At 38.7% G+C, this 63,789-nt stretch overlaps 1 protein-coding gene across 1 annotated transcript; it reads right to left on the bottom strand.

Annotated features, from left to right (window-relative positions):
- Positions 1–7,533: 7,533 nt before the first annotated feature.
- spred2b (sprouty related EVH1 domain containing 2b) lies at positions 7,534–51,059 on the bottom strand. Its single transcript, XM_088934089.1, has 6 exons — positions 50,671–51,059; positions 23,191–23,368; positions 21,816–21,984; positions 19,998–20,062; positions 11,410–11,565; positions 7,534–10,922 (listed from the first exon to the last, which is right to left on the bottom strand). Exons 1-6 carry the CDS (start codon positions 50,694–50,696, stop codon positions 10,254–10,256), a joined length of 1,263 nt encoding a protein of 420 aa, XP_088790215.1. The 5' UTR covers positions 50,697–51,059; the 3' UTR covers positions 7,534–10,253.
- Between the last annotated feature and the right edge of the window lie 12,730 nt (positions 51,060–63,789).

Raw genomic sequence — 63,789 nt, 5'->3', positions numbered from 1 at the left:
CGATAGTTTAGAAAGCAGAGATGGAATGACGGCACAGCGAAGTGGTGGACCTGTGCTTGTTTTTCAGTTTTAAAAGCAGTCTTGTTTAAAACGGGGTGGATCTGCTTCAGTGAGATCGGGGACCTGAAGGGGGTTTAGCAAAGCCTTTGAACTTTGTGGGTGGAAAAAAAAAAAGCATGAAGTGCCAGTTGTGCAAACGTCATGCATGGCATCCTACATTATCCTGGGATCGGCCTTGATTCTCATTGTTGAAATGCTTTTTCATGGGTATGGGAACTAAACTGCTAAACGGCCTCACGGAAAAGCTGGTTAAGGCTACACCAAATCAAAGGTTAATATAAAACTATTTTCTAAAGAATTTAAAATACAGAAACAGGAGCACTTATTGTCCCATAGAAAATCCAGCCTGTCCCCATAATGTTAACAACACTGACCATCAAAAGAAACCTATTTATACATGCATGCTTTTTGAAAAATAAGGATTTTGGATGTTGATTAAAAGCTTTTGTAGTTTTGGCCAAGATGACAATGATACTCTTGACTTTACTGCATAAGAACTAAATCGCCTATTTAGTAAGAGTTGATGTCAACTACTGCAGAAGACAATATTCCATTTAAATCCAAATAGGAGACAATTTTTTTAAAGATTAATGGTCAAATCAACAAAAGGCTTCTCACCATTAGGATGGTAATGCAACTTAGATTTGTGAAAGGTTGCACAGTCCTTTAAAATTGTCAGACTTTTTAATGGAAATGAAACCCAGAATGATATTGCTTATACTCCCATACTTTAGACTAGCTCTTGGCTTCTTCATGGTCAAGAGTCCGATATACGCATACAGTTTAGCCTGCCTAAGAGAATGCAGGATTTATACCTGAGTCACCCTTCAATATAATGATGATAAATTCTGGAGGCAGAGCAACTTATAAAAGTGGGAGATTCAATCTCTTAAATTACCTGCATTCCAAGCAGAAGGGTGTTTTGGATCGGTTGCTTAGAAAACTCAGACTACCCCCCCGCATTGTACTGAGAGCACATGAATGATCTTCCCCTGGAAGGGATAGTGTCCTCCTGCATGGCTACAGTGAACAGGAAACGTCTGAACAGCCAGTCAACTTAAGCCAGTACATCCTTGAGGATGGAAGGAAACCAGAGTTGCAGAAAATCAATGCAAATGTGGGAGAACATGCAGACTCCACCAACCCAAGGCAAGAATCGAACCCAGGGCCCAGGAGCTGTGGAATCGCCGTGGCAACCACTTGTTAAAACCATGATAGCATTCTGATGGTATACACACCCAGACTGCTTTCTGACATTTCCCCCTTGCTTGCAGAACGTTCTGCAGCGTGCTTGCTGTTTAATCCTGAGAGGTTCAACAGCCACATGGAAGAAAAGGCAGCTTGTGTGCAGCCAGGGCTCATGTATGCTGTGTAATTACCTAAAGCAAACAGCAGGCCATGAATAGTGGAGCGGGGAGCCCACTAACCACGCTGTGCAGGTGGAGACGAGGGGCAGGGGAAGGCACAGCTCGGGCAGGAGTGATGGAAAAGGCTCTTCTTGAACAGTCAGCCCATTCCCACCTCTTGTCAGACATCCTCCCAAACCTGCCAGACACTCTCAAGCCACTGTATTTGCATTGCACTTCACACTGAGTGAGTATACATCCGTGCTATACCGACCAGCAGAAATATTTTAGGGAAAACTTGGAAAAGGAGGTTCAGTGCACACACAGGCGTGCCCGACAACATCTTTCCAGTTGTTTATTTTTAGTTGTGCTACATTAACATTTTTCCACTTTGATTTTTGCCAGAAAAAAAATTCTATGGAAAAAAGCAAGTTTCTTTTCACTTATACATTATAATGGCACCAATGTTATAAAAAGTGACTGAGGTTTACACAGTTTGCTGCACAGAAGTATGGACACCTCTTAAGCACTTGCACATTTTTTTCCAATTAGATTTGACTGCCAAACAACATGTTTGATTCTGTGAAATGATGCAGAACTACTCTCCTTTCATCTGCAAACTTTAAAACAGACTGAGCATTGAAAACCCAATTTTTATTGGCAGTTTCTATTGTCAAACTTAATCCAAACATATAAGAGCTTAGTTAGAATCTCTAATCCGAAGCAAAACAAAGTCATAACATCTGTACAGCATTACAAATGAGATGTCAGCAGCTTATGACATGCCACTTGTGAAAATGTGGATAAGTCCAGTGCATGGCAAGATCAAAAATCTTTCTCGAGGAGCTGTGACATTAAGTGAATAAGTGACGCCCAGGGAAATAACAGTTTAAATTCCAGTCAAATATTTATAAGCCAAAAGTATGATTTCATATTTTTATTATGGTCATGTTTATGAAAGAGAGAATTTAAAAAATAACCTTTCATTTTCGAATTTGTGGTTTCTAGAATGGTATTACTCTTGGAAAGATGAGGAATATATTTTTTTATAGTAGGTCTGAGTATACGTTGGGCCCACTCAGTACACTCAGTGCTATTAAGTACATTCACGGATGTTTCCCAGATTTGTCAGACAATGCACGGCTGTGTTGAAACCTCTGGCAGGACACTCTCTCTGTATCTAGTGCTGGGAAGGCAGGCTGAGGAAGGCTCAATAATCCGTGTTTCTGAGGCAGGAGAGCACAATTACATGCTAGACTATCAAACAGAGGCCCTGGAGAGTTCAGGGGCTCAATGTAAAGGAAGGAAGGAAATACTTTTCAGAGGATAAACAGAGAAAGACTCTGGGAAAAAAAAAACTGCAGATGGACAAAAGAAATGTAAACATGCCAGAATACTGGAGACTCCAGACAGGCACTACGTGTAGGAGACTGACTTCGCTAATGTTCCTACAACTAGAGAACAGATGACATTCAGAAGTTCAATTTGTAATGTTCACAAAAATATTTTTTTAAAAAAAGGTTTTGTGAAGACTTTTGTCATGGGACACCTACCATCACTTGTCTCATCACATTTCTCCCTGGCACCTGGAAACCACAAAATAAGTGTTCAACAGAAGTAGTCTCTCCTAATTGGCAGTCTCCCTGTTTGTCGTCTTCAAAGGGATTTAAAAAAAAACCAAACGAGTAAGGCATTAGTTTTGTGCCTTCTTGGACAATATTACTATTCCAACCTTAATAAAGAGCCAAGTCCTATCAGTCACCATAACAGAATTATGGGTTAGTTCAGAGGAAAAGCAGCTTGTTTTGTGTTACAAGAAAAGCAGAGAGAACATGTATGCACTTGATGGGAGATCGCCGTTAAAGGTTGCAGTTTAAAAAAAGAATAGGGAAGCAGAAAATGACAATTTTCTATTTTTTTGTGTGCTTGCCCAGGCTAAAACTGATCATTAGGAATTCAAAGTAACCATACAGAGAAAAGGCCAATTAGTGAAAAGGGGCAGCTATATAAAGCCGCACTATAAAAAGCATGCTTGGAGTTAACCTTGCTCTTTTACTGTGCGGTTTGCATCAAGTTAATTTCAGTGTAGAGAGCAGGAGAATAGCACACATTGCTCAGTCAGAGTATAAAGCTGCTTTCCTAAGGAGTGGTGGGACAGAGGGGTATCATGTTCACATTTGTTTCAGATTTCATCCATGTAAACAAAAGGAGCAGGCAGACAATCTGGGGCCTATTTAAATGAGGCCTGAATAGATCTGTCAAGTGTAACTTGACGTCTTTTTTCAAGTCATAATTGAGTCAAAACTAACTTTGATGGGTTCGAATTTGGTTGGATAAACAATTTCATTTAAAAACGTTCCTCATTTATGTTTGATGACATGCTAAGATGCAGGATTTGAAAGTTAAGATTGAGTCTGACACAGAAAGCATGTTTTCAACAACACGGTATCATTTCCACTGAGTTTCTCCCATGTCAAAAAAAAAAATGACATCATTCCATTTGGGGCTGAGAGGATGTTTGGGAGCAATATTACGGAAAGTCTGCTGGCTAGTCCCTCTGATTGTCTGTTTTAACACTTTAGTAAAACACGATGCTGGCTGCAGCGAAAATCCAGTGCACCAACCCACTTCAGTCCGTCCTCAAGAGGCTGCTTTTCCAGTGGGTCCGGGGAACAGATGATGTGATTGTGATAATGTCATATTAGCGCTCCGTAATCTGCGGTCTACACTCAAAACTGACACTGGCACGGAGTTCAGCCAGCAATTAAAACTAGAGCCAGGAAAGGGAGCAGGGTCACTTTCTATATAATCACAGACCAATACAGCACAAAGCTGTGTGCCGTATTCAAGTATTTTTCTGCACCTGAATATTATGACAGGCAGAAAAAGACATACTTTTTCAGTACAGGTGACAATTTACAGGAGTATGCAAAGGTATTGCTGATATTAGCCAGTTCATTTGCTTAATTTATAACCAAATTCTTAGATATTTCACTGCCATCTAATTCTAAAATAAAGACATAAAAGTGTTACTTTTCTACAGTGTTCATCTTTGCTCTCGACCTCGGTTTGCTTCATTTTCTGGCTTCTCCATGGTGTTGAATACATCTCTGTTTGATGGCCAGCCTTCCCTCATTGACCATAACCACACCATGTCTCATTTGGCATCTGAAAAATCAATATTACTCAAACTCTTCCGTTTCCTCACCAGTCACGTCCCACACTTCTGAGTCAATCTGAGTTAACAGACAATGAGATTCCATTTGTAAAAATACAAAAAATAACAAGCATATTCCCGTGTTCCACAAAGTAGACAAAACTCTTGAGGGGGAAAAAATGAGAAAAGAAGAAAATTATGTTTTCTTCTCCCCTTTTAATTTTTTTTTCATACTGCTGCTGACATGTGTCCTGTTCTTCCAAGACCAACTTTCTCACAAATCATATTCCAAATCTCAACATTGAACATGGCTTAAATAATGGCAGCTATCAGTCTTTTCAGTTTCAACATGAGCTCAAATTCAGCACTGAGATTTCACCTGACAGAGCAGAAGACACTTTTTAAATGCTGGGGTGGCTGCACTAACGTTTTTGGGAGATAAGGAGCGATAAGAGAACAAGGCAATACTGGCCGTTTTACACTGTGTGGGAATTTTCTTCCTACCTATCAGAGGATGTGGAGGTTGCTGTTATCTGTGCACAATAACATCCTGATGTGTGTACTGTAATGTTCGCTCCAAAGGAAATCTTACAGAAATAACTGGGCTACGGCAAAGATAAAGAGATAGCAGGGGGCAGTGAGAGGGTAGCAAGTTCAGCTCCACATCTGCAGTTTCCACAACCTTGAGTGGGATAACTTCTAAAGCTGGCAGACATGCTATTTATCTTCATCAGCTGGATGGAGGAAGCTAGGGCCAAGTTATAACAGAGCCCTTTGTCCCCATTGCCATGTTGTAGCTGCGGTCTTTGGCTGGCAGGTTGTAAGTTAACCTACTTGCAATAACTTCATTGAAAACTGTAGTATCCTGTAGGAGGACAAAACTAGCAAAACACTGGCTTCCATCAATCACACAAGACATTTGACGGTGTTCTGCAGTACAGTGGCAGGCAGTTCAAGTTCAGTTCCTTATACATACTTGTACGTACTCTATTGTGATGGATTTGCACAAATATATGCACAATTTTCATATGTATAATTAATAAACCTTGCAGAACAAGGTTCTTAAGAATATTTCTAATTTAGGAGGTTTAACTAAGCAGTAGTATTTTCTTTTTAATGAAAATGAATTGCACTTTCCTCAGCCTACAAAAACAAGATACAAACACCTTGCATACTGAACAAGGCCCACCTGCCACTGATCGTAAGAGCATCATCCCAACACTTCAGTACTAAAGAATGGGAATATCAGTCAGCAAAAGCATTTCGGCTCCTTCAGGTTACATATGATGTCAAGGACAGATAAAGCATGAAGAACGTATAACTACAAAAGGTTATGTTTGGTATATGTTAATACAAATAAAAGCACAGTATTAAAAACATCAGGGGGAAAAAAAGGCTTCCCCCCCAAAAAAGACGAGTGAATCCAGGTCACAGGCATGTTTCTTCTTTTTCTGGAGAGATATTTCAATTAAGCACCAACATGTGCCCTTAACAGCTGCTCTTGCTCTTCTTGCGTGAGCTTTACAGGCACAATCTGGTTTGAAGCTGCCCAACACGTCAGAATAATACACTTTCGGTCACTGCTCTTCCCTTTTTGTAGGCTGCTCCCTGCCTCTTGCTCTCTGTGGTACATTATAATCTCAACACTCTTTCCTGGTAAGATGCTGTGGGAAATAAGAATCTGGAATTCAGGTAAAGAACACCAGGCTACCACTATATATTTATATGAAATACCTACTGAAAAAAAAAGGCCTAACATGACCACCATTAGTCCAGTGCCCATAAACTGCAGCCTTCTGACTATACTGACAGCCCAGTAAGTCAATCTTGCTGTCAACAACAATAGCAAAATAATCAGGTGCTGAGCTCTGTGGACCTTAACATAAGAGTTGAGATCAGGAAATATTTAATGAATGAGATAACAAATCCACAGAGTGAAGCTGAAGAAATCGCACACATAGTATGGGATTTGCACCTAGTGATTAATTACCGGCACAGGTTTAGATATGCAACTGCTAACAAAAGTAGACAAAAGACAGATACAGGAAAGGCTTCTTAATTCTCTGCAGAGAATGCAAAAGCAACGCCTCTTCATCTTGAATATCAGGAATGTTTTTTCTCTTCGTTTCTATTCCTCATTGAGAAAAAAAACTGACCTAATTAGCGAGGGAAACTTTAAATGCTTTCATATGTGGAGCTTGATACTGTTAACAGTCACCAAGCTCCAGTATGAGAAAAGCTTTAGCAACCTGGAGTATTATTTATAGATTACTGTAAACATAATGTGAATCGCATTGATGCCATAACTTTCAAGACCACAGGTATACATGTAATGAAAATAAAACCTAGTCTGGTAAAGATTTTAAATGACATTTAAATCGAAGGCTCTGGAGGGATGAAAATAGTCAAGTTCAATGAGCCTGAGTGGTCATACACTCCTGATGCCATTACCTCACCTGAACATGATTAATACTGTACCTAATCCCCTCCTCTCCCTCGCACACGTCTCTTGCATCCCTGCTCCAGCCCATCTCCACCCCTGCAGAGTGAGGAGTGACCAAGGGGCAGCTGCAGGGCTGTTTTAGCCTCCTTGTCCACTGGCCAGGAGGTGAGCCAAATGTATTGTGAAAGAGCACGCAAACACCTTCCAAATGCTTGGGTGTGGTTATTCCTAGTGAAAAGTTCATTTCAGTCTTCAACAATTAAGGCACATGTGCAAATCTGTAACTCTACCACATTACACAAAGACACACAGACCAAAATGCATATTAATGTTATCTTCGACTACTTCTGTATCTGTGGTTGTAAGAGCTACGTAAGAAGAATTAATTTGCTCGAGAACAAACATGCAGAAACTAGTTACCTCCACACCTATAGACACAAACTGCCACAAGCACTCTGAGCATTGTGGACAAGAACTATAAAAAAGGGAAAAACAATCTCAAATTTCTCTTTACCACCAAAGCAAAGTATTTTGAACTTTTTTCTTTTCATTTTTATTTTACCCTCTTATCTGCCATAATACATTGGAAGCAGACATAACATGTCATATGACACAAATGTAGAATTACGTACTGGCCAGGCCATTGATCCGGTATTTCGATATGATGTGTTGATATTTACACAGTACATTTTTGTAAAGCAAGAGCTACATCAATCATACATATTAGAAACAATAAAAAAAATAGAACTAAAAATGTACATCATACACTTGATATATTTTTTTTGCTTTTTACAGAGGTAAAAATGCTTATTGTAAAAAACAAAACTAATCAATACAACAGGGTTTATTTTATTTTTTTAGTATATAAGGAGATAGTAGATGTTCAGTATGCTTCAGGCACTTTCTTTAAATATTTAAATGTGTGCATTAGCTAAACTGTGCACCAAACAGATGAAGATGCTTTTGGTTAACTTCCTTACCACAGATACAAAAATAAAATTTAATTTTTCTCTAACAATGTCTGATGCCAGTATTGCAAAGCTGACTAGGATGACAATACACATCGGAGACCTTGGGAGAGGGAGACGATGAGAACGTTATATACAAAAATCCATCCACCTGTTTTCGTACTTTTCCATTACAATTTCAACGACCAGAAAGTGAGTACACTGAGAACTTTCAATACCTATTGATTTACACCAGGACAAAGAAACCTTAAGTGCATACCAACGTATGCATGACAAGAAGTTTGGGGCACTTCATAGTGACTTGCACAATATTTATAAAACTTTGTATTAGTGTTGTGCTTCTTACAAAGATAAAACCTTACAGGTTGTCCTACATGTAAGGTCATAGGGTAGTATTAACTTTGAGGCTGGTTTGTGTTTCTATTAAACATATTGCATGCACATATATATATATGCATGTATATATATATGCACACATATATAGTCTATATACAAATTTCAATGTCACCCTTATTGATTAGCTATTCTAGACTAATTTCATCCCTTTCTTTTGTAACCAATATTTAAGCCTTACACCAAAAGCAGCAAAAAGCTACAGAATAGGGTTACAAAATGAGCCAAAGAGCTCAACCTTGCAGCTAAATATCTGTATATAATGTAAAACTGGTACAGTTATGTAAATCAAAGGCTGACAAGTAATTCTCTATGCATGATTTTCGAATGGGCGGGGTGTTCTCTCCTGCTTTAAGACCATTTTAATGGACAATGGGCATTGTTGCATTGGCAATCCCTACAGAAAGCAGAAATAGCAGGAACAGCCCCGCTGACTTTGACAGACCACTGGTAGCTGCATAAGAACTTCAGATTGTACTATGCCATTAGCTATAATTGCTATTTTTAATTTAAAAAATTTGGACATTTATTGAAATATATTACAAAAATACTCTTTTCAAGCTAATTACAAGCTTTGAATATGGGTAAAATAAAACTGTGTTGCTCTCTTGGATATATTGATAAAGGTTAATCAGTGAAGACTCACCACACCAATGGAAGAGCTTCATGTAGCTTGTACCACATATTAAGTTTCCTTTTATGTGGGGGAAAACAGAAGATGTAGTTGTATTTTGAATACATTAAAGACATGTTTTACATTTTAATTATTTTGGGGGGATGTGCAGAAAAATGCATTCAAAATAATTTGGCAAAATGACATGAAAATAATAACCCCTCATAATCACACAACCAAGATTTTGAAACCTTTTTAAGATAATGCTGTTAAACAATGCAAAGGTCACAGTCTTCATTTTCATCACAAAACCGCCTCACACCACCTTAAATGGGTTAATATTTTTAGGTTTGCACAGATCGTGTTTCCGAACATGGGCTCAATTTTTTTAATTAAAAAAAAAATCTTAGTGTTTTAGTTTTTTTCATTATAACAATAAAGCACCTTTAATACTACAAGTGATGATTAACCTTTACTCCAGCTGCTCACATTTTCATATTCATGAGTGTGCTTATGTTATGGGACAATATTATTTTCCCCCATTCCCTATGGCTGGCATTTCAGTTCAAAGGAAAAAAAGCCTGTTGATTTCTTTGGACATTAAACATCACAACTTAAAACACCTAATACTTACTCTCAAAACAATAAAAGGTTAGCCTGCTTAGGATCAATTATTAAAGATGTTCTGCGAATTACAAATGGTGGACGTCTATATTTAAGCTGCTTAGGTTGGAATTTCGGCTTCAATTTAGTAACGGATACTATGCTGTGACACACCACTACCATTCCATTTCACCTTCCTAACAAGCGCACACGGCGAATGCACATGCACACACAGAAATGCACGCACACACTCCACGTCTCGGGTGAATCGGGTGGGTTTTGTTTTAGGGAGGGGATATACGCCAGTTAACTGCCAATGCCGTTGCTCGCAAAAGGAAAAATGAGGGATCTTCACTTGGCAAGCTAGAGCGAAAGAACCAAACTAAAACTCTGCTCACATCAACCACACGCAACATAAAAAATTCAAGTTCTTAAAACAAATCAGTGTAAAAATATAAAGTACCTGTTACATATAAATGAGTAATCATTGGTTAGTCCTTTATAATGCATGACTTGTGATGCTAGAGGCCCAAACAGACGGAGGTTTCCATTTGCCAGAGGCTGGAGAAAAGTCCACTTGGAGGGGAAACAAATTCTTCAAGCCACCGTGTGCCTTTTATATGCCCCCCCCCCCATCTGGAAATTCAGAAGAAAGAAAACACAGAGCTTATCACCCCACTGCTTTATGCTTCCCGCCACAACATCGGCACGCCATCCCGCACTGGTAGCACGCCCGCAGTGGCAGGTAACAGCACATACACGGTGCCAGGAAGGACAGCGCCACCAGGGCCAGCCAGCGCAGACAGAACCTGTCGTCGCTGGTGTCGCAGGAGCACGGGTCCGAGTAGTCCCCCTCGGGGTCAGACATGCAGTGGTAAAGCATGCTGTCTGCGCACCACATGAAGCTGACCCTGTGGATGCAGGTTCGAATAGGGTCAGGGGCGTCCTGGCACTGGCCCCTCCCGTTCTCCTCGTGGTTGAACATGTCCCTGCAGTACACGCACCTTGACCTCTCGCCATCCTCCTTCCGCCTCCTGGCCTTGGACTTGAAAGATCGGGGCTGAGCGTTCACCACCCCACCACCCCCGCTGCCCTTCAGCTCCTTGTGGCCAAAGTCAGAGTTGGGGACGTAGGGGTAGTTGTAATCGTGCTTTGAGGCGTCGCTTTTGGCAAAATGTACGTAGGAGTCGACTTCCTCAGGGTCAATGAACTTCTCCCGCACGGCCGCATGCCTGTAGTCCTCATAGCCCGTCAGCCAGGTCTTCTCCCGAGGATTGATCCGGACAATCTCCTCGTCATCGTCTTGGAAACTGACGTGACGGGGCAGCTTGGGCACGGACTAGCAAGAGGAAGAAAATCGGTTAATTGACAGAAAACATCTCAGCACTGTGAATGTAAATGGTTTCTAAGGGTAACCAATGTTGCTGAAACTTAAGTCCTAGTCAACAGGAAGGCAACAAACTTGTAAACGTACAATTCTGTACATTCTTTTTTAATTGTGCAGGTACCACTGAGCAAGAAACAAAACAAGAAGCTGAAGTACATAAATTCTGTGGTTCCTTTTTGGGTTTTAAAGAAATGCCTGTGCTTTTCAAGTTAATTTTACTGTGAACAGACCAGTCCCTTCCTTTTAAAAAAAGAGCATGTCATTGTACCAGAACTCCCCACAGATCAAAGGGAAGACCCCACAGCTTGATGAACGCATACAAAGAGCCCGAGTCTATACACAAGAAATCAGAACACAACTGACAGCAGATTGAAACATTCAGTAAACATCCTGGTGTACAATGGCAGGCCCCCCTGCTTGTGGGACTGACGAGACTGACCTGATCCAGAAGGTAGTGATCTGGGGGGCTGTAATGGTCGTGCAAGTGGCCCAGGATACAGCGATGTCTGCGGGTTTCACAGAAGTTAGGGGAGGCTAGCGCCTGCATAGAGTGATCCTTCTTTTGGGAAGAGTTTGAAGAACTATCTGTAGCGTTCTTCATTGATGGGACGAAACAAAATGCACATCATTACAATATTATAACAAAATCATAATTCAGCTTCAAGTTATCTAACAAGAGTCCTCTGCAATTTCTAAATGCTGAGATTTGGAAAAGCAAAAAATGTCTTATCTTGCATTGCATAATAACCAGCCAGAATGACTGTCTCTTTGGATGAAACTACAAGTTGTACATCTAACGGAACCTAATCTGATTGGATTTTAAAATACATGAAGTCATACTAAGGGAACATGAGTGGTAATCTGTGCATGTGTTTTTGTGGATGGAAAGAACCTGAGGGGATGTGGCCACAAAAAAAAGAGGGTCAAAGAAATCATATTAAAATACACTCAAATCTGTTACGGCAGCCCTTGACAGACAATCCTAAATCTATTAACAGGATAATGTTCGCTCACACAATATTCCAAACCTCACATTGTCCTATCAAAAGAGATCCTCTACATTAGGAATGGTTTGCACCATTATTAAATAAATTAGCTCTGAATTAATTACCGGTCATTTGCTGTATTTATCTCATCCATAATTTATACTTAAAGACTAAAGAATTGAAATACTACATATCTGGTAGGGTGAGTGGGGTGAATTCGGCATTCTGTAACTTACAAAACCTTAACCGTGGCTGTTATTCTGTTATGAATTTATTGAAATCAGTAAGCTACATCACCAGCAGGGCAGCCATTGATTAAGATCTCGTTGTGCACCAAGATGAAATCTGCTGACATTATTTATGAAAAGCCTGTGAACCAGAGCTGTAACTCTTTGGTGAAACAAGGTCTCACTCTCATACCTCACTGTGGACAAAACTTTTTCAATCCACTATAATATATATGTGAATGCAGTTGGCACTCTTCCCACTGGATCAGAAATTCTAGTCCAATAAACCAGTATGTGACTTGGGACATTGTGCTTTAAGAGGTGCTGTCCTTTTGATTATACTTTAAAAATGTCCTGACTACACTTAGTCATTAACAATCCTAATACACCCATTGTAAGTTGTGTAAACGTTTTAAAACAAAACTGCATCTGCAAAGTCTGACCTCAAATACATTGTTGTTCCTCCCTCAAACAAGGCCTACTTCATCTAATACTGGTATTACATGGCCAAATAAATAATGAAGTCTCTCTCTTTCATTAGAATAGGCAACAAAAGTCCTGTCCTTCAATAACTGCAAGCAATATGTTCCGGAAACAAAGATAGTTTTGATGTGTAGTGGCGCCAGCCTAGTTGGCAGTGCCAGTCTTTCTGTGCCAGGTGGAAGTGAGACTTCGGGCATTGAAGTGGTGTTATTGAAGTCAAGGGTGAAATGAAGCAAGAACTGCCAGTCTCTTATCTCCCTCTGGGTCTCCTTTCCAATGATGGGTTTATTTCGAACACAGCTGCGTCATTTAAGGCACTCTACCTACACTGGAAAATAAACCTCTTTTGTCTGGTCTTTCTCGGGCAAGCCACATTGTCCCTCCCCACCAAACACAAAAAAAAACAAAACACGTGCACTACTCTGAATTCAGCCGTGAGTTGAGGAAAAATAAAATAGGTTGAAACCTTAACTAACCCTCCTGCCCCCTCCACACATACTTCTCATTTACACTTAACACCACCAGTTCAAGTGCCATGAGTATTCAGGAAACTTCGACTAAAGCCAGAGCACTGCAGTTATTTATACTATAAGAAAAACAGCCCTGTTTTAGTTGGGGTATGAAGACCTTCCCTGCAATGCAATTAACACCTTCATTACTGTGCTCGAGTCCTGGAGTAGTAGTACACAGCTGGTCAGAAAGGGTTGGCAGACCAGTTCGCTACACCTAATGTTTTTAAGGTGGCTTTCTACCTTAATTTTTTAATGCTCTGTTACAACACACAGCTGCCCTAATCTGTCCCTGCATGTTACGGCCTTGGTACAATACAGTTTAGCTTCTATAAAACACTACAGTATATGGTCCCCAGCACCAGTACCAGGCAACTTTGATCTGCTCATCACACATTAAACAAAATAAAGTTCAAAGTAGAGCTGCAGACCATAGTGTCCTGTAACTAAGGAGTTAAAGAGCACTGTTCTCAGGCTGCAGAAGCATCTAATCCTAGACATGGAGGGCCATAGGTCAGCAGGTTTTATAGTCTCTTTAAATCTTAGGACCAGGGAAGCTGTGAAAATGGTCCAGTTTAAACAATAATTGGTAGAATTGTTTATGAACTGGGTAGAACTAGGAAATTAAGAGAAAAGTTAGAATAAAAACCTTCAGACAAAGTGACCATCCAGGGGTGGGTCTGGACAAATTAGTCTCAAAATAGGCAACCTTTAACGTTGTTCAAAGCCTTCATACGGAATACGATGAAAGTCCAAAACGTCCACTGAAGTTCATGCATCCCAAGACCTGTCACTTGGTTATATATGCTTATAAAATGTCAAAAAGTAAAATATCAAAATTTATTCTTTCAGTACATGTCTGGAGCTGCCATGAGTTTTGAAAGTGTCATAAACACAAGCAACCCGGGATGTACTGCCCAGAAGGTTTTGATACTCTTTTTTTACATGTGCCTATGAAGACTTTAGAACAGAGAGCCAAAAATAATACAGGCCTCCCTCCCAGCATTGCCAAAAGCTTAAGCCAACATGATTTAAAAATATGTTGAGAAGGATAACCGGGTCCGTCTGCTAAAGATAATTAAAAGCACAGACCCTTTCAAATGTTTACACTGAAAGCAGTATAAAATAATAGATCTGAGGTTTAATAATAGGCGATTGTAACAGGAAAGAAAAATTGAAATTCTTTGGAATTTTTCAGAGTAGAGATAAGTGCGACTTCAAAGGGGTTTTGCTGTAACACTTATTTGAAGATGACTTTTTGTAGTATTGGGTTCTTGCTAAACTACATGAATTGTAAACATTTTCAAAGTGAGATATGGCCAACGAAAAGTGTTGATGGGTCATTTCAGGACTCAAATATTTTTGCAACTGCACAAAATGCCCTGTATCAGCATAATTGCACTACACCGTACATCCTATAGTGTTGGAGGAAAGCAATTACATGTTTTGTAATTAACAAAAAAAACTGTGTTGTTTTGTTTTCTTTCAAACAGAACCATTACCCGATGAGTGCACATTTCAGCTTAATAATAATAATAATAATAATTCCTTACACTTACATAGCGCTTTTCTGGACACTCCAGACAAAGCGTTTTCCAGGTAATGGGGACTTCCCCTCCACCACCACCGATGTGCAGCCCCACCTGGATGATCTGACTGCAAACCTAGTCCACCAGAACGCTCACCACACATCAGCTATCAGTGGGGAGGAGAACAGAGTGATGAAGCCAATTCAGAGATGGGGATTATTAGGAGGCCATGATTGGTAAAGGCCAATGGGAAATTTGGCCAGGACATCAGGGTAATACCACTACTCTTCAGGAAATGCCCTGGGATTTTTAATGACTACAGAGAGTCAGGACCTCGGTTTTACGAAGGACGGCACCCTTTTGTGTGGAGCATTAGGATCCACACAGACAGCTAGGTGAGCACCCCCTACTGGCCCCACTAATACTTCTTCCAGCAGCAACCTTAGCTTTCCCAGGAGGTCTCCCATCCAGGTACTGACCAGGCTCACATCTGCTGAGCTTCAGTGGTTTGGCAGTTGTAAGATGCAGGATGATATGGCTGCTAATCTTGGAATTAACCAGGCATGGAATATAGAATGTGAATGCTGTCAGGTTGTCTATATACACCAAAACAGATGCTTCCACTGCAGAACTTGGATTTATGCAACCATTTATGCATTTGTATAATATTAAATACGAACACAAGAAAAGTGACAAATGAGGAGGCCATTCATCCCCATCTACCCAGTGACTTCAAAAAATTATTAAACTAAACAAATAAAACATAATTAAAACTTATGAAACTTAAGTAAAAATAATTTATCTGTGCCACTAATTAAGGCTTCATACCATAATAATTGAAGATCAGTGTACTGGTTTGAAATGTCTGACATTTAGTCATGGAAGAGAAAATGAAGAAGGCTGTCGTACGTTTACAAAGCACGTCAAATTATATCATCTCACTCACTTTAAAACAAAGCTGTGCTGATAAAACGAACCTGTCAGACAGAACACGACAAAGAATTCCAGAAAAAAATTCCCTGAGCGTAATCTGGAGAAGGTACACGGACAGTGGGATAATTAATGTCAAAAACGAATTGTCTGATGTGTTTGTGACTTTGGCACGAAAATTGGAACTCTGTAATTGATGCAACTGTAAGTTAACAAAGAAGGTGGCATTTGATGTTGTCAAATTTGCCAAAATAGCAATTACATACAAAGAACAGAACCCTGTAGGTCCTAAACAGAAAAACAGGCCCTAAAAGGGGTAATTAAAGAGCACATTTCTACAGTGTGGACTTGCCGTAACTGTCATCTGGGGGTTTGTTTTCTGGTATGAGTTACTCCTCCCTGCTTTGACAGGGCTCTGAAGAAACGTTCCAAAACCTTGATTTGAAAAAATGTGGAAGCACTGCATCACCAGAGGGAATAAATAAATATTAAGAAATAAAAGCAATATTAACAACCGTGTAATTCATGAAAGTACAACTGCGCTTTTACAAAAAAGTACACTCAGCTATGTAAACATTTCAGCAGCAATAGATTAATGTCAATCCTGTTCCCAAGATTGAATATCCTGTGGAAATTACAAGCTAACTCTTCTAAAGCAGGAGTTTAAAAAAGAAAAAAAAAAGTTGTCTGCCCTTGGGCTCTGATTAAACTCCTTCCTGTCACCAATAAGACAGATGGTCTGAACCAGCCAGGGGAGGTGGGGAACTGGGAGTTTTGAAAAGCAAGGGTGCACAAAAACCAGGCATGGCTCTCTTCAGGGCTGTTGATTTCAGATCCCACTTCCTCCCAGCATGTTCCTCAGGCCTTGCTCTGCGCGTGGTGTTATTCTCCGCAAGGCAATTCCCTGATCCTTTTTCAGTGCTAACAGGAAGTTGTCAATCATCTCCCTGTCACCCGGCCAACGCTGCCTCTTTCTTGAACAACATAATGTTTACAAGCTGAGCCGGGCCTGTTCTGCATGCAGCCGCCAAGAGCTCAGAACACAAAAACCATTCGAGAGGCAGAAAACAGCCCCTGCTTTGTGGAGAGGTTTTTTTGTTTTCCTCGAAGGCCTAAATGCGAAAGGGTGATTTTCTATAGGCCGCTGCACATCGAAGACTCCAAGATATTCGACAAAGTAGAATTACCTGTCTGAACCACTTAGGTTCTACCCATACAACTGTGCAACACTATTAAAATCCAGGGCTTTCATGTTTTGTATGTTTTGTTTTTTAACTATTTTATTTTTATTTATACCCCAATTCCCTGGGGAAGGAGAAAAACCAATTACAGAAGAATACTGGCCACAGACATCTTCCAGAGATACATGACCTATTACACTGCTGTAGGAGAAAAGTGGGGGAGAAAACTGCTTAGAGAAGGAACATGAAACATCACGTCATCTGAGCGACGCCATCAATAACGTGTCCCAGGCCGCAAATGCCGTGAAAGGCTGAGTGCAGCCGAGCTGTGAACCTTCCCAGAACCAAAATATCATCTAAATATCTGAACCAAAAACAGAAGAAGAAACAGTTGGCTCTATCCAACTCCACAGAAGTCGTCTCAGCTGCTAAGAAAACCCACTTGCAGAGCACTGGCAGAGTAAGTTCTGTGCTTTTTAAGCAGGAGTGTACAAGGCACGCAAACAAACTTGCCTACAAGCAGTGGTGCAGAATACGTCGATGTTAAAATGAATAGCGTGTGCGTACAAAGAAAGGTGGGGGCACCTTCCGCGGCAATGAGGTTTATTTTTGGAAATCATGAAACCCAACTAACCTCACGTATTACTACCTATCAGGAGTGGCTACTAGCTGGAGGGAAGCCTGCAGTAAAATAAACACAATTATCATTGTCAGTATAAAAGCCTTTGCAGCACTGTTATGCTGCATTTCTGCTGCTGGGCTGAGACAGAACTGCTAAAGTGCCGATGACTCATGTAAAGATCTCGACTGTGGAAATAAGGGCTATTCAAAATATGTGACATAACACTGCTGTTAGAGCTGTACCAGCATTTTGATGGTAACTTTTAAGGAGGAACAGATTTATCGTCATTTTCAGCACTTTTTACATTTGCTTGCGTGATAAACCTTATATGTGGTTTCATATTGTTCAGTATTCTACTGAACAGTGCCAGAATTAGGATGCAACAAAACTGAACTATTCACAACAATAAAATACTTGCATTCTTGGAATTAAAGAGGTTCTATTTCCATAGTGTGAGGAAACAGATGTGGAGTATTTGCACATTTTAGTTAACAAAAAAACATCTAATCTCAATAAAGTGTAAATTGAAGGGACAGAACACTGTCTCTATCCTAGATGGACATTAAGAGTTATGTGGGTCAAAGAAATCAAACTATTATATATTCTACCTTTTCTATTTTTTTCTTTAAAACAAGAATAAAAACTGGCATTACAATAATTACAAGCAACCCATAATGCATCACTAACATTTTATAGCAAAAGTAATGAGTGTAATAAACATATAGGAAGTGCTATAATTATAATGTGGAATACCCAGACAGAAAACCAAGATTTACATATTGAAATATTCAGACTTTTTTTGCTAAGCAGTGTGGGAGAACAGGTTCAACCTGAAAATAAGTAAGATGTTCAACATTCGAGTCATATTTCACATGCAAGGATAGAGTAACGCAAACATTTTAGCTTTTAGATGTTAATGAAAATGCCATTTTAAATTGTTTAAAAAAAACTAACTTTCAACAACTAGTCAACTGAGACCACCACAGATTGTCAGTGTCCCTCAACAACTGAACTTAAATACTCGCAAGGGTTAAGTATGGGTTATGTTATCTGGGACAGTTCAGAAGTAATGTACCTCCCTGCCTCAGAAGCTGTAAATCCAGAACAGCATTACTGCTGTCTGCAGTGACTTGACTTGTGCGGGGAATTTCAGGAAAGGTCACTTCCATGGCTTCAGAAGACCCACTTTTCCAGCCAGCAATGATAGGCATGAAAACCACTACCCCACTGCCTCTGCATAACGTAACTTCCATCCAACACAGGATTATACAAGATGAAGCACAAATTTAAAAGCAATAAGGTCTTCAAAATTCATTTATCTAGGTTCAAACACGAGGCTGTACCATATACACCTCTTTTGTTCACACTGCCCTAAAACTGGGATGCAGCTCAGTTTCTGTGACATTCGCACACGAAGCATTCTCCTCCTAAAGAATTATATAAAACTTTGAAAACAAGACAACCATAATCTATTGTCTTTCCAAGATTCTAGCAGTTTGATCGTAATAGTTATCTAAAATGAATGTAGAGAACCTGGTCATTCTAGTGAGACAACTACCAATATCCCAGGCAACATAACATATCACCACAGAAATCCTGTATAGAATTACTGTTTTGTCCATCTTCCTGTAAGAGGCTGTAGGGTTACACAAAGTATCCAAACTACAGTGTGTTAAGAAAAAGTACACCTTTAATAACAATTCCTGCAAGTCTTAAAGAAAACGACAGTTGTCAAGAATATGAAAGTGGATTCCTCTTGTACTAAACCAATCAATGCTACGCCAAGTGTCACCGAGTCCCTGACAGACCTGATGACACAGATGCGTACTTATGGAGCAACACAAAGCCATGACAGCCTGAAACGGCTGCACATTCTTACACCGAGTGCCGTCTTCTCAATACTTTCTGGTTGTGCCACGAGAGGTGACCAGCTCTGTCTGAGCTTATGTGACTCCTCTAAAGATTGTTTGTCAAGAGTAAACCATTAGCTCTATGGGCAGGCTTCCCTTTTTCCCTATGCACCAATAAATCACTCTGGCAGGCAGCTGGGAAACAGCTGCTAATGATAGCTTTACTGTGGAGTACAGGAAATCACCTTTTAACCCAGCCTGCTGTTGTTCATCTCCTATGACTGTGACAAAAGAACGGAAACAAATGAAATGCCAAGTGTCGGGAGAGTCTGGTCAAAACACTACAGGAAACCTGGCTGGCCTCTTATCACACTGACAATCTCAAGAAAACAAAGGAACATCTCTTCCAACTAGACTCTGAACAAAAATAACAACAAAAGCTTCTGCATTTCTGGCAAACTTCACACGCACGTCAAAATACTTTAAATGAAAAATAAACAGAAAAATAGAACTGTTAAAAAAACAACAAAGCTGTGAGGAAACATTCAAATAAAGTAAAAATATTCAGGGGAAACTGTGGCTTAAAGCAGGATAAGCGGTTCGTTCAGAGACAGGAGACCAACTGCACATATGAGGAGTTTACCAGTAGTGATTCACTAAGGATGTCCTGAACTGAAAAGGCTGAGCTCTGCATTAGTGTTGAAACTTACTGTGAACACATCATCATCTCCAACCTCAGTCTCATTTTGGATTGTCGAAGAGGAGGTTGTGGATCCTAAGAAGAAAATGGAAGAAAACAATTCAATATTTAGAGCTATCACAGGTTTTGGTAGTTAAATTGCTGAATGAATTGTTGCTACTGAAGGCAGAATTAGTATGCAATTCATCTGCTTCTTCCAGCTCTGTCCTTTCAGTTACACTGGCTTGTCTCACTACAAAAAGCATGAAAAATATTGACAAACAGTAGCTTGCTCTAATGAAAAAAAAACATGCATGGAATTCCATGACAGCTGAGCAAAGCTATAGTCTTGCTTGGACCATATAAAATACAACACCACAGACAATAAACAAGACAACTATGATCAAACCCACTATTACAGTACCTTACCATTACAGAGGTATGATTTCATTCAAAAAGTTATTCTACACACAAAAGCAAACATATAGCAGTATTATGAGTGTACAACAGAACTTAAGTCCTACCCTGATATGGACATGGTATGGGTAAATGTTTTAGGTAGACTGAACATGTATTACTACCTCTATTCTAAATGTGTTGCTATCCAGTACAGTCAAGAAAGAAAAAGGTCTGAAGAAAGTCTATGAAAAACAGTTTGTTATTCACTCAGGGAAATGGCCTCCAGTTTGAAGCCTTGTGTTTCTACTTACAAGTGTCTTGAAGGCATAAATCATGGTTATGTTGCGATTGGCTCAAAAGGCGAAATGAAGAACAGAACAGCTACGGGATTTGGCTTTAAACCCACGTAAATGGGTCAAAGAAAGAAACAGCAATGGAATTAAATCCACTAATGATTTTCTGGTAATGGAATACATACTCACACATACAAGATGATGTGCTGGTTAAATCAGAAACAGACAAAAAAGGGCCTCAATGTAACTGAAAAGAAAGTGTATGAAGCCGTAATGATCCTCCACAATCAAAGAAGTAAAAAAACCCCACTGATTTCTGGTATAAAATTGTTTTAATGTATGTCACTCTGAGAAGAACAGAACGAGCGATGCGAAAAGGTGAAAGGTTAATTGCACACGGCTCCGAATGGTCGGAAAATTGCATCTTGCTGTCTACACCATTTAGCCCCCATACTGAACATGTGAGATCTAGGTTTCTTCTAAGAAAAAGAGACATTGCTCAGGAGGTGGTAACTGAGGTGTACAGAGTTTTAGTTTAATCCACAAAGAAATTGTAAATGTAAATTTATTGTCATAAGGAAGGTAAGATGCAGCATCCCTGTAATGCCTTCTATGGGTTTGATTGACACGTTAGAAAAAAGGTACAAATGACAACAAAAGCCCTAAAAATACCCCGATAGCTTCAACTATGGCAATGAATGAAAATTTAAGTTTTAATTTAAGTCATCAAATCATGTCAAAATAAATTAATCTGCATAACTAAAAGAATTAACAAAGGATGTTTACAAAAAAGAATGGGATTATTAGCTATACTAAAACTATTGACAGGTGTGAAAAGAAGTGTTAGCTTTCAAAAGGATAAGTAAATGTGCTATATAAAAAACAGACATGGTCAAAAGGGTCTATTACAGTAGTAAGTGCAGGAAGTGACAAGACGCAACATTGAATGAAGCTAAAACCGAACTCTGTTAAGAGCTGTAGAAGTGAAGTTATAACATTTTGTAAACTCTGTAATCAAATTTTCAGCATTTCCCTTCTAGATGAGATTTCACTGAATCCCCCAAAGACTGAAACAAAACCAGGATATATTTGACAATGTCAGAACCCTAGTGTTTTTATTCAATAAGAGACCTGAGGAGCTCTCTCAAGCAAAATACCTTCAGTCAGGTCTTCGATGGCTTTCCGGACGCCTCTGTCAAATGCTCGAGCATCCGCGGGACTTTGAAAAGTCAGCCCACATTTTTTGTTGTCGACTTTCCAGTGGTGAAACGTCGGAGTTGCCTTGGTGTAGATCAGATCTTTCTTCAAGAAACACTCAAGAATTACCTGAAAGAAAACAGAGGAAGATGAGGTTCCTTCCACCCCAAAAAAACTTCCAAAAACATGCAAGTACCAACAAAAATTGCATTTAAATTATCCAAAAAGCCTGAACAACCTATTTTTTTCTGCCCTTTTTGTCAAAACACTTTCAGGCTTAATGGGCTAGATTATCTTTTGAGAACGGACTTCTAATAGAGCAAAGTAATATTTAATGATTTTGTTTCAAGGAAATACTCCATCACTATGTATGAAATAATGTTCTTATTTTGACAGTCTTCACCAGACTGAAGCTCTTGGGGAATGGTGCTAAGCACTTCAGAAAAAAATCCACAGATTTTTTTCTTCCTTTCCTAAGTCCCCTTGTTTTAGGGGACAACGTGAATAATTTCAGTGAAGTGCTACCCAACAAAGACATTCCCTGACAGGATGAGTGTTCACAATATCCAGGTTAAAATTAACACAATGTATTGTGTGCTAATTAATGGAACAATTTCCTTAGGAAATTAAAAACAAAACTTCAAGATAAAACAGGACTTAGATACATTTTGCGGGGTTCCATGGCAGCTTTTTTGAAGATTAATGAGCCTTCTTCGATTATAGTATAATTGAGAAACTGAAGTGCTGTTGATTTGAGTTCAGCACTGTACCTCTCACTGACCTTGGAAAATGATCTACATAAGATAAGAAGGGTTACAGAAAAGAGAAGGCCATTTGGTTCACCTAGCTCATTTGATAGTAGCTAATTGATCCAAGGATCTCATCCAGCCATTTCTTGAAAGAAGCCATGATATTGGCTTCAGCAACACGGCTGATAGGTTGCTCCATACTCTCACAACCCTTTGCAAGAAGTGCCTCTGTTTCAAAAGCATTTCCATGTAGTTTCCTTTTCTTTGGTCCTGTATATTGTACAGTGTCTGGGACACCAGGGACAGACAAATTCCCAAACAGTCAGCCAGAAAGAAACTGGTAATCTCTCAGTTGTGGGATTCATCCTGCATACCAGGTGGCGTCTTTTAAAGATGAGTCATGCTGTGTTCTGTTTTACAAACGGTGGTACCCCAGTGTCTGTTAGAAAATCTTCAAAGTCTTTGTGACCAGCTGTCTTTATGGTGAGAAGATTGGTCTTTGATATAAGCCTACTGAAGGCAAAGGGTGTTTTTTTTTTTATTTTGAGACAGGCACGTCTGAAATGGAAGACATGGCCATCAGTACCTGCTTGTCTTTAAGGCGCTCGCCGTGAATAAGGAAGTCGCTCTTCCCGCCCAGCTCCGAGTGAATAACCTTACAGACGCCAACTCTGCTCAGACCACCACCTTCCTGTGCAAGCCATCCTCCGCTAGAGTCATCTCGGGTCATAACCACTGCTTTGACACGCACAATGTAGCTGTCACTGTGCAGGAAAGAGAAAGAGGGTTCGGTCAGTTTCAATCAAAACAGTCTTTGAATAAAGAAAAGGTAGAAAGAAATAGATTTTAAGTCCCTTTTTTCAAGTTACAAAATCAACTACAAAATCCTGCAATGACAAAAACAACCCCATGCTCTTTTGTTTCAATGTAGTTTTTAGCCAAGAAATAATTTTGCGTGGCGTTTGACAAACTTTGCTCCCCCATAAGTGAACAGTTTTAATTTGAAACCCTAGTAACACCCCGCACCAAGCAATGACTCGAAACAAAACTGTAAAGGGACTATGAGGAGTGGAAATCCCCACTGTAGCACACAAATGCGGTAATAGCAGACTTGACTTTACTAAGCATTGAGCACCGTGACTGAGTAGCACACATGCCATCACCACACCCTCTGAGCAAAGGTATTTGGGCGTGTGCTTCAACATAAGCACCCCTCATGTTTTTTTTTTCTTCCAAGAATTAATCATAAGAAAAATGTCACAAAAGCACACAGGTCAAACACTGCTGCAGTTTTCTTTTGAACTTGCTTCATTTCATTGCTGGGACGCTTAATTGCCAACTGCACTGCCTGCTAAGCAGGAAGCCAGCCATATATGGTTACTTCACTTTACCTTTTAAATAATTAACCAGGGAGGTGCTCGGAGCACAATGCATCTTAGGACAACGGAGACTGACACAAAATCGATATGTAGAGAGTCACAGGGGATAGCGATTTCAATGATCAAGCTTCACAAGCCACTAGTACAACCCTTTTTTATTCTTCAAAGTCACCTAAGAGGCTTTTGCTACAGAATATTTATCATTTCTTGCTACAATAAATTGTTCATGTTTTTGGAAGTGCCCCAAGGCTTAAGTAGCAGAAATGGAGGGGAAATTTTCTAAAACAAAGGAGGATGTAAAGCCCTGTTAAGTCCTAATTTTATTTTATGCTGCTTGGTAAGGACAACACAGTTCAGACATCGAAGTCCCATAAACATGACAGAGATGCATTGTGCACTTCATTGAGTCCACTGGCTAATTTCCACCCAAAGTCCCTCGGCTGGCTGTGGTAGCAATTAAGTCTTTTGTGATGTGCCTAATTAACACATAAAGCATAATGATGCTGGTCTTGCTATTTTAATTCCCATTTTCCCTTTAATGTGATTGGTTTTCAACCAGAGACAAGGAAGCAGTTTTGGTCAACAGGGAGAGATGACAGTGCTACAGAGCAAAAATACTGGAAGTTAACATTCTACAGAGCATATAGCACTTACTGAATTTCTGACACCCTACGTTGTATCTACATGTAAATGCAACTACTGAATTAACAGAAAATCCTTATTTTTCAGCAAAAAAAAATTCGAAACCTAAATCCACAAACATGTAAAAGAGCCCATCTGCACAGTTTTAATGCTTTTCCTGCAAACAGCAGAATGATTCACAGCGAGATCCAACTGCTGTGGGTGTACAGAGGCATGGGGAAAGGGAAAGAGGGGTCTGGGCTGGGGGGGACTGTAGGATCTAGTGGTGGATTTGAAGAATGGCTGACGGTTCTCAAGAGTGAGTACACTCTTATTAAAATCATTTTTCAGAGCCAGTAGAAGCTGAGCGACTGTTACAGACAGGAGAGAAAAGCTTTTTTTTTATTCAGATAAATGTTTAAAGCAAAACAATTAAATATAATTAAAAAGTACCCAAATCTCTATTTTACAAAAAAAAGGTAAAACCTTTGTCTAGTATTAATGCAGAAATACTGAAAACGAAGATACCCTGATCTTGAGCTCCCCGTAAACTGGCACATGTGACCTGAGTTCAGCCACTGAGTTCAGTTGTAAAAAAAGATCGGTTTCTTCCCTTTCGTTACTTTTAAATAGTCAATTTGAGACTTTTCCAATTTGTGCATCTCTGATCTGAGCAGAATGACAGAAAACGGTCTGAATGTTCTTCCCTCAGTTACAAAGTGGAACAAAAGCTTTAGAATGTTTGAGGCTTTAGTGTGGTTGTATGTTACAGGTTATAATTTTGTTTGATTTGATTTTGCTTTAATATAGGATTATAAGACCTCCCTGTGGGGCCTGGTTGAAGCAGGGAACTTAGTCATTGGCGTGGGTATCTGGGTTCATCTCACATTTGTAAATAAAAATAGGCCCTACATATTAAAATTGTGACGCTCGCCTCTAACCGCATCAAAGTATGCAGATCTCCGCGTTGTCTCAATTTGCAAAACAGGTTCGTTGCAGGCAAGTCTATGTCTGTCTGAGCCAAGCGCAGCTCTCCTGTCATCTCTTCAAGATTGTTTTCCACACTGCAAGCACAGACTCTTAGTGGGACATGAAGGAAAGCCTTTAAGTGGTGGCAAACCCAAAAAAAAACAGAAAGGTGAACATGCATATACAGCTGTAAGTGCATTTAAGATGAACAAATTGGGAGGTCTGAAAGTCATTTATTGAAGCAGTCTTCTTTAAATCGTAATTGAGTCATTTCTTACCATCTGTGACATGAAACCAAAAATTTGTTTTCTTCAATTTTATAAACTCACCCCCTCACATTCTGCTTTCTTTAGCAGCACACTGCCAGCAGATAAAAATGACAAGAACAGTAAAGCCGCCTCTGAAGGCACCAATTCAATTTCATGACGGATACTGTTAAAAATCTATAATACCATAAAAAACGAAATGCCACATTCTTAGACCTATGATAACTTAGAACAATCAAAGGACACGCATAAAGCTGCAGAAGACGGCATCCTTCACTGTACTTTTAAACACATGAGTTTGTTTAACGATCGTCTGTTTAGAGGTATACGCTGTCAAGGATAATTAGGATGACGTGTCTCTGGTATTGCAGCTTTTACAGTTGAAATCCAACCACATCCAGGTTCAATACATCCACTGGCCTTTTTGCATTCTCTTCCCTCTAGGTAACCAATAAAAAGCCTGTCAGTATGGAAAACTAATAGTTACATTATTTTTATTCTTTGGTGTCCATACCTAAACATGTCAATACATTGACATTTCATTGCACAGGAAAAGAAGCAGAACAAGTTTTGGTGTTCAGAAAACACACATGTAAATGGAATGTCTGTTTTATGTGGTTTATTAAATGAGGGGGCATTGTGTGCAATGATGGGGTAGACTGTTTGATCACATTAAGTACATCAATAGGCAATCCCAATTAGCCATTGTGACCCAAAGCTGACGAAAAACTGTTACTGTCTGGAAACTGAAAGCTTTATGATCTCCATGTTAGAAACATTGGGTCTTTGGGAAGGACAAAAAAAACAGGAGCATTTCCACTGGAAGAGGTTTCCTAATTCCTGAAAAGACTATACCAAACATTCACGGCTTACAGCAGTCAGTAGGTATTAATTCTAAAAAATATCAAGTCACTATGGAATCATTTTATATTGTGACAGAGTAATCTGAGACAAACTGCAGCATAATCAATTGTACTTACTAAAAAGGAAAAATATTTTGTGTGGTCATTTCACTACTGTTACAAGACACCCATTTCAAAAACAATTCATCAATCCATTATTGGGACGCCTCATCCTGGTGAGGGCTGTGGGAAAAATGGAGCCTGTCCTACATGTGATTGATCAACCCCCTGGACCAGAAGAGACTCCAAGTTCTTTACTAGCCCATGCAGAAAGGGACAATTTAGAATAGCCAGCAAAACTGTGTGCAGAGACAGAAAACTGCAGCACCTGGCAAAAAAACCTATGAACAAGGGAAGACTGTGCAAATTCTGCACAGGCCAAGCCTTAGGCTGGAATTGAACCCAGGATCTTGCAGTTGTGAGGCAAGAGCACCATTCCAAAAACTATCAAAGAATAATCGTAGGCAGACCTACAAAAACTCCTGCTTACCATCTCGCTATCAATATCCACATATAACTTCAGCTGTTAGGCAACTCTTCCTTGCACTATTCAGCCGAAGCAAGTTTAAACAAACACCAGCAGCGTGCTTTGCTTTGTGCTGGCGGAAGGTAGTTCAATGAAACCTGGGATTATAGCGTTTGTGCCAAAGGGCCCGATTGAGAAATTGCTCAACAAATTCTACAAGTTAGAAAACATTCGGTTAACCTTTTTCTGGCACTTTATTACAGGCATAACACTTAGAAGAATTATTTGAACTGGGTTCTGACACAAGCATTTGCATACATTTAGCAAAGGCAAATTAATGTCATGCTTATTCATTCATTTCGGGGAAAATAATCCACTGACAATGACTTAATTCCCCTTTGAGTTCGTGCTTAGGAGTCCATCATGATACCTACAAATGAAGAAGCCCGTGACATATCCTAACTGTCCGATAAGACAACCATACGTTTACCAAACGACAAGAGCAAGAAAATGTTGGAAATGTCAAGAAGGTGTTTTTAGGAAACAGCTTGATATGGTTTCTGAGTACAGACTAGGTACTGCAGCTAATGAAGAATGCCTAAATGATCTATTAAGGTTGTCCAACAAATCCTACTACCCTATACAGTAGACTCATTCACCACCTCGTACTGTCTTATCAGTGATTTTAGCACTAAAGTAACACCACGTGGACAGAGGGTCCCACATAGCAGCTCCAGACAAGGGGTACATCTCAAGGTGGCTAATAAAGGGAAGACAGTGTTATTTTAGATTTCCCTTCTTTCCTCACTTTAGATATCTACAATACCTATAACTAGTTCACATGGGAGAATCCTGTTAAATGTAAGTACATGATTGATTAAATTTCCCTTTTTTTCCTGACATTTTTGTATCAGAAAAGGGATATCTGGAAAACAAAGTAATACCCCTTTTCAAGCTTATCAAGTCCAAAAGCTGATCGGGAGTCAAGTTTGATACGTTCTTTTTCAGAACTCCTGAAAAGATGTAATTGCTCCTTTAGGGTAGAAAGCATTTGTGGAGATGACACTGCTGCTGTATGAATTTTATATGATTAATAATAAACACATAGATAGTTTTAATAGACTATTTGATTATAAAAGAATGTCTTTACTGCACTCAAAACATCTGATTCTGAGAAAAGAGAGGGATTCACATTTTCAGCGACTGGTAAAGCAAGCAATGGAAATGGAAAAACTAATTGCAGTAAATTTTGTACAGGTCTATTTCATGTTAGGTGATAGCTTATATTTTAAAAAGTTTAAAGAAAAGATTTTTGAAACCCCCTTAACTTGTTAGCCTCTCCATGTGTCACCACTGAAAATGCTTTTCATATCAACATCTTTTATTTGATCATTTTTCCAATATTTCTGATAGCAGATCTGCAATCTGAACAGTGGATGGGAGATGATGAAGTCTTAAATGATATATTTTGTTTTAATCAGGGTTCTCTAGTCTTCGTCATGAAGGACCATTGTCTCTACAGGTTTTCTAGGTCCCCTTAAAGCACCAGCACCTGAAGAGCTGGGAGAGTAAATAAAGTGATCGGAGCTGGAATGATATATTCAAGTCCTCAAGGAACAGAACTGAACAGCCGATTCAAATGAAAATTTGTAAAGGTGTTTATTTTGACTTTAAGATGTACTTAGTGATAAATTATAATTCATAATACATTTATCTTTCCTGCAGGAAAATGGCAATTAAGAATATACATCATGAGCGCATGCGGCACAAGGTCTCAAAAATCCTCAGCCCTTGAAAGAGATGACCTATCATGCATAACGACTATTAAAATGTGATCAATTATAATTTACTAATGTGTTATTTTCCCATGTTCACAGTTCACCACATATTTGCATTCCTGACTGATGCCCAATATATTTTCAAGAAGATACGTACAGCCAGACACGAGGCCTCTATAAATAATCCAAAATATTGTATTCAAAGTATTCCTACTACAAAATAAAACTACAGGAAGTCCAACAACTCATTTAAACATCGACAGGCAGATTGGGAAAAAAATCATCAGAACTACTAGCTTTTTTTGAAAAATGTCTGTCTGTACCTAAAAATATATCTGGATAAAGCACATAGTTCAGGGTGGAAGGCAGACCTTTTTCCGAACAACAGAAGTCATACAAAGTCACTTAAACCTAAATGTGCACACAGCAGAACTAAAATAGAAGAACTACATTCAGCAAATCAATTATGCCTAGTTTGTATCAATTTTCTAGTGGAACCAAATGTTTCATGAAAATGAAACAAGACAATAATGCATATAGTGAAATAGTCTGTGATCTATTTCACACGGTTGGGCTGAGATGAAATGGGACAGGATGTTTAAGATGTGTAGAGCATCCTATCCTAAAAACAATTCTCTTACCACATTACAGAAACTTCTGAAATTTCTGTTGAACTTTTTTGAATGGAGATCACACAAACTGTAGAATTTATTTTTAATTTAGAATTTTGTTGTTACTTTTATATCTAAAAATATTAAACTCTGATTATAGAAAAGCTTTTATTTCTATTAAATTCTTAAAATTGTAGCCTCATCTTGTGTTCTGTGAAGTGGACATAATAAGAGGTAGCAATGTGTTTTTTAAGCTAAATTTGCTTCAAAATGCTAGCCATTCAGAACAAGACACTTCTTAATTATCAATTCAATTGAAGTGCTGACTGAACATTTCTTAGCATTCTTTAAGAAGACTTAACAGTAACAAACCTTAAGTTCACAGGGTCAGAGAGAGACAAAGCCAATAACAGTATTGTGATGGCCCTGTGCATGAATTATCAGTGTCAAATCCACTCAGCTTGAATGAGATCTGTGGCCTCACAAAACACTGCTTGGAAGATGAAATTGATCGGGATCAGATAAAGGGCCAGACCCACAAAAGAACATGCCTGGAGAGTTGTTCCCAGTGTAGTTCTGCACTATAGAAGGTAAAACTACATTATAATGGAAAAAAGTGAAACATGTAGTCAAACATCGATCAACCATGACTTTACCAGAATACTGAAACACTTCTAGAATGTAGCGCTTGATTACTCATTTTAAAAAATGCTAGTTAATTATTATCCTTTTAATTAGGGGAATTTTGTATTTTGTTCATCCTTGCAAATCAAACCAATTGAGACCATACAATTTCTCCTAAATTGGCTTTTTTATACCCTTTATTATACCTTTTTAAAATCTACTTATTATTGGTCTGTATCCTTATTGCACAACTATTGCAGCAAGAATGAAAACTGTACAAGTTTATTTAACCTGAGCTACAACAAAGCTTACCGTTCGCTAAAGTGATTACTTGTCAATGATGTCTATGATGACAGCAAACCACTTTCTACTTTTGTCTTTTTTAAGCAGCTCTCTAAATCGTTTACAGGTAACTGCCACATCCTTTTTCTCATGTTATAACTCAATGCATAGATAAACTGTGCTCTGTCGCAAAAAGAGAAGATTTGGGCATGGTTATAATGACCTTTAATAAAGTAATAGCAAGAGTACTCCTCATTCATCTATTATCGGAAGGCTGCTTCCTCCTCATACAGAAGGGAACTGACGCCTGTCCATCGTGGAGCTTACGCGTGCACACGGAAAGTTTAGAGACGCCAGGCAACCTAGATGGGATGTCTTTGGGAGGTGGCAAGAAATCAGAAAAGCTGGAGAAAACCCAGACTGAAAAGGGAGAACATGCAAACTCCACATGTAAACACCCCGGGTCTGCCTGAACACTGGACTCAAGCACTATGATTGAGGGTAATGTTTAACAAAAACTGACAATTAAAGCACATGGTTACATTTTAACCCCTGTGACACCTTGTCGCATGTTACATCTTAGGGTGGAAATGGTGGAAGGGTAAAGACTCCAGCAAACTGAGGCAAGAACCTAGAGATTCTCATTGTTTTCCATTTTTAAATGTTGCTTCTAAAGCGACAGCCACAACGGATCTCCCTCAATACAGTTTGGATTTAACGGTTTTAACATTTTAATGAAAGACCCTTGTGCAATAAGCTCCATGGCTATATTTTGGGATCCATCTTAAAAACACCCTGAACTGCAAAGGTCTCAAATTAGACATTTTTGGAGCCCATGGTTTGTTCATGGCAGTCATCTGTATAGATGCAATAATTTTACGAGTGAGCTAGCGGCTGGGTTTAATGAATGTGCAACAGTCGAATGTACTGCAATTATAATACAGCAGAGGCTTAAACTGTAAATGACAATTAAAGACACCACATGATTGTGTGAAATTACAACACAGGAAAATCTGTGTTTTTATTCTGCTTTAAACATGTCTTCCTAGTTTGGTACCTATTTGAAAAAGAAAGTTTAAACACTTTATATTTCTATTCCATAACAATCAAAGTTTAACAAATGCTCTTACAAGAAAATGCAATTGCAAACTATCTCGGTCAGAGAATGTGCTGCATTATGGTACAGTATCTGTTCACAAAGTTACAGGAGTGTACTGAGGCATAGATGCAGAAGTCAGAAAAGAATATCTGCTGATTCATACTCTGCAACAAGGCAGTTAAACAACACCTAACACAACTGCTGATTTCTGTACATTTTATAGTATAAATTAATATCCTTTAAACCTGAAAAGATTGTGGGGCATTTACGGAGCACTTTATCAAAAATTTCTCAAAAGTCACAAAAGCCATTTTCTGATTCATATTTTCATAGGGCATGCAAGCATATTTTCTGCACACAAATACATCGTCTTCAGTCTTTAACAATACCGTTCAATGCTAGATATAGACTCCTGGAAGAATCTTCCACAAACATGTCTATTGCTGAATATAATTAACCCAAATGCTGTATTAACTCCAAGAAAAATGGAACAAAATATGGGGCTTTTATTTTTTTTTCATCCCCTTCAGCATATTAGCCAGACCATCTGGATAACTAAAAAAAAACCCATGAGTGATAAGAGTTATAGCCCTTTTGGCTGCATTTTAACTTCCACACACTGAGTGACAGAATGCATGAGGGCGGCTGCAACCATGATTCCTCCTGTCACCTTGTTCAGACTGGAATTAGTCTCATTTTTGCCTCGTTTCCATCTGCTCCTCAGACAGCTGCCCAGCTCACTTACCACCTGAGTGTCGGGCCACAGTCACTGTGTCACTGGTACAGTCTATTGTGAGGTCACTGCAACTTAGGGGACGGTTCTAATATGCTTTTTTAATCAATCACCTAAATTGCTCCAAAACAGTACTCAACATGGAGTAGGTGGAAAGTTACTCAATTCCTCATCGTCTGCTAAGATCTGGGGAGCTGTTGGTATACAGTACAATCTAAATTTGTTCTTCCTCATGGTCTTCCTTGGTATCCTATGCAAACAATGTACCCTGTTTCTTGCCTATAAACAAATCAAGGTCAAACCACTTCAATCCCAGATTATTACCTCCACATTCCTCTCTTTTATTAACCACACAAGAGATCGGCTAAGCACTGTGAAACACTCATTATTCACCCAGCTGTATATGGCACTGAAGAAACTGTACTAGAAATAATCAAGATGCTGGTCTTGCCATTGGGATTAATTTGATCTTCTAAAAACTGCCTTAAATAAAGGGCAGCAAAGCAGTAATTCCTAATAGGAAGATTATTGGGTAATAAGTGGTCTGTGTGAAAGAGATTACAACAAACCTATTTTAAAATACTAATACAAATAGATAAGTTAGCAGGCGTAAAAACAATGCTTAAGTAATGGTCCTACCCTTTATTTCATTGTTTCATCCAAACCATTGCGCAAAACACAGCCCTGACAAGCCCTGAACAATCAAGATGAATGTCAGCAATGTCAATTCAACAGCTTGGAAACAGAGAGCTTTCAACACAGGGGGGGGAAAAATTACCTTATCCTCTTCATTAAGTGTCTCTCAATTCTTAATTTCAACAGGAGGGAAAGCAAAAAAACGGATTTGGACAAGCCAGCGTCTGATGATTGAAGGTGAAAGATGTTGCTCTTCTGTTATGTACCGACAGTAACTCACCTGTTGAAGATTACAGAATCGCAAGGCCTACGTTAAAAAAAAAAAGTTTAAAAATCACACACTCAGGGCAAAACTTCAAAACCAGCATGTAATAGGAAATAGGAGATATTCACACCCACTGAAGGCAAAAGCAAATTAACTCATTTTATTGGTGGCTGAGAGCAGAACGTGTTGAGCAGAGAGGTGCTCTCACTCTAGGGGCTCTTTTCCCAGGGCAGAATGCATGTCTCATCAAGTGTAAGAGGACAAGTCTGAAATTTGGCTAGATCCTCAATGAGGATTGTCTTCCTGTTGGTGCCGATCCTGAGCACCTTACAGAGACCTTGGGCATTCCCACATTCTTGGGGTCGATTACAGGAACGCCCCCTCACCCCTGGAGGTGCCACATCCTCGGCCATTACCACACGCAGATGAGTGGTGGGCAAAAGTCTGGGGCGTCACTTTCAGGGCCCTCACCCATCCTCCAAGTGCCACTTTTAACAGTACCCCATTCTTCTTGAGCATCCTCTCATCCTTTTTTGTGAGCAAAAAGGTTTGGAGACATCTCTAGAATACCCTTGGGTCCTCACTTCATTCAGAATGACCGGCAGGGCATCCAGAAATTGAGCCATCCTGAAGGGAGTTGTTCCTACTTAAATAAACTGACCACTTTGCCCCTTTTGAGCGCCTGGGGTGTCTTACACCACACATACCCACGTTCACGTACACCGTACATACCCTGGTCTGGGGGATTCAGCTGGCTTTCCTCGGTCCTTCCCTATTCTCTATCTAGCACGTGTCCTGCTTTCATGTGGGTAGTCTTACTCTAGCAGCTGTTCTCTGGCCAAGAAGAGAAAATGAAAACTATTTTTTAGTATACTTGGTGAATGTATAAGCTTTTTAAATTTGCAATGAATCAAACTGCAGAGATTAATCTAAATTGGTTTATGATGGTATAGATCCATTCCTGTATGTATACTGTACTGACAATCCAAAAGAGGTAATAAAATAACCTAGATGTTTCAAAAGAGGTTCAAATATCAATATTCCTACGGAAAAACTTTCAAAGCAACTTTATTATTTGAGTAAGTTACTGCCTAATTCTGAACTAGTTTGTTAACAAAAATAAATAACGAATGAAGTTTGAATTAAAACAGGCATTTTAAACCCAGAATATAATGTACATTACAAAAAAAAGAGTTTGCATAACTTTAAAGGCAAAACAGCTCAAAAGTATTTAATCAAGAGCTTTTTCTTGTGACCAGCTTTTAGTCTAGGTCGCTATTGTTACATAATTGGTACAGTTTTAGCTTTAACACCCACAAGCGACAAACTGGATAACTCAAAATGGGCAGAGGGTGCCTGCCTTAAACATAGAACCTCTGCAGCATTTTCTATTCTTATTTCAGAATTATCCATCAGCAAGAAAAACCTTCACAATTGAAATAAAGTATTATAGAAAAAGATTGTGTCCTCTTCAATTCTATATATAGTAATTGGCGGTTTTCCTCCTCTTATTTGTGTATTACACAGGGTCCTATAGCCCTTAACAGCATTATAAAATTAAGGTAATGATTCTTTTACATGATTTTGAAACACATCACTGAGATTTAACACGCACGGATATCATGTTTCCTTTAGAGATTCAGGCATTTTCAAACAGGTGACAAGAAATCCATTCCAACGGAGGAGAGGAGGGACTTTCTCAGAAAAGCAACAGCACGGGGATTATTTTGTAGATGGGGATGCTATACAGCTAGCAGTAACGGTACGTATTTAAATGGTAAGGCTACACAACCATAAAAAATGAAACCCTAGAAATACTGAAGGAAGCAGGTCTGTTTCCTCCATTCAAATATCAGCAACAGATCCCCACAAAAGGAAAATGCAGCCGACGAGGTCCTCATTGACCCTTAGAGTAAAAATGGCATCACATTTTCAGCTTTAGCTGCTATTCATCACCACTGCATTCAATGCACTACAAGGCAACAGCAACACGTCCGGAACCATCTTTAGATAAGACGTTTATAAGCTAAGAAACATTGCGGGGGGGGGGAAAAAGTGACCCGGGCTTACCTTCTGGAATCTGACATTTCTCTACATCTCTTGGTGAACAACGTGAAATTCAAGAAACAAAAATTCCCTGTAAATTCCCATAATTAACGTTCCGCAGTTCGCAATCAGCACAACCATCTTTAGCTGCACTGATTCGAGGCTGTTTGCCTAAAGTGCTTCCCCACATATGATTCAGTCTCCTTGACAAACACACAGTATTGTAGAGTATGAGTCATCAAACGGCCATTCCGCATTCACACGGGCCTGCAGTGTCAGTACACCACGCTCACAGCCCTTTTCACAGACACTACTGTGGAGGAGCTGGGGAAGAGTGGACTAAATAGGCTAGAAAAAGCCACCCAGGGCCCCGAAATCATAAAATGAGCCTCCTTCTGCAGAGGAACAACATTAAGAAAACAATACGGGGAGGGGGAAATATCAAAAACCATTTGAAAGACACTAATCCCAGCCTAAAGGAAAGCAAGGCTGATTTGTACTGCAACTAAAAACAGTTAAAACACTGCTTTCGCAATCCGGTGGCCTGGACCTTCAAGGGAGACAGCAGGCCTTAGGGTAGGATATGATCCTTTTTTTTAACAAAACTGTGTTTACCATAATTACTACTTGATTGCTCTGTATTAAGAGTGGGATCCAACTGTAAATGTGGTTGTCAAATAAGCTTTCAAGCACAAGCCAATGTTTCCGAACTGGAAAAGCTCAAACCTTGGGCTAGGAAGACATGAAATACATTTCAAGTTAAATGAAATTATTCTGTACCAACAACTTACATGTACGGTGTTAAAAGCAATTATATACCAAGGAGCAGATGCGTATTATTTTTTCCACTGGGGCAACACATCAAGAAAAGGATTTTCAAGTTAACTGCACCGATATCAAACTAAGTTTTACACCTTTCCTCTCAAAAAAGGAAGTAATTTAAAACATTTGCACTATGGAAATTCCTATTTTAAATTTTCTCTTCTCCATATGTTTTAAAGGGGGAATTTAAGACTAATTGTTTAAGACTTCTTTGTAAAAAAAGGCTCAAGCCCAACAATAGGAAAATGACTTTTTAAGGAAGGATTTGATTAGGACTAAGATTTCCATTGTGCTCGAAGTATTTCCCAATGAAAACAATGCTACCCTTTCAACTGGGAAAGTACGTACCCTGCCTTTAGGAAAGCAGAACTGTACTGACAGATGAATCTCATGAATTTGCTTTCCATTTTTCATAATATCCAAAAATAACATTTTACAAGACAAATTACTAAACCCACTCTATGTGATAACAATGAATTAAAAAATATTAAGCAATGAGAACATAATTACGAAAAATACATCCAGAACATTTTGCTTTAAAATACCACCTTTGTGAGTTAAAATATTTAGTGATGGGGCTGGAAGGGAGAACACTATTGTCCGTTATAGGACTGGGGGTTTAGGAAACATTAGTGTAGAAGACTCTCACTAACGCTTTGTGAGACCAGAACCATGGAAGATTTTGTTTCAAATTTTCAAGTCCTGCAAACATTCAAACACATGACCAAACAGATGATTCATCCCGCCAGCAAGAACATCCCTGTGCTTCCCCTACCATCTCCCACCAAGCCCAGAATTAATAAGGACTGGGACCAGCATGAACTCCAAAGCCAATCAGTGAACAGGCTACCATACACAGTATATTAAGCTGTAAATCCTACATGTTGAACCATAAACGTCTGGATACCAAAAGTTTCAAACTAAGCGCATATGCTGTTTCTAAATGCATTATTCAATGCATTAAATTAGGAAACTGTATTGAATGCATTATAAATTATTCCTACTTAGTTTAAATGTTTCTTTGAACCTATAAGTAGCAAGCACCCTGGTGCCCTGGCCAAATTTTCCATTGGCTCTTACCAGTCCTGGCCTCCTAATAATCCCCATCTATGAACTGGCTTCATCACTCTGTTCTCCTCCCCACTGAGGGCTGATGTGTGGGGAGTGTACTGTGCGCACTATGGCTGCTATTGCATCATCCAGGTGGGGCCACACACTGGTGGTGGTGGAGATGAGTCCCCATTTCCTGGAAAACGCTTTGTCTGGAGTGTCCAGAAAAACACTATATAAGTGTAAGAAATTATTATTATTAATATTATTATCCTAATAGATTATTATACCAAGTGAAGAAAGTTAAGCTAAGAACACTCTTGAATGTTGGACTGACTGAATTGTTTTTTAATTGAAATTTCATTCTTATATTAACGAAGTACACTATAATCTATGAAACTAAAAATGATCTATTTATTAATTTATGGAAGCACACTGTCCGTTTAAAAAGGTCCCCCCCCCACTACTGACAGTCTTACACTCCACCAAATATCCAACCCAAAACCCATAAGGAAGAATCAGACAGCTATGACAGGAGCGCTGTGAAATAAGAATTTGACCTTGTCAGGTCTCTGCTCTTACCCCTGGCCACCAGGGATCCAAGCAGTAGAGAGCTCCATACAAAAGTATCAGGACAGCAGGGTGGGAGTTCAGAAGCTCCCAACGCCAACATTTTTTCCTCTGTGGTGAGCCCAGCCAGCAAAATGTGTCGTGAAAGACAGAGATCAGAGTTATTATTTAGCAAAAGTACAAGGCTACAGCAGCAATACAGCACAGTGGGCAAGTCAAAGTCCTCATAACTGGGTGGGTTGTGTGTTCAACTCCCCCGGCTGCAGACAGGTGAAGTATGCCATTTGCTCCAGTCCACCAAGCTAGATAGATATTGATAAGGACCACCATTTGCTGGTGCTGATCCCTGTGATGGACAGGTATCCCATCCGGGGGGGGAGTCACGCACTCCGTTTGCTTAACACCATGGAAACTAAACTCTGGCCTAATGAGTTGGTAGGCTTGAGCATGTAAATTTCTACTTAGCTACAGAAAGGAATATCATGACTCGGAATAGTAGAAACAGTTTGTAGTTTCCAATATACAACCATATCTGGACGGTCCCAAAACATTTGGGTGTCCACAGATGCCCAAATATTGGACCGAGGGGATTTAAGAGACCAGCTTCGTTAAACAATTTCAAGTATGCACAGTCAGAATCTGATTTTTAGAAGCCCAATTTACACTGTCCTGAATGTCATCCCAGGATATTTCTTCCTCCATCCACTATCTCAAAATGTAACTGTTGCTAAGACTACAAAGCCTCTAAAAGAAAACAGAAAAGGACGATCCCTTCCTATTACCCTTGATGTCCAGCAGACATTGTACTGGTTAAAAAACTGGCTCCCCATTGCCACACCAGAGATGCAAGTCGTTAAAAGAGGAACTAGCAGGTAGCTTGGTTTTGGAATAGCTATTCTTGGAATGACTAAAGAATATCTGCTCAACTGCAAACCCCTTTATCACTCCAAAGTGAAGTAGGAGAATTATGTGCAAGACGAATACCATGTTTTCTGGGACTTTGCATGTCTTTCCACTTAATCAAGTACTGAAATTACAGGGCCAAAATGCAATCTACAACTTCTAAGTGGAACACTAGAATAAAGCAAACCTTGAAGTCTAAATGATCAGGCCGGGGATTCAAGTGGACTCCAAGATGCAGGACTGTCAGGATTAAACCAAACAGTGATCACAAAATGAATTGGCTAATATAACATTTTGAATTTGGCAGGGATATGTGGAGAATTTACTGTGTGGTCCCAACCTGTTCCATATGAATCTGGAAATTCAAGTATGCAAGTTTATTCCAATACTTTCATGGAGGGGAAAAAAAGGATATCATAGATCTAAAAAAAATTAAAGCAAAGAATCCCATTTGTTTATAGAATGAAAACAGAAGCCAGCAAAGAACTGGAGCAATATCTTATCAGTTCAAGTCAAACTTTATATGATTAGATATGTTATTAAAGCTGTTTCTTTAATATAGTACATTCCCATACCACATTTTCTGAATCTAAAGTGATTTTGTCAATATACAATAAGGCAAATTAAAAAGTAAACTGGAATTATCCAAGGTTAAATTTAAAAGTTGTGATGTGGACTAAAACAACTAGTTTTATACAATGGTGATACAGTATCAACAAAAATAGTAGATGAAGCAAAAAACTGTCAACATATAACAATATTTAATCAGCAGAGTGAAATTTTGTGCCATCTGCTTAAAGAAACGGGAGATTTGCCTTGTTGTCAAGCTCCATTAGAATTCTGGTACTGAAATATTTCAATTCAAGAAATGTATTTTTGTACAAATAAGGAACCTAAAATAAAACAAGTAACCATGTAAAACATAGGGTGAGAGTATGCTTTTCATTAGTAGGAAAACAAGAATTTCTTGACATTTAGACCCTAGTGTATACCTCCAAAGATGAGACAGTTATGTCCACAATTAAAACATCTGCTGTTGCAAAGAGTAGACAACAGCACACAATCTGTAGTCACTTAACACAGACCTAGTTGTAGCACTGGGGTACACCCTAGGTCGCATTTTTATGACATTTGTATTGAAATACAAATAGTTCCCATTATATATGCAATACTTTAACAGAAGCAAGTAACATAGGCAAATGATAAAAAAAAGTTAAACTTAGAACTGATGTGCCAGAACTGAAGTCTTTTACAGGCAATGAGAAGCAAAGGATCTTCTTAAAGTCACAAACTCCTAAGGACTTAAACCAAACAAATCTACTTTCAAAACATGCAATTGCCTAATGCAGTAATGAACTTCAGAAACATGTAGCGCAAGTAAGACAACTTTTGTCCTTTAATCTGTGATCATTTACAAGATAATTGGGTCGCTGACACCATACTCTTAAACTGTCAGAATGCAGAATTAAAACGATCTATTCTTTCAAATTAGAAATGTGAGAAAAGTATGAGTGCAGTAGATAGCAAAGACAAGCGCGTGTCATTTTATTGCATTTGAGACAAAATGATGGATCTTGTCCTTTTCTTTAAAGGACCTATTTACATTGTTATCCGCCTACCGAACATTAACAGTTGCTTCTTTATGTGTGTATTTCATTAATATAATTGGCTGCTAATGAAATTTCAACAGGCAAAAAAAAAAGCTTTAAAAAATTTCTGGACTGCATTGTTTTAACACCTCAAAAAAATTGTTCAAATAGAAAGGACAGTTACAGTTTTTCTCCTGATGTGGTCAAAATAGACCTTATATTCATTCATACCAGGCTCTTGTGTTTTGACACTGCAAATCCACTTTTATTCATTGTTAATATCAGGACACTTCAGTGGCGCCATGTAATGCTCCCTTTGTTTTGTACAGTTTGTCGGGTTTTAGAAGATGATATGTGGGCAATTAAGTTTTTTCCTCCTCTTTCTTTGTTTTTACTGTGAGTTAAACCAGATCCCTTTGAAGGCAGGCAGGCAGTAGCTGCTGCAGGCAGCTCCCAGACCCAAAAACACACATGAAAGAAAACAAAGGCAGGGTAATCAAAAAGTTATCAGCCCCGAGTTGTTTCCGACCTCTTGGCAGGTGGGTTCAGCAGTTGCACAGATAACCTGATAAGAAGAGGCTGCTACTTCCCTTCCGATAAGCCCACTCCTTACACTACAGCCTAGCCAAACAAAAAAGAAAGCAGTAAAGGAGTGAACAGAGTAGTCAGGAGCACTAGAGCCGAACTGCTTTGTTACCCAAAATGCTGCCAACTAATTTTCCAACCCACATTAGCTAAGGAAATGGCATTTAATCTCAATGAACCAAAGGGCCCTTTCATTAGACAGCCATAAAGTCATATTTCTTCAATTTCACAAAGCAATGTCAGACAACATAGGATTAAAAATGAACTGTATGTGTTGCAAGAACCGGTTTAAAATATTTAAAGAGTTCTATGGTCTGCAGCATTTTTTCCTTAATCAAAAAAGCAATCAAAAGACCAGTTTTTCTTAAGTGGGCATAAAAAGTGGATTTGGGGCATAATCCTCAAGAGTACCCTGCACAGCAAGATCTGCCTTTTCCTATGCGTCTATAAACCTTATCTATAGATAAGGTCTCTGCATTGCCTTCACAAGAGCCACACACCTACATTTTGCACAGCCCTGCAAAACAAAGTGAGTCATTTTAAACAGCATTAATGCTTGAAAGAACATTTTTCGATAAAGTAAGGGCTTTTAAAAAACAGAAAAACCTCAAAAGCAATTCAGATCAGAAAAGGTTTTACATCAAAGATCACCATTTCTGATTTCTTAAAACTCAAGAAGAATGAAAAGTGGGGCTAGATCCAATGCACTCGGCACTGGTAAAAGATACACAAACTATAAAGTGTATATACACTAGAGATTACATTAAAAACAGGCCTAAAATAAAAATCCCAACAACGGACCTGAAATCTCATTGGCTGACATGTCAGGCTACAAGAGACCACCACCGGATGAACAAAGTGCCACGTCTGGAAGAAGAATGACTAGGATATGTTTCTACATGACCAGTCAAGACAAACATCGAGAGAGAACATTAAGTAGCACGGGACTGCACTGGTCTCCAAATGTATTCTAAAAAAGCCATATACGCGTTTAGGCCCTTATAAGACTAAGCTCTTTCCCGAGAAGCAGAGCACTCTAAGAGACTGCACTTAAAGGCCACAACATTGTGTTCCCAAAAACACCACATTTTACCTATGACTGATGTATAAGAGTGTCGATGGTTTATCAGTCGTATCTAGTACCGATAGTCTGCTTAAAACAATCATGTGCATTTCATAAGGAAAAAGAATTACTACAAGTAATATAAATTTATCATCCACACTGATTCTTTGCTTTGTCATTTTTGCCACTTAACTGCAGCTCTTTTAATTTCCTTACTTTATGGGATAAAAAAAGCTAAAAGAATGAGGAAAATAAGAAAAAACGTAACGTGTCAAAGCAGCAAAATTAGCTCAACGACCTCATGTTCCCTGGAAACGATAACTGGGAAGCTTTTTTCTCCCAGAAATTTCCATCATGGAATTATTTTGTATTTCCTTTTATATAAGATGTGTAGCTTTTTGTGCTTCCTTTTAAAAAAAGAACAGAATGCAAAGACATTTGAAGAGAAATACTTCTTTACTTGCTTCTCAGGAATTAACAACAGGAAAATGTATCGAATGCTGGTTCAGATAAAATGCTGCAACATTAAGAATTGTACCTTCATGCATTAAGAAAAATCTATGTTTCCCTTCTTCCTAACCTAAAACCCTATTGCCCAATAGTTCTGTACTTCCATTTACTTTTAGAAGCAATCAGAAGACTCATGGATCTGCCCTTTTTATTTCTTCACTTGAAAACCTTTCGGCTGATTACTAGAATGGTCTTCCAGTAACATGTTTTTATATTTAGCTTTAACACTACTGGCAATAGTGCTTAAAATAAGAGTCATGATGGAACACTGCCACCAGACATGAAGCTCAGGAAAGAGACACAAAGCATGGATGGAAAAAAAAACGTTTGATATGCTACCAGACCAAAGCCTATACAGAAAGAAAAACAAAGAAAAAAGAAACCATTCCCATTCATGAGTCTTGCTGATCATTTGGGAGACTCCTCTCCAGTATTTTATATTCAAAAGAAACACCCTGGGCCTGAGTCATAGAAAGACCAAAGGCCTTGTTTGTACAGGCATGTTTACAGTGCAGTTAAGCTGCTCGAGTAAATAAACTATAAACTTTATAGCATATGAACAAAAAAAGTTAAGAAAATTCCTAAGAATAAGTCATTTACAAATGAGCAGGTACCAATATAATTTGAAGTGGCTTTTAACTTAACAGATGGTTGGTAAATTGGCCTGTTTCTAACTCTTCACATTCACTCGCTGGGTGAATTCTGCTGGCACCACCATGCATATTGGGCAAAAGCAGGGTTATTTTCCTCCTGGATAGACATGAAAAGGGGTTTATTCCTCCTTAGAACAACATGGCATTAGCAGATGTCAAAGTTTCTCGACAGCAGTAATTCATGTATATAACAAGCATCACTGTGACTAATGAGAAGCAATCTGTTCAACGCAGTTAATTTGCAGCAATACTATAGAAGATATCCATGTTACCTTTTCCGTGTTCATTGCAGGATAACTTCTTCAATATACTGTGACAATTACAATTTTAGAGTGTTTCTAGCTCCTTAAAATAATTAGATCCTTTTATCATACAGAAGGATGGGCAATGCTTACATACTGCATATGTTCCTGGTACTCCAAAGAAATGTGCATAGAATTAAGGTTCACCTGTACTAATTTGGACCTGGTTAAGCCATCAGCACACTAATCAAGGCATTTCCTGGGCAGTAGTGCTGCCAAAGAAAGAATGAAGTACAAGAAAAATCACTTTATTGTGCTGGTAGATAATGGGCAATTATATTGGTGTAACAGGGTTCACTGGTGATAATAAGCCTGTTAGGGTGATGAAACCCCCTTGAACTTGAAAGGGGTTTGTAAGGTTTGTCTTTTGGCTGCGTGTGTTTGCGTGTGTTTGACACAGGTGTGCAGCTTCAGGGTTCAGAGAAACCCGAGAGGTGATTATTAAATACAGGATAGGAACAAACTGCACACACAAGTTACATCAGGGAGCCATCAATGAAGAGTTTTCCAGATTACCACTGTCTGTACAAGTCTGCCAACAGAGCCAACAAACTTGAACGGATGTAGAATATAAACTATAAACCAAAAATTGAACTATACATAAAATTAACTCAATTGTTACTTTACCAAATTTTCATTGCCCTATGTAAGCCTATCATAGCATATGAAAACATTTACTGTTAAATTCGTATTATTAAAATATCGTAGTGTTCTTCACCTATGAGTCACCGACCATTTTTTTCATTTTCCAAATTCCTTTCATCTTCCTTGAAAGCTCCAGAAGAAACTACAAATTGCTCCATTCATGTCCATATTTGCTGTTTACCAAAACTTGAACTGTGATTGTCCTTATGGCACAGTCCGTGCTAAAGTAGTAGTGTACTGGGCCAGTAAGTAGCACTCAGTTACAATAAACTGAAACTCTTCCTTCAACCCTCTGATATGGTAACCACAAAGAAAAAAGGACAGTGACCATCTTCACACCCACAAAACTATTAAATGTAAGAATTTTAAACTAGCCAAGAAATTTTTAGAACTTGAAAATGTAATATCACCAAAAGCAAACTGGTTATAATATTGTCCTAGGGCAACTTTATCGTACATATGTCTTTCCCATCTGCTGATATTAGAAGTAAGCAAATCTGTAGAAGCACTTACGGGGAGCTGGAAGTTATGGAAAAGTCATACACAGCACATCTGCTTAAAACTATTTAAAGAATAACATTATGACTATTACATTAAATTAAAGTGTGGGGGTTTATAAAATGCATTGCTATGCATTTTAATCTGGCAGACACCTTAAGCATTGTATTTATTTGACCCCCCTTCCACCCCCACCATTACAGATGAGAAATACTGTAAATGTCATTTGGGAGAGCTAGAACTGCAACAGTAATGCATGCCAAAGGTATATTCAAATCTCAAGACCTGACAGCATATGGAAATACATTTTTCTTAATGCTTTGAATAATGAATTGAAAGCTTGGCGTCAGGAAACATCAGCCCAGAGTCCTCTTCCCTTCTGCTCTCACACACCTGATCAGCGACACAGCTGCGTGCAGCAGAGCTCTTATTAAAATGTGTTGATGGGCCCAGCTATTGGCTGAGTGCAGGTTTCTCTTCAGGCTTTTTTCTTTTTGGATGTTTAACCCCTTGCGTCCAGGTAAGCTTCTCCAGACAACAGATGCACTCATTCTCTAGAAATCCAAATCATTATTCAGAACAAGGAAAGCGGATTCAATGAAAATGGTGTATTCATGGCTCTACAGTGTGCATATTATGGCTACATTAACGATAACAGGGAGTATATGGCCATAATTGGGAAAGTGATGAAAAAGGTAGCAAAATGCCAATGGCAACTCAGTGTGTTTCTTCTAAATAAACAGTGAAATATGTCAAGAAGAGGACACAAGTGGGAACTACAAGCAGATGCACTTGAAATTCAGAACAGGAGTATGTGAAAGTATAGAAGAGGCAATCCAGCTATGCTGTTGAAGATAAAACACTCGTTTCTTTCAAGAAAAGGCTTGATGAGATCTTTGGATCAGTTATCTACCAAAAATGCTGAATGGGCCAAATGACCTCCTCTCATTTGTTCTTCTACTATAAGCAAGTAATGGAAGCATGTCTGCTTGGGGCCCTTTTTGTTTTAATTTCCAGTCCTACTGTGAAATAGTGCCTTGTACATTTCTGATATCCTGGTGCCCGGACGAAAAAGTGGCACACTAACTCGTACAAGAGGGATGATCTGAAATCAATCCGGTTATATAAGGTTGGAAACAGGAGATGGACAAAATGACCTTTTCTGAATGTCACTTTCTGTTATTGTTTTTGTTTTTATCGACAGAGCTGGAGCTGCAGTGGCTGAGGAGCATCATTTCTGTAATCAATTTAGCTACTGAGGCTTGCGGTGCCCCTGTTAGAGAGGGAGCATGCAGAGTTTGAGTTTAATGTGCACCCAAGAATGACTCTGTAGTAAATTATATATCTAGGGTTGATGCTACATTGCATGGTCGAGTGGGCTACCAAAAGAGGAATTATGGTATTCCACCAGTAATTTTCGGCTGCCCACAGTTTCAATGTCTAAACATTCTGATTTAATGCTCTCTCTTATTCATAAATGCAAGCATTACGTTTACTGCATGAGACAATGGTGTAGTGAATAAAAGGTTCAACGGGGGAAAAAAAACTATTGCAAAAAACACATTAATGCAATCTTTGCATACATTACGTACAGGTTCTGTCAGATCAAAAACACTGTTCGAATACTCTGGCTGCAGATAAATGGTGACAGTGGTGCCTATAACAATCAGTCACATCTTTGGGTGGTTTGTCAATGGAATCGTACACTACTGAACATCACGTGGCACCCCTGTGTATATATAAGCACTACAAAAACTAAGACAAATGTCTTAAATACACAAAAGTCACTTAAATGTTAAAACTCCTCTATATCCAAATGTGCTGGAAAAACTCCAGACAGGACATGTGATAAACATGAAAGTTTTATTTTAAATGGAGAAATGTATTAGAGAAATTAATCCACTCTCTGACCAGGTTGACACTGGTTTCTCTCTTCAGGTTTCATAAGCCAGATGGAAGCAAAGGAGCACCTTATGGCTACCTTAAGCAGCTCACCCACGGCTCTCAAGAGCAGAGGACAAAATAACTAGCGTCGCAGGTTTCTCACTTCTTAGCTGTGCTCATGAAGGTAAAGGCTATTTGGAAGCTGGTTTTGGACGTGATCTTATCCGCACACTGAGGATAGGCCTACACAATTCCAAACGTGGGGTCAAAAGCAATTGCAAATACTGGTGGAGCAATTTTAAGTGTTGCACACAGGAGCAGATACAAAATAGAAAACTAAGATGGAGAAATGCTATCCCTGAAGATGGGACCAAGGTGTGCATTCCAACATTCTTCTGCTAAGGATATCCAGTCCTGGTTCCAAAGGGATGGTGGGGTGCCTGTTGAGTTTTTTGGACTCTTTAAAGCAGCATAACCTGAAGAGCTGGGAGAAGCTGCTAAACCGGTCCAATTAAGCCAATAATGAGCTGCTTTACCTGACTGAAAGCGAAGCTGGAATGGAAACCTGCAGAGAGACTCTTGGCTCTCGAGGACAAGGAATGGACATTCCTGTATATGCAGAAGTGATAAAGAGGCAAGGATATGAAGTTTTGAGTGTAGAAATAAAATCAAGGGGTGTTGTGTTATTTTATGATACGCTAGTGAGACTTTGTTCGGAATAGAGAACACTTTTGATCATTCTAAACTAAGACATTGCTTAGACATGAGGACATCTAACTTGTTGATTGGCTTGGATGGGTTGCCATTGCCACCTAATGCGAGACCACCGCCAGGCATGTCCAGTTATTTTTTACAGCAGTAAACATAAGGTATTTTTTTACAATGATGTTACCAAGATCATCAGAAATGTTCTTGGGTAGAAACAACCAAAAGGAATACCAGCAAGCTTACCTGGTGTCGCTTTGGGATACTCTGAAAGAAACTGAATAGAACTATAATTTAACCAGACAAAATATGCATTTGTTTTTAGCATGATGACAATATACTTTAAAAAATAATTATCCATAAGCATACATCAGATTAAATTGATTTTTAATTAAATAAAGCTACTTAACAGTTTTTGTTGTATAGTACACACATGACTAAGCTGATAACAGTGCCTTATATTGTTTTTAAAACAAAAAGAAACACTGGTCTGTGAAGAGTTTACACAGGCAAATACAGATCCGATTGTGCTCTGGTAACTAATTATGATCAAATATCTCATCTGTGAAAGGAATATTTGAATACAGAAAAATGTAGATGACCCACTGCTAAATAAATGTTGTGCGATATTCTCAAGTTTAATTACATCACTCCAACCTTCCTGATCTGATGTCAATAAAATTTAGAAAAAACATATGACGAAGTTTACAAGCAGCTTTCCCCTGCACAAATAGCAAATAAATGGGAAACACAATTCATGTGGTTATCACGTGTATTGACAGAACTTCATTCTGCCTTCCTTTGTTTACACCAAATATATAAAAGGGTGAAGAAGCCCTAAAATATTATTCACTCTTCACTTCACTATTCCCACACAAAAGGGTTGCTTGAGAGCTACTCCTGCTTCTCTATACTCTTCCACCACCTTCCGTAAGGAGGAAAAGAAATATTTTATATTGCGACTTCCATGATACCATCTCAAGGTGCTTTCCAATAAAACAAAGCATAAATAATATTTGAAACACACAAACACGCACCATAACAAATTAAGCAATTAAATGCTAGGGTATAAAGGTAAGTTTTTAAACAGGAGTTTTTGATGAGGTCACTCTGGGAGATCATTCTCTTGCACATCTTCGGAGGAACAAACAGCAAAGCCTCCCGAGGAACACGGCCTTGTACTGGGACCGATCGGAAGGCCAGAGTCCAAGGAGCACAAATGTGCAGATGGAGTTTACAGCTGAAGTCAAGAGCCAAACCATTCAAGCCCTTAAAGATGACTCCATCACCAGAGAGCGAACAGATATAGAAAATAGATTTAATTAGTAGCCTGCACTATATTATAAGACGTAGACATGAGTTTTAAAATAATGCAGTCAACCGCTTGGGCAGAGATTACCAGTGGGTTTTTTATATCACTGAAAGGGACAGAAAAAGCCCAGAGAGGGGGATGGGCTCTGATCAGCTGAGCAACAAGAACAGTGGCCAACACTGACAGGTGAGTAAAAGGACTTATGTCCACACCTGGGTTATTTACTTTCACTCTTTACCTACTCAAACAATTAGAGAGAACTAACTTGCATGTACCTGGAGTACCCAGTTTTACTGTAGGGACTTTAGTGGAGCAATCTTAGTGAAGTAATAAGTGTCAGGGTGCAACAGCAGCTTCCTGTCTGGGATTTAAACCCGCAACACCCACTGCCGTATCCAGAACCCTCATCACTACTCTGCTGCCACTAAACGCCAGTTAACACAAGTATCCTTTCCTCCCTTAGCAGGTACACATCGTGCAACACAAATCAACACGTTTCTGGACCTTCCCATTTCCTGCTTGAGCTTGACTCATTTGTGTACCCAGCAGGGCGTGTGGGAATCCGATAACATGGTGTGTGACAAGTCACTTCTAACAGGTCACATTACATACAGTAATTACTTTGTATTAAAGTTCGTAATTCTCTGAACCAATACCCAGGAGTTTAAAAAAAGAACCTGCTTCTGCCCCCCCCACCAAAGGGTGCTAATTGCGTTTAGCACGACCGATTAAGTTACACTAGTTAGACAAAAATGACCGACAACGTCCTGAATTAGGTTACTACCGAAAGGAATCGGCTTTCATTCCTAACGTTTGCGTATCTATTTAGATTACAATGCAGGGTAAACTACCGTGACGCCAAGGACAGGAGACACTTCTTTCGGAAGATAATGCGCGTTTTCCAGACCTTTAACGCGCACTTAAAACGGGGGTGTGAACCTGGCCAGTGTCTCCTGTGATCCTTATGACATTAAAGTGTAACAGCGATCCTGGCAGGGGGGGGCTACTGTTTTGCATCCTGCTGACTCTCAAGGTGCGGCAGGTCCAAGCATGAATGGAGGAGGCTGAAGGTTACCGCATTTATGAATGACCGGGGTCATGTGACCGCGACCGCATTGTTCAAGAACACACCCACCCCTCCTCATGCCTGTAACTCAACGTGCGTTCGCGTTATCCATTAAACCGAACTGGACCGGACTGTGCCCATCACTCAACGGATTTCAATGATGCACAGATGCACTCTCTTAGGTAAAAAAAAAAACAATCAGAGAACGTCAGCTAACGTTTTCGAATAAAAGACACCAAACATATCTTGACGCGCAAACCCTTTAATGACGTCTTAACATGCGTAGGATATTACAGTAGAGTCTCTTCCGTTATTGCTACACTGTGAAAATAAATACAGAAATGTGATGTGGGTATTTAAGTTTCGGGTTCACTGTGCAAAGACTATCATTATCGGGATCCGTCCTACAGCGGCATTATGAAACATTCAGGCTGAAGCAGCAAACATTGCGTCTTCCAACAAAACGAAAAAGGTGTTTTGGTTTTAAAAGTCAAAACTGCTGCCTGTAAACAGCAGTCCTCCCCCCCCCCCCGATACACACACCACCACACACACACCTCTCCTCCGGGTCGCGTTTTTATGAATGAGTGCGGTATGCAAATGAGAGCGATTCAAGAAAAGAAATGGCGGATATTGCATATCAGTTGATTCACTTCCACGGAGAGAAAGCCCCTTTTCATGCCTCGTCTTTGTCAAAACAAACACCACAAAGCCCGCAGGAGCGCCTTGCCCTCTCCCCGCACCTCGGCGCGCCGCCTGCTCCGCCAAGACGCACAACACGACCCGCAACGACAACAACACGGCACCGGCGCCTGCACAGCGACCCGCAGATCGTCCGCCACTGTCCTACGAAACCAAATCTGTTTACCGTTTATCCCTTCTTTACCAAATGTTTCCAATCCACCTCCACCCTCTCTGCCCCCCCCTCTCTCTCTCCACTCCGCTCTGAAGACTTGCTCTGTGACCGAGAAAGAGGCCCGATCTTCCCCCCTCTTCCCTGTCATGCCTGCGGCAACACAAAGCTTTTCCCAACTCCGGAACAGTGCCGCAACTTGGCCAAACTTCACTTCTCCGAAACGCAAAGCCCAACAGCAGATGCAAAGTCGCAAAGAGAGCTTCACTAACAACCACACACACACACAGACAGACAGACAGACACACACCAACACCAGCACCAGCTCCAGTGCAAAATCCACAAACAAGAAAAAAAAAAGAAACAGCAACCAACTTACTCGTCTGGGTGTGTTTCTTCGGTCATTTTCTCTTTTCACCTAAAATAATTTCCCACAGCGGGTGAACACTCGGCGCTCTTCATTTTTCTCTCTCCGATGTTTTTCACATTGTACCGGTTTTCCTGTTGCTTTCTTGTTGCTGTTTTGGATGTGCAGGTCCACCGAATGTGTGATTCCCCCCCCCACACGTTTCCCCCTCCACCACCACCACCACCTCCTCCTCCTCGTCGTCCTCCTCCTCCTCCTCCCCTTTTTTTCCGCCTGCCGTGCTGGAGTGTGAATTTGATTACCGAAAGCCCGTCGTTGTGAGTGTGCGGTGATGTTGCTGAGGGTGGCCCCGTACGAGCCCCATCTCCTGTTACTCCATGTTGGATTCTCTCGGCAGCAGCGCCGCCGACACGGGAGGAGGAGAAGCAGGGCGGAAGCGATGACGTCAGCTTAGCAACCAGCTCGGCTGCGGGCCGCCCGCCCGTGTCAAGAGACTGGAGAGCCGTAACCGTCCGCGGCAACTCCTCGTCCGGAACACCTCTTCATGAAATAGTGCTAGGCTGTCGTGGGAGCCAAGTTATTCTAAAGACGGGTGCCATCCTGTTTCACGTCTAATTATAACTGCTCGTACTGAATAGACTGCTTCCCGGGCTTTGCGGATTTCCACGTTATGGCACCAGAGCAGCAATCATTTTTTTTAGCCGTTCCTGCCAATAAAAGAATGTTTTAATGGTAGAAACAACTGACTGAAAACAGCGAATAGACCGCACACATTACCGTGGGTGTTTAATTAGTTAAAGTTTAGGGAATCTTAAAAGTTTTAAAAACGTTAATTTGGGCGTAGGTTTAGTTTCTCGGCCCCTTAGAAAAACGTGCATGCATTGTAACCACTAAAACGCCTCGTAGTAAAGGCTTTTTGCTTTAACAGATGCGTCGTACTTTATATTCTTCCCAACCACATACAAAAATATAAGACGAAAATTTGCGAACTCTTCTTATTGAATTCTGCAGTATATCGGCAACTTTTGGAATCGAATAAGAACTGACCTTTTTGGACATAAAGGAGACTCTTCTCATGGTAAAAAGCAGAGAGTGAAGCCTATGCCTAATTTTAAGCAGATAACAGCAATTTGTTCTGTCACATTGAAACGTCTGTCCCAATTCCCGATGTCTCTCGTGGTGGTATTTATTTTTTTGCACTCCCTTCTAAGAACGCATGGGATTTTTAACCAAAATGTTTTGTCCTTCAACCGAGTGGCAGTCCAAATCTAACATACGTCGTCTTTTAGAGTGCAATGGAACTTATTATGGAACAAGTGCAATGGAATGCTTATTTGCACGAATACTACAATATAGAGACATTAAGGAAACACCGAACATAAACACAGGACAGTAACAACATTGTTAAATAACACACAACTTAAATGCAAGTCAGCACACGCCCATGTTCCAAAAACATCAGTGTGAGTCGAAGATGGAGGTAGAATTCCATAATCTGACAGTGCGGGGGAAAAGCTGTCGCTGAATCTGGACGTACATGCCTTTATGCTCCTATAACGCTTACCAGAGGGAAGGGGAGACAAAAGTGAGAAACCAGGATGATTGTTATCTTTAGCAATCCTTCCAGCCTTCCGGAGTTGTAAAAATGTCCACAGCAGAGGGGGGCTAACTCCAAACATGGACTGGGCCGACCTGATCACTCCCTCTAATACCTTTCGGTCAGACAACGAGCTGCTGCCAAACCACAATGAAACGTCTTCTCATGCCCCGTATATCAAGTGAAACGCTCAGAGTAGAAATACTACACTAGAAAAGACTGTGCAAACAAATGGAAACAGTGAGGAGATGTATTTAACGTATTGAAGGTTAACCTGAAATACTGCAATTCTAACTATAGACCTATTACAAACATGTTATTAATTACCCATGAGAGCAACACAGTTAAAAGGAGGTAAAGACCTTGCTTTGTAAGAATGAAATCCTCCAACAGGTCTTTAATTACCCATAAATAAGCAGTAGAGGTTCATCATATTCAAACTGTGTAGGAGAAGGTACTGAAGCCATTTCATAAACATTTACATTCAGTATTCTAGTGTATTATAAAACAAGTTGCACAAAATGCAGGGGATGAGGTTCTGTCTTACAATTGTATTCAATTTTAGCCCCATTAAGCTTGCAAAGGATGAAAATCGTTTTGTAAACTGAACACCTTGCTGATTTCCCATGCGACATTATTCTGGGTAGAACCGTCCTAGGCTTGGATTCCATTAACATCTCAATTGCAGACACTCAAAAATGGAACAACACAAGAACATAAAAAAATCTTGATTGACTGCTCTTACGCAATTTCTTTTCAGCCAGTTCTTGAAAGCCAGGGTACTGGCTTTGACAACATGGCAGTGTACAGTACGTTGTTCCACACTCCCACAACCCTTTGTGTAAGCAGGTGCCCAGTTTTCTCAGTTTACGGTGTACTTCCCTGTAGTTTCCACCCTTGCCCTCTGGATTGTGTTTCACTGTTGATTCCGAAGAAGCCCATCAGATTGATTGACTTTGTGACAGCTCTTTGTGTAAAAAAAAAAGTCTCCTGTTTTCAGTTGCTATAATTTTTTTTTCTGTTACGTTTCTGCTAAAACAATTGTAAAGATAAAAGAACAGATGGGAGAGGTTCTTGGGGAGGAATTCCATCTGTCTACAACTATCTGTCATTCCTGTACTGATGTAAACAAATCCCTACTTGAAGTGAAGCAGTTGTAGAGAGAAGCATTTATCTTCAACAACATGATGAACAGAAGGAAAATGTTATGAATTCCATGTAAAGACCTCCTTTAACTATACTGTTGTCTTTATTTTACTGTCTTGTTTGCAGTGGGATTTAGGTTGACTGTGTTAACCTCCACACTATTATCCCCTATCACCCCAAAAAGATGGTATACTTTCACTGGAATACATTCATACATTCAATTAAAGTTGGCTTAATTTGATGTTCAATTGAAACTTCAATCATGTTATAGGCTGGAAGTTGTGATGCAGTGATAGCATGTTTTCAACTTTTAAAGGTCATTCTAAAGGTGAACAGAAAGTTACTGGTATACTAACAGGTGTTTTTCTTGTACCTAAGTTTGTGAAGAACAATAATTATTGTATTCCAACAGTAGCCTCAAATCACTGGACACTCTGTTAATGTATTGCTGATAAACACAATGCCCTAATATCACACATATTTAAACATTTTGTTTTGTTAGAATTGATTAAGCATCTGCTCTGCTGGAATGGAATTCATAAAGGAAAGGACTTTGACTGCATGTTCCATGAGTTAAATGTATTTATCTAACCATTAAAATTCCTTGCCGATGCTCTTTTAAAGTTGTTTTACAAAGCTATCTTCTACTATAATCTGATAACTGTAGTTCTGTCTGGACTGCACATTAAAATACATCATACTCTGCTGTACAATCATATAAATCTGGTGTTTTGCATTATGTAAATATTCCCCCCCTCAGCATGTTCTAGGTGATGTAACAAAGAAGAAAATTATTAATTTGGTTCTTAATAACAAGGACATTTTACTGAACATTTTTGTTTTTCAGTTACATCAACCAGACAGGTATTATCCTGCCTGTTAGTTTAGGGTTGGAATAGGTTTGCTGTGTGAATGGAAAACAGCTCAATCAGATGAGGTAATGTTTAAGGTCAGAGAGCTTCTATTTCAGAGTGTAATGTGAAAGCTTTTGTCATACATTGCAACTTGTTTATGTTAGTTGCATTCATTGTATTTCACAAGTTAAGATGGACAAAATCTCTACATTTAAAACACAAAAGATGGATTTCAAATCCTGTGATACAAAGAAAGGCTTTACTTGAAAACCATGACTTGAAAATCATTTTGGGTTAATTTTTTTACATATAATAAAAACAACCTTAATAGTTCCATGTAGGGTAGTTTAAGAAACTGTATTAATTCATTAATATGCGATACATTTGACAAACATTGGATTTTGTGCTCCACCTTGTGGTCAAGTAGTGCTACATAAGGAAGATGTTTGATGAAAGCTCATCAGGGCGGAATAGTATTGTTTTTTTTCCTTTTACTCCTTTATTTTGTTAGGTCAATTGAGATGTCAATTGTCACTTACAGTGACGACCTCATAAAGAGTCTTACACTGCTGTAGCCTAAAAAACAGAGTAGTGAAGGGAAAAAATGAACAACCATAAAATATATGGTAACAAAGTAATGTAGTATTAACATATACACATATGAGGCAGAAAATATTTAATTATGTACAACTTGAAAATCTGTCAGATACAAAGATGGATAACTTTAGCTTACTCTGCAAATTATTCTGGTCACTAGCAATTCAAATGAACTGTGTACTAAAAGCATAGTTGATCCTGTAGATCAACTATGATTAAATTCTGATTAAATAGTAGCTTTAGATCTCAGTTATGTGCCTTGAGAGAGGAATCACAGTGGTTGCAGAACGAAAAACTAACAAAAAGTAAAAGTAAGTATCTGGCATGATATAAAACCAAATGAAGTTTTTTTTTATTTTTGATTGAGCAGTTTTATTTAAACTTTGATTCTCAGACATTGTAAATACTGATTCTCTGTTAGAAATAAATTTGATTTTTGTGTTTTATTGCCACAAAACATTTAGTCCTGGTATAAAATCACATTAATTAAAGACAAGAGCTCACATGCTGTACATAACAAATGAATGTACTGTACAGCAATGGGATGGCTATAATATTCCTGTTTTAAATATTATCCCAAACTATTTGGAATCTGTTCCAAACATTTAAGACTTAGGTTTGATGCCTTTTCTTTTGCCTGTGTGCAAAGCTAAGTATTGCAGAGAGTCTTGCAGATTGCTTTAGAGATTACTCACACTATCGAAGGGCAAAGTTAGATTGTGCAGAGTGCAGACACATCTATTTATTGCTAAAACATCTAGCTATTCAACACACATCCAGCAGAGGGTACTAAAATATTTTGAATACTGAAAAAATGTAACTGAATACATGACAGCAATACGTTCTTCAAATCTCCATTCAATATTTAAAAGAATGTCTCAAGACATATGCACATAAAGGCCTTCAGTAGTGGTAAAATGTATTTCTCATTTCATGCCATTACACTTATTTTTAGTGACATTCCCCTGCGCAGAATTACACCAAGAGTTGAACTGTTCACCCATCAATAGGGAGCATGAGACACGTTATTTTTGCCCTACTGTTAGTGTGTCGTTACAATAGTAATCCTGCCCAGCATGAGAGGAACTGCAGTCTCAGACATCTGTGTGTGCAACACAGTTCGTTGCACTGAGCATGTTTAAATCTGAGAAGTTTGAGTAGGTAGCTGAGTCACCATGCGTAGGCTAGAAAGAAAGAGGTAAAGGCTTATTCCATGCTAAAAGGCAAAGAAAAGAACACAATGTTCTGGCTGTGGAGCCTTCCTCAGGTGTGATGGAATAGTGGGTCGCAGCAGAAATTGATGGAACAAGTTCAAGTAGTAGCTACAGTACATCAGCATGTGCATTGACGGCAGACTGCTTCTTGGTGTAGTGCACCTCACTGCTGTCTGGGTAGTGGCACGGTGTGCTCTCTGAAACTGCGAGTAACCACTGTCGAATCCAGGGGCAGGGACAGAGCAGAGCTACAGTACATTCGTCATATACTGTACATGCATGGCTGATGAACCACTGATGCGGAGCTTCCGTCTGTGGGATGATCATTGAATGCCTCTAAATCAGAATCCCTCTTAAGAGGTGGGGAGTTTGAGCAAAGAAGGAATTCTTCTTGCCCTGCTACAATTGTGTGTACCCCTTCGGAGCTGAGCATTAGAAAAAGGTTGGAAAGAGCTAAGAAAGGTTACAGCTAGTTAAAGCCATTCGGCTCATCTGGCTCATATGGTAGTTAGCAGATTACTGATCCAAGGATCTCATCCAAATGTTTCTGGAAGAAAGCCAAAGTCTCAGCTTCAGCTACTTGACTAGGTAGCTTATTCCATACTCTCCTAACCCTTTGGATAAAGAAGTGCTTTCTATTCTCAGTTGTAAGTGCACTTCCATGGACAGTAGGTTCCACCTGTGACCTCTAGTTCATGTTTCACTGTTCATTTTGAAGAAGTCCACTGCATTGACCTTTGACTGAATGTTGTTCTTTAATGGAGGAATAGAGAGAGTGGAAAACAAAGGGCATCTGGAAGAGTGTCAACACGTTTATAAAAGAAAGCTGCTTCATAAAACTCCCATAATGCCAGAGCACTTTGCTGTTGCCGAAGGAGACTGAATTAGAAATGGAAAAAGACCAAAGGGCATCAAAAACGTGACATTTCTCCCCAGGACCAGGCTGTCTGCAGGGTACAGTTGGGACTGTTTGATCTTTGGGATTCCTTGACCGTTCAACCTTCTTTGACTTTTGCAACACGTCCGTAACACTAGCAACCTGGCTAAACAGTTACATTATTTTTTATCTTTATTTTAAAGGCTATTAAAGGATCAGCAACATTCTAAACATATAACAAGCTTGCTGCCTTTCAAAGCATTAATTAGGAAAAAAAAAGAACCTAAGATCCATGCAAAAAGCATACAGCTTTACTGCATAGTCCCATAATGTATTGACCTCAAATCAGAGCTCATATAGTTCAAAGATCACAATAAACATTAGAAGATAAGGAAAAGCATAAATATATAAATCTAGTAGGGGTTAGCATTGATTTTGTTTACATTTTCTCCAACAAAAAGAATTTCAATCAAAATAAATTGAACGTGATTTGGAAAAGACAAAGCTAACTGACCTTTTCTGATCTTTTTAAGATCAGAGAGTATTTATAGGTATGGGGTTCATAACAACATATTGTGATGATTTCTATATATACATGACCTCTGACATAAACACAGGAGTAACTGGGAAATCATAAACTGACTAAATAAGTGCAGTTCATGTTGTGAGTACCATTCATGTGGATGACAGATAAGTAATTGGAACTCTGAGATTATATATCAAAATTTTGTACAAAAAGGATGAAACACACCATCAATGATCACTTTGAAAGAAAATAAACATTTCACATGTACAAAGGCTGTTTTGTAATGTGCAAGAAAAGGGATGTGGTGGGACTAGACAATACTATTTACTTAAAAAAATGTGTATAAAGCACACAATATGCCCGAAGAACATACTGAACAAATATAATTTGTATCAATCTTATTTTGAATATCTTCAAGCAAAGACCTAAAAATTATTGTATATTTTATACTTATTATATATTATCGAATATATTTATATATTTATTATATAAAACAATGCAATACATTAATATCACACAGTCCCCTAAGAAGAAAACAAATACTGGGTCATTGCTTTATATTTATACAGTATTGCGTCTGCACATACTGTAACACCTGGCACTCACCAGAACTCACCAGGACTCACCAGTGACAAACAGTTTTCAAGAACTTGAGGTGGCACTTTGTTGCCTATATTGCAATACAGCTATGTCCAACTAACCCAAATGATCCTTTGAAAACATGAAAATAAAGTAGTAAATGTACGCAGTCATTTATATAGAATTGTATGTTCAGTATTTAATGACGTGAATGTAAGGTTGTGTGACTTAAGTAGCACTGAGTTATTTAAAATGAAAGGTGAAATTGGTAACAAAGTCCTAGGAAGTGGGTTAACTGGCCTGCTGTCAGAGGGATTATAGCCCCTTATGAGCTCAATGGGTTTGATGTCCTGAGATTGCCAGGCTATCACAAAGCTGGGCAGTGTAAACTGGGGTTATATCTTCCATAAAAAAAAACTTTAACTTGGTACATAGAGATTTTTTTACCAAGAGATTTATGCATTCCTATGCCAATTCTGCACAGATTGCTATTTTGACAGAATTGACATTTTTACTATGAGAAACATTTTGGCCTTAATTAAACCAAATTCCAAAGTATTAGCATCTGCAATAATACTTTTTATCCTTGTTTGTCAATTTGTTTCTTAAATTAATAGTTTCATTGTGTTTTTGTATCATGTTGGAAGCCAGTATCCATTTTTCTTCTGAATAGCGCAATGGTTATTAGGTCCAGTTAAATACTATTTAAGTTCTATTTTCTGCATTTCTTTAGTTAACTAGCTTAATCCAGAGGTTTCTAATTAACATCTTTCACATCTATGAAAAAGAGACAAAGTGTATTTCTGAAAATATTTTGTAATTTGCTTGGAATCTTACTTCCTAGTTTGTAGTTGCCAAGTCATCCCTATGTCCCATAGTTGTTGCTTGTGCATTTTATGCCCTCAGCACAGAAGAGTCTGTTTTACTAATTATGTTGTGAAAAAAATGAATGGTTTTCATTCAAAATTAATAAGACTGTAATGGATTTGCCAGGCAGTGTGTCTTTAAATTAATTTCCCATAAGGTGATGCCATAAACATATCGGAAGCTGCCTCATGATTGTTTCAGCTAACAGCAAAGTTCTGACAGAAAAAAGCCATTTAACAGAGTGCCCTCAAGGAAACATGTTGTTATATAATACAACACAATTTTGTGACTAAAAATTGGAGCGGCCTTTAGGATAAAGATTGCCCTCCACAAGAGATTGGATTTACATTAAAATGACCCGAGGATACAACAAAGTTGTCACCTTGACCTCTTTTGATTTTTTGTGACAATTACAAGGTGTCTGAATGAAGTGCAGATCTCACACAGAGACTTCAATTTAAATGCGCATAAATTTATACAGATGCTCTCGGTGTATTGATAGGTTCAACGGGAACTATCTACTCTCCGTGAAAATTCCATTTGGCTTTTTATTGCATGGAATTTGTGTTCTGTAGAGGCATGAATGAAAGAAAAAAGCCTTGACCTTGTCTGTTTCTGAATAGCATATACTGTATACTGGATACACTGTAAACATGACTGTGCACTGACTTAGGTGAAAATATATAATAACAATTAAATATCTACTTTACATGGTATTTTGGTTTTCTATGCAACAGAAACTTTGAAATGGCTGTTTAAATGATGTATGCATGACATCTTGTCCAAGATATTTCCTCCATTGATGCTTTTCTCCTGATACTTGCAGTCACAAAATAATAGGGCATAGGCCTTTCCAAAAAAGATGTGAAACACGCAGTGATAAATGATGGATCTCAAGTCATTTTTCAGTGGTAACTGAATCATGGCTGGGTTGACTTTATATAGGTGCACAAAAATGGTTCAGAAGAGGCTTAGCTTGGTCAAACAGCTCTTGGTAAAACAGCTCTTTAAGTATAAGTGAAAATTTGTTGGCTTTAAACTAGTACGTGCTTGTTCTGTGTTAGTGTAATGCCCCCACAGTGATGAGGAATGAGGCCATAGAAAACTTGTTTGATTAGTTTCCACACTTTCGTATTCTCATAAGAACCTGAGGGAGGTTACAAATACAGTATGAGGCCATTTGGTCCATGTTGCGTGTTTGGTATTTAGTTACTAATCGATCCCAGGATCTCATCCAGCCATTTCTTGAAGGACGCAAGGGTATCATTTTCAACAGCATTTCCAGATATCTTGTTCCATAACCCCACTACTCTTTGCATAAAGAAGTGCATCCTGTTCTTGGTTTTAAATTCATTTCCTTGTAGTTTGCACTTGGTATTTTCTGTGAATTGGCCTAGTTTTTGGTTGAATCCAGACACACATATTTCCCAAATGCTATGATGAATTTAATCATAAATGTCTTATGAATACACATGAAATACACCATATTATATGCCCTGTGTGTGTCTGTTATTGTTTTTTCTTGTTAAAAAAACCTCTTACAATTTAGATAAGCAGAACTTGCCTTATCTTCATCCCCAAGGATCCGTTTTCGGACAAATGATCCTCTAGTTTAGTTCTAGTAATTGTTTAAAAAAACTTACATGTAAAAGAAGTTGGACTCATAGGTACTTGATTTAAATGTGATCTTCTTTTTATAGATGGGCATGACATTATCAGTTCTCCAGCCCATGGGTACTATGCTTACTTGCTTGAGTAACTGTTGTGTTGCTTCAATGACTTATAGATAATCTGTCTTCCTTGTTGTGCCTAGGAGATTTACTAATCTTGTGTTCATCTTATACCTGAAACACTTCTATCTCTTCTAGTTTTACATTATTTAATAAAAAAACTGAGATATGTTGTTGACTTTTTCCTAAGTGAAAACCTTATTCAGTACAGTATATCAGCCATTTCGTTTTCATTATTATGTCTCTCATTATTGGCCCAAGTAGTTTATTTCTTCCTTTACAGTTCTTGAAAGATCATTTTATTATTTTTTAAAGCTGCAATATTCCTTTCCATATCTTTCTGTCACAAAGGGCTTTCTTTATATTTTCTTTATTTTTGTTCTAGTTGATTTGATGAACCATTTGGGATACTGATAATCAGCTTTTGATCTACTCACTTTCGGGGTAGATCTGTTCTGTGCTTCCAGCAGAATTTAAAAACATAACAGTTTCCAGTCATGACAACTGCTACATTTTGCCAGTCTCAAGTAAAATCAAAGGCCTTTTGACTTGTTTCCTATTTTTGTTTGTGACAGTAAGCTTGTATCAAACCTGTCTACATTGAACACAGCAGTTCTTAATTTAAGTGGAGAAAAATCCAAAAGAAATACTCAGAATTACTTCAAACCATAATTACAAATAGCGCCCAGTATGTATTTACACAGTATATCTAAAAATTCATACTCCTTATACAAGTATTATACAACAATTGAAGTAGTGTTTCTGCTCTTAGGTATAGGCTCTATAAGCAGGGTGTGTGTTTCTGGGGAACAAAAACAAGACAAAACTGCATGTGTGCTGGTGGCCTTTTCTTCTGAGAATCAACATTACTGCCTTTTTGTTACATTAAGCCTATAGCACAATGAGTGCCATTCAGAGGGGTTTTTTATGACTTCCTCTGCTGCTCTCTGCACACCTTAGAGTGCCATTAAAGCCCCATTGAAGGCTCTAAGGAGAGTTTAATCACAACAGTAAACACATACAGTCCTAAATGACGTCTTAATCAGGTGATAATCAGCCCGGCTTTGAAAACACACACTCATTTATTTGAAACAAAAAGTTGTGTACCTCCAAAAGAATGATTAATGAGGTATATGAGTTTTAAATCCCAACTTGTTCTCTGCATAATTAAGTCAAAGGTCAGATTGATTGTAATTAATGCAGTATGTATGCTATCTTTTATTCTAAGGATTTAAAAAAAAAGGCTCCGGATTTATTGAAAGTATTTTTCTCTCTCTCTTTACATTATGTAAAAAATGTTATCCAGTATGAGAAAATGTATTTCTTGAGTTTATGAACAAGATGTTTATTTTAGGAATAAGCAGTTAGTTAATTTAGTCCACTGTGATTGTTGCACTGGGTTTAATAGTTAACATAGTAAAATAAATATCGAATTGTGTTTAAATGGAAAAATCATTCCATTTTTTTGTAATACATGTTTGATTTTACATTTGGCATGGTATGCAGGATTAAGTCTGCATTATATTCATATTTTCCTTAAAGTAGTGGTCTTTAAAATAAAACTCTTAGTGCAATATTAGATTTACACCAGTAGAGGTAGCCATAGACTACAAAAAAGTTACATGAACCCTTTATTTATTTTAAGACATGAAAACTTATACCATAAAATGGAACTGAAAAGTCTTGCACTGTAATCTTTCAATACTCTTGCAGAATGCCAAAAAATAACAACTGAAAACAATACGATGACCAGACTGATCTGTAATTTTTACAATGGTAAGAATAAGTCTCTGCATATACTGTATATACCATCTGGTTTCGCAATTGTTTATATTTCACACAGTCAAAACTTTCACGTTTCATACGAAAAGTAACGGTAAAGGCTGAAAATCGACAAAGTATGGCTCGTCTTTAGGATTCTACTGCTCGAATTAGCAGTTTTACAGAGTAGGAACACAAATATGATGTGTTAATTTAGCTTATGTTTAGTAGTAGGTTCCTGCTCTAATTGATTCAAGACTGTTTCTGTTTAATGTAGGAAGCAGTAGAGAAGCCTGTATTATGTATAATGTTGGAATCCACTCTACAATACTACAAAACAACGTATAGACCCAAAATAACATGAGAATGTGAGAAAGGTTATCAATGAGAGAAGGCCATGTGACCCATCTAACTTGTTTGGCAGTTAACAGCTAATTGATCTGAGGATCTCGTCCAGAAACTCATCTTGAAATAAACCAGGGTACTGACGTCTACTCCCACATGCCTTTGAAGAGCTCCATAGGGTTAACTTTGCCAGTGCCTTTGAGGACTTTGAATACTTGTATCAGATCCTCTCATAGATCTGTTCAGGACTAAATAGGTTTAGTTCTTTCAGAAATATCTTAAAGAGGGCTGTCAGTTCTAACAGTGCTCTTTTCTAGCCTTTTCCATCTTCAATCAATAATTCTAGCTGGAATATTAGACAGATAACAATTTGCTTAAGGAACTTGTGTCTCTTTCATGTAGCAGCCATATAATTAAAGTGATAATCATCATGTGCGGCCCTCACTTTTCCTTTAGTGTTTTTAGGTCCAAGCAGATACCTCCATCATACTCTATAATTAGAAAAGGCAATTCCTCCTACAAGGTGAGAACATTTTATATCACATTTTCTTTCTGAAATTCTGCCTTTGACAAACGACATAAAAGAAAGCAAATTAAATGTACTATTCAGCCTTCTTATTTAACACTGTTTAATGCAATGCACTTAATTGTAGTCAGACAGTACAAATAAAAGTAATCTGTACACCAAATGATGATTGTTTTACAAGGGGAATTTAATTATAATATCTCTGCTTAATACAAAATATACATTGACATGGTATAACGACTGAAAGCATTAATAACAATTTCTTTATGACCAAAACAGATAGGAAGAAATACAAATACTGCTGGAGATCTTTTAAAATAATTTTTAGGAAATGTTAATCACTTTGGAAAATTACTTTATTACATGTACACTAAACATAGTTAGTATATAGCACATAACATAACACACCACGACTTTCACTAGGACAAACATGATTAAAATTGATGATTAGAGTAACACGTAACAGTATAATTTATGTGTTAATTATCCAAGATATATTTTCAGAGCATGGA

This window comes from Atractosteus spatula, chromosome 15 (assembly GCF_055471065.1).
Source record: "Atractosteus spatula isolate fAtrSpa1 chromosome 15, fAtrSpa1.hap1, whole genome shotgun sequence".
Lineage (NCBI taxonomy): Eukaryota > Metazoa > Chordata > Actinopteri > Semionotiformes > Lepisosteidae > Atractosteus > Atractosteus spatula.
This window is presented reverse-complemented; position numbering and strand designations above follow the sequence as displayed.

Bases quoted from the DNA above. Each gene is read 5' to 3' on its own strand.
- spred2b (XM_088934089.1), bottom strand. From the start codon at position 50,696: ATGACCGAAGAAACACACCCAGACGA. The intron at 20,063-21,815 runs GTATTTTGCTTG...TTTTCTTCTTAG, and splicing joins CATCGAAGACCTGACTGAAG to GATCCACAACCTCCTCTTCG. The intron at 11,566-19,997 runs GTAAGTTTCAAC...CCATCAATGAAG, and splicing joins GAGATGATGATGTGTTCACA to AACGCTACAGATAGTTCTTC.